The 69918-nt window shown below is 43.9% G+C and overlaps 4 protein-coding genes across 5 annotated transcripts in view; 2 read left to right on the top strand and 2 right to left on the bottom strand.

Annotated features, from left to right (window-relative positions):
- The first annotated feature begins 8055 nt into the window (after nucleotides 1–8055).
- On the top strand, nucleotides 8056–36060 carry UGDH (UDP-glucose 6-dehydrogenase). 2 transcript variants are annotated; one of them, XR_008462367.1, is made up of 13 exons: nucleotides 8056–8268; nucleotides 9144–9312; nucleotides 12178–12279; nucleotides 14026–14226; nucleotides 14305–14502; nucleotides 15110–15257; nucleotides 16033–16127; nucleotides 23847–23977; nucleotides 24677–24810; nucleotides 25979–26070; nucleotides 26160–26270; nucleotides 26708–26869; nucleotides 35884–36060. XR_008462367.1 is itself a non-coding variant. In XM_054163953.1 (12 exons), the coding sequence occupies exons 2-12, from the start codon at nucleotides 9151–9153 to the stop codon at nucleotides 26816–26818; spliced, it is 1485 nt and encodes a 494-aa protein (XP_054019928.1). In that variant the 5' UTR covers nucleotides 8056–8268; nucleotides 9144–9150; the 3' UTR covers nucleotides 26819–27903. The 2 variants fall into 2 exon arrangements, 1 of the variants encoding a protein (XP_054019928.1); XM_054163953.1 differs by lacking the exon at nucleotides 35884–36060 and having other exon boundaries at nucleotides 26708–27903.
- On the bottom strand, nucleotides 33459–44782 carry LIAS (lipoic acid synthetase). Its single transcript, XM_009896581.2, has 11 exons — nucleotides 44607–44782; nucleotides 43313–43485; nucleotides 42786–42879; nucleotides 41684–41764; nucleotides 41287–41443; nucleotides 40263–40320; nucleotides 38927–39055; nucleotides 38050–38195; nucleotides 36126–36196; nucleotides 35273–35384; nucleotides 33459–34366 (listed from the first exon to the last, which is right to left on the bottom strand). The coding sequence occupies exons 1-11, from the start codon at nucleotides 44685–44687 to the stop codon at nucleotides 34314–34316; spliced, it is 1155 nt and encodes a 384-aa protein (XP_009894883.2). The 5' UTR covers nucleotides 44688–44782; the 3' UTR covers nucleotides 33459–34313.
- A 592-nt stretch (nucleotides 44783–45374) lies between these two features.
- RPL9 (ribosomal protein L9) lies at nucleotides 45375–50680 on the top strand. Its single transcript, XM_054173728.1, has 7 exons — nucleotides 45375–45380; nucleotides 45453–45551; nucleotides 46423–46518; nucleotides 46819–46951; nucleotides 49050–49130; nucleotides 49508–49625; nucleotides 50549–50680. Exons 1-6 carry the CDS (start codon nucleotides 45375–45377, stop codon nucleotides 49612–49614), a joined length of 522 nt encoding a protein of 173 aa, XP_054029703.1. The 3' UTR covers nucleotides 49615–49625; nucleotides 50549–50680.
- Nucleotides 50681–53898: 3218 nt separating this feature from the next.
- The window catches only part of KLB (klotho beta), a 16291-nt gene continuing 271 nt past the window's right edge, over nucleotides 53899–69918 (bottom strand). Inside the window, exons 1-5 of the mRNA XM_009896579.2 lie at nucleotides 69030–69918; nucleotides 60053–60560; nucleotides 59317–59585; nucleotides 56402–57545; nucleotides 53899–54450 (exon numbers count right to left, since the gene is read on the bottom strand). The exon at nucleotides 69030–69918 is cut by the window's right edge and continues 271 nt beyond it. Of these exons, the coding sequence (XP_009894881.2) occupies nucleotides 54089–54450; nucleotides 56402–57545; nucleotides 59317–59585; nucleotides 60053–60560; nucleotides 69030–69767 (3021 nt within the window). The 5' untranslated portion in view covers nucleotides 69768–69918 and the 3' untranslated portion in view covers nucleotides 53899–54088. The remainder of the gene's footprint in view (nucleotides 54451–56401; nucleotides 57546–59316; nucleotides 59586–60052; nucleotides 60561–69029) is intronic.

Below are 69918 nucleotides of genomic sequence, written 5' to 3' on the forward strand. Positions count from 1 at the left end.
GAAATCTGGCCTTCAGTGACGTAGTTTGCGATGAAATAATCATACCGTGGTTCCAGCTGAGAAGTGTGGAAGAGATTAGTGGTATGTGAATCCTAAGGATATGACTAATTCTGGAAGGAGAGTTTTAAACTTGGTTAGTAAGAGATGCAAGTTCTAGCAACTTGGGAAATAATGGAGGGAAATTTACAATTATACCTTAGCTTACACCTTTGTTAAAATAGTAGTATTTTTAGAGTCTGCTTAACACACTTACTATCCTCTGAAATGAGAAATCATATGTATTCATGTATTGTCTTCAGATCACTTAGCCTTGTAATGTTCCTGATTGAAAAAGGAGGAGTGATGATGTGATGTACCTAATGTAAATGGGTGGTTTCAGCTGTCTGAATTATGCCAAACACACACACACACAAAATCATCTGTGCCATTTGCGGTTTCCTGGTAAACTTTTACTGAGTACTTGGATTGGGATAAAGGGCTTGTACTATGCACTTTTTATTGACTTAAAATAAATAGCAATCATTAGTAACTTTTTGTCTTTGTCTCTTAGTCCTCCTAGAAGAGGTAGGACTGCACCACGCTGTCAGTTTCTAAGGTAATTTAAAATAATCTTAAGTATTGGTAAAAACAGCATGTCATCTGTGTCACCTTTACCATGTAAATTCTAACTTTAAGAATGGACACTTGCCTTCTGTAGGCATCTCAAGCAAGTCAGAACAAATTATAAGCAGTTGCTGAGGTTTAAAGATACTGTGATGACCAGTATGGTCATCTCTGCTTTTTGTTTTTCAGAGTTTTGTGGCCTAGGAAGATAGAATTAATGCTGTAAGAAAAGTAATGGCCAAATATGTTCATTATGTTACTTCATTTCACATCAAATCCTACTACTTTGGGATTTGCAGTCTTATTTTGTGGTCCCAGTTCTTGGCAGTGGTGGACCCAGAGCTGCCCTGACAAAGCTAGATGCTACAGTGGATATGAGACAGCATGCAGAAGTAGCAGAGACCTGCTGCTTCCTCACTGCTCCCATGGAGTGCAGCACTCTTCTTCCTCCAACAGAGCATGAAATGCTGAGCTCTGCCTCAGCAGCAGCTCAGATCCCACATTAGGGATTCCTGTGTTAATCCAAGGAAAAAAGGGAACAGCAGGGGAGCATTAGGGTTCAAAATAACATACAGCTATCCAGAGAATCAGAAACAATCTGACTTTATTTTTAGTAATAATTTAATAACAAGTGCTTTAGGCATCTGAGTCAATTTAGAAACAGTATGATCTTCATCAGAGATCATTAATGTCTGCTTCACAAGATTTGCCCTTTTACTTAAACAGGAAGTTATAAATAACTCCTAAAACTAAAGCTAAACTCACAATTGTTAAAATGTTTGCCAAGGCTTGACATGCCTGTTATGAAAAGTGTTGCTGAAAGAAAATTAACAAAAATGGCCTCACTGTTCAGAGCCACCAGGTAAACAGGGAAGATTACTCTACCTGAAAGAAATCGTATCCTGTCTAGGGTGTTTGGGAGAAATACATCAAATTAGTGCAGAAAAATGTTCCATGAACATTAAGTGAGTTTCTTGCAAAAATGCCTTCTTCTGCCCTTATTTGTTCAGTACCAACCAACAGTCTACAGTGCATTTCACCACAGAGAAATGCATGCTGGGGTTGGGGAAGAGGCAGACTGTCCCATGGTGAGCCACCTCCTTGCTTGGGAAACACCACAACTCCTCCTGTCTTCCAGGCAGTTACACTCACCAAGGTCAGCTGAAGACCTGTCTCTTTTTCATCCATTGAAATGTATGAAATTGAACCTATGTTGCTTGATTTTGTATTAAAATTGATTAAAATTGATTCAAATTCCCATGGCAGGCACTTTGTAGTTCAACATCATAACTAGAAGAATCTGGCCTCCACATGGCCATTTTAACAATTGTAGGCAAGAGCATTGGTCAGTGTGTGTGAAACAAATGTATTCCTATACACCACAATAAATATTAGTTCAACACATACATCAGCTTTCTAAAGGTTTCACTCACTTGTTATGGGAAGTTATATATTACACAATGTCAACTGAAAATACAGCAATAATTTCTAATCAAAGATCACAAAGGAGCAAGCTGTGAAAAACAAGTCTTTTGCATGTATGGGTTTTGTTACTGTGCCCTCCAAATTATACATTGTGAAAGAGGGGAATATTTTCTCCAACTATGTAGTTTTAGATTTATAAATGTTTTCTTGAAAATTACATATTTTTTTCTTTGCAAAAAATACTCTTAAAATGTAGGAGAAGATCATAGAATCGTTGGTTGGAAAAAGCCTTTAAGATCATCAAGTCCAACCATTACCTAACTCTACCAAGTCTGGTGCTAAACTGTGGCCCTCAGCACCACATCTCTGTGGCTTTTAACCACCTTCAGGAATGGGGATGGAATAGAATAGAATAGAATAGAATAGAATAGAATAGAATAGAATAGAATAGAATAGAATAGAATAGAATAGAATAGAATAGAATAGGAATTAACCAGGTTGGAAAAGACCAACCACCTCCCTGGGGAGCCTGTTCCAGTATTTCATACCCCTGGAAATTTCTTCTTATATCCAACCTAAACCTCCCCTAGTGCAACTTGAGGCCATTTCCTTTTGTCCTAGATAATAGAACTGAGAAATGGTTTCCACACATCTTCACCATTGTACAGCATTCTGAAGGTCACAGCCATTGCTTCACTGTAAAAAGTAAATTGGAAAAGTAAAATGGAAAAGGTGAAGTAGCTCAGTTTAAAGCAGAATTTGCAGATGAAATGGTAAATGATCAAGTGAATATGATTAGGAAGAAAATAATCTACAGAAGCCTTCATAGAACTGGACACTACAGTAAGCACTACATGTAAGACATCAAAATCTGCTTTGTTGTTGTGGTGATGGGGAGTCAAAAGATGGTTTCTTAGCTCTTCTAGTGATTTTCATGCAGCCTTGCTTTCGATCCTCAGTTTCATAGAGGTGAAATAAAAAATCCAAATAATTATCTTCCTATTTAATCAAATATTATCTTGCAGTTTTAACCACAAGTGCATCCTGTCTGTGCCACCTCTCTGGCTGTGTGCTTCTGATTGGCTTCAGTATGTAGGGGGAAGAGATGAAGCCAAATTTACCTTTAGCTATACTATAAGAGTGGATCAAATGTTCACCTTAGTTTATAGGAACAACTGTTATGCAAAAGGACAACTCAGGTGAATAAAACCCTCCCAAGAAATCATGCCCCAGGGCAACTTCTCTCCAGTTTGGCTGTGATGAAAGGCAGTGCCTTATCTGGCTGATCTTACTTCCATTGCAGTTCTAGCATTTAAGGCTTCCTGAGTTGGCTCTTCTATGGGAGACTGAGTGTGCTCCATATTCAGGAGAACAGCTTCTGCCCACAGCACTTCTGCGGGAGCAGCTTTGATGCCTGGTACAATGTGTATGGTTTCCAGAAGAAAATCAAAAGAGAGAAAAAAATCAAGAAGGGAGGTATTTACTAAACAATAAATAAGGCCATCAAATGTAATTATGCCTGGGAGGAAGTGTGAATAATTTCTGTGTGTACTGAGAGATTTAAATAATCTAATTAGAGGAAGGTCATAGACTAGAAAACAAAACATGGTAATGAGGGAACCAAAGGAACAAGCAGGCATAGAATCATAGAATTGTTGCCTTGGAAAAGACCTCTAAGATCACATTGACCCTTGACCAGAAACTCACTGCATTTTGGGACAAATTTTGCCAATTGCATTCTGGGGTGCTGGTTGTCACTAATAAAAATACTGTGTTGGATTAATCATTAGCTGTTTGGGTAAACTATCAGACCAAACAGCAAAGTCAGAGTCCTGCTGAGTCAGAGAAGGAGGTGAGGAGAGGGTGTAAATATGGATGTGCCACATAGCAGGTGTCTCTTTGTGACAATTTGTAATGCTGGCTCTGTTCAGTTCACTTATATTTGTCAGTAGGCAGATGCAGCAGCTTGTGTCCACAACTTGGCTGCTTGTGTCCACAACTGCTGCATGGCTTGTTTTATGCAGCTGTTGGGGCCTTTTCCAGAGGAACACACAAACTCAGTCCCACACATCCCTGTGTAATCTCTTTAGCTGCAGACTCCTTCCTTCCTCTTAGCACTGTAAAAGACAAAGCATGGATTCAAATGCTGATCCAACTGATCTGTGGGCAAGTCTTCTGGGCATTTTTATGCTGCAGCCTGGGACCATTGCCCAGTAGCTCAGATTTCCTCGCTACGTGTAGGGTTGCCTCCTGGTTGTGCCATGTTAAGAGTTAAAGAAAGGCTAGAAAGACAGTGGTGGTGGTTGAATGTATGTCAGATGTCAGTGCCTCAAATTGATTACATGAACACAGGTGCCCTTAGTTAATGATCAACTAAATCTGGTAGGGATTAGTTTGACATTAAACTAGACCTCCCTAGATATGATACAAAACTTCTTTGATAACCAGGGTTCCTCACTGGCTTCTCCTCCCATGTCCAACAGCAGGGTGCCAGCCAGCAGATTATGCAGTCATGCACTTACTTGCCCTTTGTATTCTACCTTCCCCTCATCCTTCAAATCCTTCATAAATCATGATTTCTCTCTTGCATAATGGAACAGCTTTTGTACAAGAGGTAAAGCCCACCCCCTCCACCTCTGCCCTTTGCATGATGGTTTCTGGAAAGGCAGAGATGTAACCTCGAGCCCACTTCCCTATTTTTCACCCAGAGATCCAACACTGGTAGGTGTTCTGGTCAATCAGCTGTGATGTTAACAAACACTACCACTTTCCTTGGCCAAGGTTTTTGAAAGGTGCAGCCCTAAACCTTTGGACTGCATGCTGCTTGGTCATGCTGGTGTAAGCCTTTGCCTGAGAACACAAAGATTAGGTTTATGAGAGCATATGGCAAAGGGATAGCTGATTCCAGGATCAGATCAAGTTTAAATGTGAAGCAGGCAACTGAACTGCTCAGGCCTGACAGGGCAGAGGCAGACAATGTACTTTTAGGTACCTAAGGAAAGGCACTGTCAAAACTGGAGTATCTTCTATATACTTTTTGGAGTCCATGCCCTAACTTTTGGTTATTGCCTAGGTTATAAACTGTCTTCTGTGTATCTGTAGCCTAGAAGTTACAAATATCTCTAAAAATGCCTATTCTCCTCAAACAGGTGTGTACAAGTTATGATACTCACCTTTCTTGGACAGGAATTAGTGTTCAGGCTGCTTAATATCAGGTTCAGAAAGGGTGATCTCCCAGCAGGATGTCTGAGTGAGCTCTTGGAAGTATAAATTACTTAGAGTTGAATTATTATGTAAATGACACTCTTTAAAATGTAAAACCCTGGATGAATGGAAGAGTGACTCATCAGTCCTACCAGCAGCTGTCTCAGTTTTCATTCCAAAATAACAGACATAGGAACTTACCTGAAAAAACACCGAGATGTACCCTAGAGGGAGACTTCTGACCCAGACCTTAATGCACAAAGTTGTTGTTTAATTGAATGGATGCCCTGCTAAAACACCTTTCAGCAACCAGTTAAGTGGGTATTTTACTTAAAATCCTGCAAAATAGACATATTAAGCTCATAAATTATAAAGCCAAACTGAGCTACTGTGAATATATCTTTTGACATCCATAAGATTTGTATTAATTAATTTATTTCACTAGAAAATCTCTCTTTAAAAACTTCCCAGAGGTGGAGTATCTCTGAATTGTTTAGTTGTTACTTCACCTTTGGAAAACAATTGTATAGAATCTGAATTTTGCCAAGCTTCACCTTTTATATTTGAAGGAAGGATTACACAAATCCAGGCTGGGCAGAGAATGGATGGAGAGCAGTCCTGAGGACTTGAGGGATGCTGGGCAACAAGAAGCTCAACATGAGCTGTGTGTTTGCAGCCCAGAAATAACTCTGCCCTGGGCTACATCCCCAGCAATGTGGGCAGCAGGTCAAGGGAAAGGATTCTCCCCTTCTGCTTCACTCTGGTGAGACCCCACCTGGAGTCCTGTGTCTAGTTCTGGAGCTTCCAACATTAGAAGAACATGGAACTGTTAGAGCAGGTCCAGAAGAGGCCACAAAGATGATCAGAGGGCTGGAACACCTCTGCTATAAAAGATAGGCTGTTCAGCCTGTAAAAGAGAAGGCTCTGGGGACACCTTTGAGCAGCCTTCCTGTATTTGAAGGAGGCTACAGGAGAGCTGGAGGGGGACTTTGGACATAAGCATGGAGTGGGCAGGCCAGCTTCAAACTAGGAGCAGCTATATTGGGATTAGACATAAAGAAGAAATTCCCTTGGGGGACTATACAAAGGATCTGAAGGGGGTTTGGCCTTTCCAAGACAGCAACACATACAGAAGGACCAGGTGAAATTCTCAATAGTACCAGTGTATGTATTTATGGCTATTCTGAGGCCTAAGGAGACAGATAGTTTTGAAGATGATGGTGTGAGTAAGAAAAACTGACATGGTAGAGAGAACTCAGAGAGCTTCTACTTGATTTGCCTAGGCTTCCCTGGAAAAAATGATGTGTTCAAAATTGAGACATCCGTGCAAATTAGCACTGGGACAAGGCATTACTTGTTTTTACTTCAGGATAAACATGCTGAAGCCTGCACCTTTGCCAGGCAGTTCTTTGGCTCAGCACACTGACTCCGTCAGGATCCTGCCCTCAGACTGCCAAGCTCAGTAGGCTCTTTCAGTGGCAGCACACATATTCTACAGTACTGTGTCTAAAGGATCAGTATGTACTCACTGAAACAGGCACAGCTTCTTCTAGGGAAAGAGCAAATCCTCTGTAGTGGAATAGTAACAGTGAAATAAAAACCAGAAACAATGATTCCCATTTGTTTTTAGATACTTTAACCTCTACAGACCAAAATGCCATAGAAGAACAAGGCAATACTCATTCTCTTAGTTAACAAGGACATACGTATATGAACATTCAATGTATAAACTGTAACCTGTTAAAAGCATAAATGATGCAGTATTGCAGACACAGCAAAAACCCCAGCTTTGCAGTGTAAGGGAACTTGAATGCAGCACAGAAAAGAGATTTGTCACCACCTTTCTGCTCCCCTGGTCACATGAAGTATATACACTAACGTATTATCTTTATACAAAGGGCAGAAGTAATGTATGAGAACTTCACTGAGTAGGCAACACATCCCTGGGCAGTGACCACATGCACAGGCAACAAAGTGCAAGCTTATCACACCTGTCAATATTTGCAACGTGGACTTTAAATGCTGTATTTTATTGTTTTGCCATGTTCATTTACCTGTGTTGAGATAGCACAACATTGGAGAAAATGAACGGGTTTGTTTTCATAGTAAGCACAGCTGAAGGACTCAAAATTATTTACATACACTGGACCACCGAAATTCACATTCCTTACAAAAACAGAAGACAGGCATCGTTCAGCCAGGCACACTGCTAAGCTCCCTTACTCACAGCTGCTACCCGACCTCCTCTGGGAGCCCAGGCCACAGCTGCCCAGGGCACAACTGCCCAGGGCACCGTCGGTGTTTGTGGTGGGGGCTGGAGGAGCACTCACCCCCCACCGCCACAGCACCGTTGTCCCAGAGGGCAGACAGTCTGGGGATCTTCCTAGTGGCGTTCTGTTTGCGGGGGCAGCCCGCCTAAACCCCTCTCCCAGCCAGAGGCAGTGACACCAGGCACCGGTCCAGCCACCACGACACACACACCCCACCCCCCAGAAATAAAGCAGGGAGAACAAGGTGAAAAAGCCCTACACCACACGGGGAACGGGGCCGCCGGCGCACGGTCCCGCCCCAAGAGGCGCCGCGCCTCCCCCAGGGAAACCACTGCGGCGGGGCCCGCCCGAACGCGGGCCCGGCGGTGCCGCGGAGACCCCAGCCGTGCCCGGGGCCCCGGCGGCCCTCGAGCCGCCACGCGGTGGTGGGGCCGGAACCGGGGCGGGGCCGGGCCGGGCCCTGCGCTGCTGGCGGCGGCGCCTGAGGTGTCCCGCGACCATTCGCCGGCAGCGCGGCTGGGCGGGCTCGGCGGCGGGGCGAGCGGGCGGGCTCTGTGCCGGCCTCCAGCCCCGGGGGAAGGGACGAGGCGGGCCGGGCCTGGCTCAGAGTTTCCGGAATGAAGCCCTGGCTTCGGCACCGCCGCGGCCCTTTAAATAGCCGGCGCTCTTCCGCTGCTAGCGGAGTGTCGCTCTGAGCTCGCTGAGCATCCTTACCGCAACCTCCAACTCGATCCGCGGCGGTGGGGCAGGACCGTGCCCGCCCACAGTAAGTCTCTGGGTAGCGGCTTTGGTGCCTGCCGCGGGTCCTCCCTTAGCCTTCTCTGGGGGCTTCCCAGGGCGGCGGCGGCCTTTCCAGCCGGGAAGCCCCGCTCTGCGGCGGCCAGCGGCCTCCCGGTTATGGAGCCTACGAGGGTCGACGCTGGCTCTAGCCGTCGGGTGGGGAGCGGGGTCGGTTCCCGGCCCGCGCCCTTCCCCGAGGAGGCGGTGGCGGGAGCTGAGGCCTTTTCCGGTCGAGGGGCTTCGAGGACAGGGCCGGCTCCAGGCTTGGCGCAGGGGTCGCGGCCTGGCGCGGCTGTGCCCACTGTGGGGCTGCCAGTCCCTGCCCCTTTGCACTGCCTGCACCATTGGTCGGTGCTCATGCCTGGCACTATCGTGGTATCAGCAGTTCTTCGGCCTAAGGGGGTGGTGGTGTGGCTGCCAGCCTTCAGAGCGACCACAACAAACAGTCTCTGTGTGTGCTGGCGCTCCTGGAGTGGGGCTGGTTCCAAAGCCCTCAGGGGTGGGAGAGAATCATCGCAGTTCAGGTCAAGAGATCACTGAGTCCTAGCATTGTAGGGATTGGAAGGGACCTCTGGGCATCATCTGATCCAGATTTCCCCCGCTGCTAGGGAAGGCTCACCCAGAGTAGACCACACAGGATCACAGGCAGGTTTGAATGCCTCCAGAGATGGAGACTCCCCAACCTCTGTGCAGCCTGGTCCATTGCTCTGCCACCCTCACAGTGATCAACTCTAAGAAAATGTTTCTTTCAGTGGTAGCATAATAATATCTCAGATTAGTGCTCTTTTATTTCCTTGAATTGTTGGCCATTATTTTAATTTACATCTTCTGATTCTCCTTTTTCTCCCCTCCTCTAACTAGAGCAATCATGTTTGAAATTAAGAAGATTTGCTGCATTGGTGCTGGATATGTTGGTGGGCCAACTTGTAGTGTTATTGCACAGATGTGTCCCAATATCCAAGTTACTGTTGTGGATGTCAATGAGGCCAGAATCAATGCCTGGAATTCTGATACACTTCCAATCTATGAGGTAAACTTTTCTCACTGTTGTCTCTTCTGGCCTGTGTAGTATTTCTTTCCCTTCTGGTGTTTCCACATGGGCTTGATAAGGATAGCACAGTGATGTCCTTCAAAAAGAGTACTCTGGCACAGCTGCATGTCACTGCTGTTCATTAAAGCCGATTCTTTTTTTAAGTACCTACCTGCACCAGGCATAGTAAGCTGTTTATGGATTATATATGAAGGACCTCATAAAGAAAAGTGTAGTTGCATATATAGTGAATTGTGCTGGCTTTCTTTCAGGACCTGATTAAACAAAAACATAGTTCTCATGCTCAGTTTATGTGTAATGAATGTGAACTGTATATATGAATGTGCAATATTGTGTGGTAAGCTTCATTTCCAGTCTGAGTGCTGCTAAAATCCAGTCTGTGCTGCCCATCTTAACCACGTTGTAAGATGGGGACAGTCATGTTCCAGATTCATTTGTACCATAAACTTCCAGTGTGGTCTGGGAAGTCTAGGCTAGAGAAAAAATATTTTTCATTGCATCATACTGGTAGTCCTTCATTATGAAAATACTTTAACCTGAAGGTACATAAAGTATTTATCTGTCTTGCTTCTCTTGGCACTTATGTTTTACACTTTTTCACCTTTAAAAATAGATCTATTTTTTCCCCCTGCATTCCATCACAAGGCAGGTTTTATTGGTTTGTGTAGTTTAAAAGGGGTGAAAGCGTCTTCCCTTGGCTGCCAAAAACTAGGTGTTTTGCCTGGGACTAACAGTTACTCCTTTGCTATAAAGAGCCTGCTGAATACTGTGTCTGTATTGGTGCTGTAGCACTGACAGTTTTTTATCTTTTAAAACCAAGCCTATATTAAGTCAAGATGAATAGACTTTCTTTGTCATACATACTCAGATGAAAATGTGTATAATGCTCACAATAGCAGATGAGATATGAGTGAGGATCACAAAAGCAAATTCTTTGTGTTCTGTAGACCTTGTGAGTGAGTGTGCTGCTTTTGAGCATGACAGAGTTAATTTTCTTCTTAGCAGCTACTGGGGGGCTACTGTGGGGCTGCAGACTTGTGCTGGGAACAATGTTGATAGCACATGGATGATTTTTTTTTACTGCTGCGCAGGGCTTATGCAGTCAAGGCCTTTTCAGCTCCTCATTCCACCCCACCAGTGAGCTGGCTGGGGTTGCACAAGCAGTTGGGAGGGAATGCAGCTGGCACTGCTGACCCTGACTGACCAGAGGCATATTCCAGACCCTGTGATGTCATGTTCAGCACGTAAAGCTGGGGGAAGAAGGAAGGAGTAGGACGTTAGGAGTGATGGCTTTTGTCTTCCCAAGTAACTGTTACATGTGATGGAGCCCTGTTCTGGAGATGGCTGAACACCTGCCTGCCCATGGGAAGCAGCAAATGAATTCCCTGTTGTGCTTTGCTTGTGTGTGTGGCTTTTGCTTTACCTGTTAAACTGTTTTTATCTCAACCCATAAGTTTTCTCACTTTTCTAGTTGTCTTCCACATCCTTCTGTGGTGCAGGGAGTGAGCAAGCAGCGGTGTAGTGCTTAGTTGCTGACTGGGTTAAACCAGGACATAAAGCTAAGTCTTGGCATGGCTTTAAAAAAAGCAAATAAACAAAGCAACTGAACCCAAACCAAGAAGCACCCCAAATTCACAACATCTGTTTCCTGGAATGGTGTTCTTTGCTGCAAAGAATGTACAGAAACTGCCAAGACTGTTCAGACAGCTTATAAAATTGAGTCATTGCACAGAGGTTTTCTGGATTTGGTATGTGCATTTAGGATTTTGTTTGTTTTTAATTTCCAGTGTCTGAAATTTTCTTAGAGGGCTGCCTTTCTGTTTACTTTTGATGGGTGGTAAGGTGGCAGCAGGGGCAGATAGCCTTTGTTTTGCTTTTAAGCAGGTGTTTAGTATAAAATGAGACAGCAAAAATGCACTGTGTAAAAACACTTCTGCTTTGTTTTCCTTTTTGTCCTTCTAGTTAAACTTTGCCTTTCTGGCACTGAACTATCTCATGTCTTGATAGGTGTGTCTCAAGCTGGAGATTTGATTGCCAGGTTACAGTGTCTGACTTCATTTTTCAAACAAGTAAAGGCTTCTTTTGTCTATGACAACTGCAGCTTAGTTAAATAATTTTGTGGACCATTCTGATACAGAGGACTGCTTATGGCCTCCTGCTGTTGTCTGAGTGCTGCTGTTAAGGGAAGGGAAAAATGTCACAACACAGTATGTGACTCTGGAAAGAACCTTATCAAACTCTGCTTGTGATTATTTGAGGCTGCAGGTGTGGTGCCATGATAACTTCTATTGGTTTCAAAGATGGGTGGTTACAGAAAGAATTGGTTTCCTCTGTCTCCATTGTCATTCTTTCATGGAATCTGGACTTGCTGATTTGGTGGAAGACTTCTTTGTGGTTTGAGGGTTTTGGCTGCTGAATTGGTTTTAGATCTAATACTGGGGGGGGTAAGACTCGGGACCATCTCTTTGCAGTCTAAGGAATACTTCTTGCATATACTCAACATCACTGAACAGGTATTTCTTTAGCTTTTACTCATGGTAATGAAATTGAGCTTGGGAATAACTGGAGCCCCAAACCTAGCTGTGCAAATAACAGTTCAGCCTGGCTAACAGTTTTGAGATGGCATGTTGAGTGGGTTTTATTTGGGGGGGGAGGTACAGTGTTTTTCACTATGTAAATCTACAGAAGCTTTGTATCTGGCAGACTGAAAACATGTCACACTCAGGGGGAGAAAAAAGGTCTTTCTGTAGCTGAAATGATATGCTATTTGGGCATGCAGCTTACTGTTCTTGTGACTGCATTAACCTTAACTACTTTTTTTTTTTCCTCCTTTTTTTTTTCCAGCCAGGGTTAAAAGAAGTTGTAGAATCCTGTCGAGGAAGAAACCTCTTCTTTTCCACCAGTATTGATGATGCCATTAGAGAAGCTGATCTTGTGTTTATTTCTGTAAGTTTAGGGGCAAAAGGTGATCATCTGTGTTTGTCTTAATGTTTTTTCTTCCCTATCAACTCATTGCATTGCGCTTATGTTAGGAAGAGCCCTTGGTTTTGTCATCTAGATTCAGTTAGCAATGTCATTGTCACAGTCTTCTCTCGCAGGAACTGTTCAGTAAGCTTTTTCTTTTATTTTTGTTTGTTTCTTATAGGTAGTAGAATGACTGAGAAGTGTTTGACAGGTGAACAGGCTCTAGGTCAAAAAGATCATAGAAACATAGAATGGTTTGGATTGGAAAGGACCTTAATGATCATCTAGTTCCAACCCTCTGCCATGGGCAGGGATGCCTCCTCCTAGACCAGCTTGCTCAAGGCCTCATTCACCCTGCCTTTCAACACTTGCAGGCTTGGAAGATAGTGTTGATGATCAGCTTGGTTAGATGTATGGGATTTTAGAGCAGAGTATAGTGCAGATCTGTCACTGCAGTGTACTGCTGAAATCTACGGGGCCTTAGTAACATTGATACGGTTCCTAGATAGGGATGCAAAGTTATCTTTGTAACCCAGTAATCAGTATATGACTTATTTCTAGAAGCCTTTCGAAGCCAGTGTGTTAATGGAAGAGGGACTGGCTTTAATATTTCATAGCTTTAATATTTCTAAGCTGTTGACATGAGAGGAAGAGGATCCAGTCAAACATAAACAGTGTGACCTTTGTACTTTACAAGGTTGTCCCTGATGTCAAATCCAAAAGAACTGATAGCTATTCATCTCGGTAGGCCACAGTTAAGGTTTTTGTTGTTTGATTTTATTCTTCAAGTCTTCTTTTCTTGAGAGCTTCTATTTATTAGAGCATGCCAGTACAGAAGTACAGAGGTCTCTTTCTGACAGTATTTTTTGTCTGTTCATGAAGTCTAAAATGAATGCTGCTTGGTTGGATGACTGCCACTGATACAGCCCATATATTGCCACCTGTTCTTGGACTAAAACATGCTGTTGTGTTCTACATGTTGTTGCTGTTTCTTCTTCCAGTTTGTAATAAAAAGGGTCCTCTATCTTCATCTAAATATCGTGTTTTCCCTCATTCATGTTCTGTGTACTTCAGTATGGGATCCTAGAATTGTTTAGGCTGGAAAACACCTTTAAGGTTTTTGAGTCCAGCCATTAACCCAACACTATGAAGACCAATGATAAACCATGTCCCTCAGCATCATGTCTAGTCTAGAGGTCTCTTAAATGCCTCCAGGGATGATGATTCAGCCTGTTCAAGTCTTTGAGAACTCCATCAGTGAAGAAATTCTTCCTAATGTCCATCCTGTTCTCCATTGCAACATATGCCACAATTCTGGTAGTTCTGAGGGTTTTTCAGCAGCTCTGCATTTAAGTTTCACCGCAGAGTTCAGACTCCAACTGCCTTGCTAGCTACAACATTCTTGGGTGATGTTTTTGGGACAGGAAGCAAAAGGTGTCTGGCTGTGATCATGAAGAAATGACTGGTGTTTCCAGAAAAAGGGCTGAGCCTGCAGAGCTGCTCTAAATTGCTCTTTAAATTCTACTCAAATAGAGGTCAGTGAGCTTTCTTTAGAAGAGAAAAATGGGTAATTGAGAAAGCTAATAGCTGTTCATTTGGTGTGGTAACCAGAATAATTGTGAGGTAGAAGCAAACTGGGAAGGAAAATATCTGTCATTTATAGCAATTTCACCTTGTCTCTTGTGAAGAGACCTGTAGCATTTCTTCCCCCTCTGTGTTTGTAACCAGGTTAATACCCCAACAAAGACCTATGGGATGGGAAAAGGCCGAGCAGCTGATCTGAAGTACATTGAAGCCTGTGCCAGACGAATTGCACAGAACTCCAATGGTTATAAAATTGTCACTGAGAAAAGCACAGTTCCAGTGCGTGCTGCAGAGAGCATTCGTCGGATATTTGATGCTAATACTAAGCCTAACCTGGATTTGCAGGTAAGCACAGTCTTGGAGTTGTGCTTTCAAAGGCTGGTAGTCCCTTCTGGCTTTCATCTGCTGTTTCTGTGCCTATAGGTGCTGTCTAACCCGGAGTTCCTTGCAGAAGGAACAGCCATCAAGGACCTGAAGAACCCAGACAGAGTGCTCATCGGTGGAGATGATTCTCCAGAGGGACAGAAAGCTGTCCGTGCTCTTTGTGCTGTTTATGAGCACTGGGTGCCCAAAGAAAAGATCCTCACAACCAACACCTGGTCATCAGAACTTTCTAAGCTGGTTAGTATTACTCATGGTCTGCCATGAGCAAAGGGTGCAAGTGAGGCAAAGCTAAGAAGCAGAAGTTCGCTGACACAGAGTGATGCAGCTAGGAAAAACAGATGAGTTTGGGAGGACCCAGTATGTCTGCCAAAGGATATCTATCTTTCCAGTCATCTCATCTGAGCTAATGGATGATACCAACTTTACATGAAATCCCTTTCTCACTTACTGCTGTTCTATTTATTACTAAGATTAACAACTTTCAGTGCTACAGAAACTGGTTACCATCATAAAATGGGTCAAACTCTGCAAATTAAGCATTACATTATTTGCTTAGATCCTGCTAACTGCTATTTATGGAGTTGCCAGCACTGGAGGTGTTTAGCAGGAGACTTGATGGAGTGCTTGGTGCCGTGGTTTAGTTGATTAGATGGTGTTGGATGATCGATTGTACACGATGATCTCGAAGGTCTCTTCCAACCTGCTTTATTCTATTCGCTAGCTGCTGTTACTGTCTTGTATCTCAGAGTTACATAGATTCTAAAATAATCCCTCCTTGCAGTCTGAATAGCTTGGTTTCTGGCAAAATTAAGTTAGCTATATTTTCTTTTTTTTTTGTTTACAGGCAGCTAATGCTTTCCTTGCCCAAAGAATCAGTAGCATTAACTCAATCAGTGCCCTGTGTGAAGCTACAGGAGCAGATGTTGAAGAAGTAGCAAGAGCTATTGGAACAGACCAAAGAATTGGAAATAAGTTTCTCAAAGCCAGTGTTGGTAAATAAAATATTTTTTTTCTTCTGAGCTTTTGTGTAGTAGTGCAAGAGGTCTACCAGTAGTGTTTTGAAGTAAGTGATCTGATGCTCTTAATATCTTCTACAGAAGATCTTGCTGTAGAATACCATCAGAAATCACATTTTTTGGCAGAATGTGTAGGGCTAAGGTTGCTCTAGACTCTGACAGTTTGAAACCTCAGGCTTCAGAGCACATGGTTTATCCTGCATGGGACACTGGGAAATCTGCAGCATTATTTTCAATGAAGCATCACTGGCAATAGCGCTCTCCAAGATGTCTTCCCAATTGCAACTGCTGTAGTTTTGTTCAGGAGCTGCTACCAGTGGCCTGAAAAAGGTGGTGCCCCTAGGTCAGAATGTGTGAGAGTAACTTCTTATTTGTAGAAGGAGGGAACCTAATGTTAACATACTGGTTCTGATAAATATTAATCTAAATGTTTAGGTGGGAGGAGAGCAAAGGCAGGAGGTAGCCCCTGTTTTATTTCATTTTATTACTACAAGTGGGTGGGGACAATCTTATGTTTCCCTGAGACTGGGTTAAAACTTCCATTGACTTCAGTAGGAACTGAAGATGACTTTAAGGCTTCTGTAACTGACTAAGTAGGTCCAGGGGTTAAATTTTGAGAGGTTCTTAAGTTTTCGTTTGCTAGCAGTGAAATACTGGAGGGAAAATGATAATGCTGGCTGTCAGTGATTGCCAAAAAATTACCTGCTTCCCAAGAGTGCTATTTACCTGTAAAATAATTATTTTCTTTCAGGGTTTGGAGGTAGCTGTTTTCAAAAGGATGTCTTGAATTTAGTGTACCTCTGTGAGGCACTGAACTTACCTGAAGTAGCCCGCTACTGGCAACAGGTACAAGCTCTTCACTAATTTTTTTTTGAGGGGGCAAAGTTTCTTCAGCATTCCTCTCTCAGGCATTGAGCTTTTAAGCATTGTCCACATGTAATCTGTGCTTTAGCTTTAAAGAGCAGATACCTTAATCTCTACATTTTAAGGGGACCTCAGCTAACACTGCCATTTGATATGGGTGTTCAGGTATTTTGGGGGTGAAGAAAGTTGTTTGGATCAAGTGGATTGGGAAGTTGTAATTCACATTTTCTACTGCTGCTTCTAGACAAGGATGTCTGAACTTCTGTCTTCCTCTTGTACTTTGTCTGCTTCGAATTCAGAGTTTGATCTTTATTTCAGGGTCTACTTTTACAGTCCTTTTCTGAAAGAACTCAGCAGAACTTGCTGTTCTTTTAAATATACATGATTGCTGCTTTTCTGTGGTTAATGTTAGGAATGGTTGGGAAGACGTGGATGCTGTCAGGCCTAGCAGCAATACCACAATTGCTCAGTCTGTCCTGAAAGCACCTCATTCTTCTTCCAAGCCCTGACTGAGGAAGCAGTTCTGACTTATGTGGCATGGTCAAAGGTACAGCTTTGATTTATTGCCCTGATGTGAGCTGTGGTGATCAAGGCTGCCTGAATACCCAGCACATGACTTGCCTACCTGACTAGCAGCCTTCCTTTTGGCTAGTCTTTTTTCCCCCCTTAGTTTTCTCCATCCCAATCTGCTGCCTATTTACTGACCTGTCCATAATTCTGTGCTGAAATCCAGTAATTTTTTTTTTTATACCACTGCACAGGTTATTATGGCCATGTGGTGCTGTTGATGGGGTTACTTAGGCTCTCTTGGCTTTGCAGGGTTCTATTCTCTGAAGAAATCTGTAATAGTCATTTCCCATTGTCTGAAGCTTGTCTGGATCTTGCTCATAATTTCCCCATAACTGCTTGTAACACTCAAGTCATCTCTCATGGTGGCTTTAGGCAGCTTGGCCATTTTGGCTCGGTAGCCGGTCAGAACCGCTCCTTCGGGACAGCACCGCTCGCTTTGTGAGTTTCTGCTCGGCTTTTTGCCTTGCTTTCGGGGTTTAGCGGGTCGGGAGGACTCCTCGGGGGCAGGGATTGAGGCGGGATCGTGCTCTCGCGAGCGTGCACGGGAGCTAGTGCCTGACGTCAGCCGCGGGAGATTTAAATCCCGGGCGGGCTGTGCGCGCGGCGCCATTTTGGCTCGGTAGCCGAGAGCCTTTCGGCTGCTTGGGAGGGGAAAAAAAAAAAAAAAAAAAAAAAAATTTTTGGTTTTCACCCACACGTTGCACCATGGTCATTACTCGGACCAAGGGTAGAAAAACAGCATCTACCCAGACAGAGTTGTTTCTCCAGCATGCTGGAGTCCAGGCTGCCAGCTGCAGAGAGTGCTTCAGCCTGGCAGTTGGAATAGAGGAAGAGGGAGAGGGTGAGGACACCTGTGTCAGGTGTGAACAGGTGAACTTTCTCCTCAGCCTGGTGGCTGAGCTGAAGGATGAAGTGGCCGAGCTGAAGGAGGAGGTGTCTAGGCTAAGGTCAATAAGGGAAAGTGAAAGGGAGTTAGACTTGTGGGAGAAGGCTCTGCAGATCTCCCCTGCTGAGGGACGGGCCCCTGAAAACGGAGAGGGATGGACACAGGTCCCTGCCAAGGGTGGCAAGAGAAATCCACCCCGGCCATCTCCTCCTCCTCCGCTGCCCTTGCATAATAAGTATGAGGCCCTGCGGGCTGAGGGCGGTGGGGATGAGAGGGCTGAGGAGCAGCCATCCAGAGGGGAGACCAAGGCCAAGCGGTCCCCGCCAGCTGTAATGACCAGCTCCAGGGAGCAGCCTAAGGCCAAGCCTAAGGCCAAGCGGCCACTACCAGCTATAACGACCAGCTCCACAAAGAAAAGGAGAAGGGTTATAGTTGTTGGGGACTCTCTCCTGGGGGGTACTGAGGGACCCATATGTCGTCCCGACCCATCCCACAGGGTGGTCTGCTCTCTACCTGGGGCGCAGGTAAGGGACATTGCAAGGGGAATCCCCAAGCTCATCAGTCCCTCTGACTATTACCCTCTGCTGGTAATACAGGCTGGGAGTGATGAGATCGACAGGAAGGGCACCAGGGCAATTAAGAAGGAGTTCAGGGCCCTTGGACAATTGATTGATGGGGCAGGCGCACAAGTGGTGTTCTGCTCAGTTCCCTCAGTGGCAGGGGAGTACACTGAGAGGAACGGGAGAACCCACACCATCAACAAGTGGCTCAGGGAATGGTGCCAGCGGAAGAACTTTGGTTTCTTTGATCATGGGGCTACTTTTACGGCACCCGACCTCCTGGGTCCTGATGGGGTGCATTTATCTAGAAGGGGCAAGAGAGTCCTAGCACTGGAGTTGGCAGGACTCATTAGGAGGGCTTTAAACTAGGTCTGAAGGGGGTGGGTGAAGACATCGGTCCCTCTGCAGAGGTAAGAGTAGAGCACAAGGTAGGGTCAATTGAGAGCTCAGGAGCCCAGCTGCAGTGCATGTACACCAATGCACGCAGCCTAGGCAATAAGCAAGATGAGCTGGAGGTCCTAATCCACCAGGGCAACTATGATATAGTTGCCATCTCAGAAACATGGTGGGACAACAGGCACAATTGGAGTGCTACACTGGGGGGCTACAGGCTCTTTAGGAGGGATAGGCGAGGGAGAAGAGGAGGAGGGGTGGCTTTGTATATTAGGGAGACACTTTCTGCCTCAGAACTCGAGGTGGAAGATGAGGGAATTGAGAGCCTGTGGGTTAAAATCAGAGGGCAGCCCAACAAATCTGACATCCTGGTTGGAGTCTGTTATAGACCACCCAACCAGGATGAGGAGGCTGATGAATTATTCTATAAACAACTGGAGGCTGTTTCAAGATCATCAGATCTTGTCCTCGTGGGGGACTTCAACCTGCCGGATATCTGCTGGGAACTTAATTCAGCAGAGAGAAGGCAGTCCAGAAGATTCCTGGAGCGGATAGAGGATTGCTTCCTGACGCAGCTGTTAAGTGAGCCTACCAGGGGACAGGCTCTGCTTGACTTGCTGCTCTCCAATAGGGAAGGGCTAGTGGGAGATGTGACCGTGGGAGGCTGCCTAGGGTGCAGTGACCACGAGATAGTGAAGTTTTCAATATGCAGGGAGATAGGGAGGAGTACCAACAGAACCTTCACCTTGGACTTCCGGAGGGCAAACTTCAGCCTCTTTAAGAAACTTATTTGTAAAGTTCCCTGGGTACCAACCCTCATGAACCGAGGGGTCCAGGAGGGTTGGACCTACTTCAAACAGGAGCTCTTGAAGGCACAGGAACTGGCGGTTCCCATGTGCCGAAAGATGAGCCGGCGGGGAAGGCGACCGGCCAGGATGGACAAGCAGCTCCTGAAGGATTTAAGGGAAAAAAAGAGGCTGTATCACCTTTGGAAGGAGGGGAAGGCTTCTCGAGGTATGTTTAAGGAAGTGGTTAGACTATGTAGGAATAAAATTAGAGAGGCAAAGGCCCAGTTGGAACTGCAGCTGGCCACCTCTGTGAAAGACAATAAAAAGCAATTTTACAAATATATCAACGCTAAAAAGAAGGGCAAGAAGAACCTCCACTCCTTACTGGACCTGGAGGGGAACATGGTGACCAAAGATGAGGAAAAGGCTGAGGTCCTGAACGCCTTCTTTGCCTCAATGTTTAACAGCAAGGTAGGAGTCCAGGATGAGTGGCCTCCTGAGCTGGGTAATAGGGTCGGGGAGCAGTGTAATGCCCCAGAAATCCATGAGGAATTAGTCCGGGACCTGCTGAGCCACTTGGACACCCATAAGTCCGTGGGACCGGATGGGATCCATCCCAGGGTGCTGAGAGAGCTGGCAGATGAGCTGGCCAAGCCGCTCTCCATCATTTTCCTCCAGTCCTGGCTCACTGGAGAGGTCCCAGGTGACTGGAAACTGGCCAATGTGGTCCCCATCCACAAGAAGGGACGGATGGAGGAACCTGGAAACTACAGACCAGTCAGCCTGACCTCAGTGCCAGGGAAAGTGATGGAGCAGATTATCCTGGCGGCAATAACTGCGCACCTGAAGGATGGCCAAGGGCTCAGGTCCAGCCAACATGGATTTAGGAAGGGCAGGTCCTGCCTCTCCAACCTGATCTCCTTCTATGATCAGGTGACCTGTCTGGTGGATGTGGGGAGGCCTGTGGATGTAGTCTATCTGGACTTCAGCAAGGCCTTTGACACCGTCCCCCACAGTAAACTGCTGGCTAAGCTGTCAGCTCGTGGTTTGGACCACAACACTCTGTGCTGGGTTAGGAACTGGCTGGAGGGCCGAGCCCAGAGAGTGGTGGTGAATGGTGCCACATCCGGCTGGCGGCCAGTCACCAGTGGCGTCCCCCAGGGATCAGTGCTGGGCCCCATCCTCTTTAACATCTTCATTGATGATCTGGATGAGGGGGTTGAGTCAGTCATCAGCAAGTTTGCAGATGACACCAAGTTGGGAACAGATGTTAGTCAGTTAGAGGGTAGAAAGGCTCTGCAGAGGGACCTTGACCGACTGGACAGATGGGCAGAGTCCAATGGGATGGCATTTAATAAGTCTAAGTGCCGGGTGCTGCACTTTGGCCACGGCAACCCCATGCAGAGCTACAGGCTGGGGTCAGAGTGGCTGGAGAGCTGCCAAACGGAGAGGGACCTGGGGGTGCTGATTGACACCCGCCTAAACATGAGCCAGCAGTGTGCCCAGGTGGCCAAGAAGGCCAATGGCATCCTGGCCTGTATTAGGAATAGTGTGGCCAGCAGGAGCAGGGAGGTCATTGTGCCCCTGTACTCTGCATTGGTTAGGCCACACCTTGAGTACTGTGTCCAGTTCTGGGCCCCTCAGTTTAGGAAGGACATCGAGACACTTGAACGTGTCCAGAGAAGGGCAACAAGGCTGGTGAGAGGCCTTGAGCACAAGCCCTATGAGGAGAGGCTGAGGGAGCTGGGATTGTTTAGCCTGGAGAAGAGAAGGATCAGAGGCGACCTCATTGCCCTCTACAACTACCTGAAGGGTGGTTGTAGCCAGGTGGGGGTTGGTCTCTTCTCCCAGGCAACCAGCACCAGAACAAGGGGACACAGTCTCAAGTTGTGTCAGGGGAGGTTTAGACTCGAGGTGAGGAAAAAGTTCTTCACTGAGCGAGTCATTCGTCATTGGAATGGGCTGCCCAGGGAGGTGGTGGAGTCGCCGTCCCTGGAGGTGTTCAAGGGGAGATTGGACGTGGCGCTTGGTGCTATGATCTAGTTGTGAGGTCTGTTGGAACAGGTTGGACTTGATGATCCTTGGGGTCTCTTCCAACCTTAGTTACTGTGATACTGTGATACTGTGTTACACTATTTGTGATGTCCAGGGGCTTTCTACATCCTGTGCAGGTGGTTTAACCTCCATCCAGAAGTAGTCATCAGCCTGATTACTTGCTTGCAGTTATAACTCTTAGATTAATTGCTTGGAACAAGGAAGACATGGGTTTTGTGCTGTCTGCCTCTGAAGAGGTTCAGGTGACATCTTCCTTAAAAATGCACTTCATTAGGATAGGTTAGTCAGTGGTAGAGAAGCTTGAAGAGATGCCTGACATACTTTGTGAACTTTGTGCAGGCATCCAGGAGAGGCCTAGGTCAGTGTAGGGCTCCCATGCATAGGCACAGCAGGAAAGAGTAGGAGCCCCAGGTTCTGATATTCAAGACCTACTGCTTTTACTCAGTATAAGATTTAAGCAGACAACAGACAAAGCCTGGAGCAGCAGAAGCTGCAGGAATTAACCATGTGACCTCAATGATAATCTGATGAAAAGAGAAAAATGAACACAGTCTTGGAGGAGACAAATTGGTTTGTCTCTGTCCTTCAAGATGACAAGGGCCCTTCTCAAAATGCAACCTACTTGGTATCTTGGCAACCCAAAGACATGGAAGCACTTATGGTTTGCTCTGTGTGGAGATGTTTGTTGTTTTGTTTTGTTTTTTAATTCAACAAAAGCCTGAAAGGTTGCATTGTTCATGTAAACAGACTAATTTAAAGTGTTTTTAATGCTTTTATGCTCTTACTCTGTTTTAAGAGCAGTTCTTTGGAGTGTTTCTGTATGGCTTATTAAACTGTGCACGAATCAGGTAGTAGGAACAGCTGCTGCAGAGATAGGATAAAGTGTTGTGCTCAGAAGTACAACCCTGTGCCTGCACCTGCTGCCTCCTCAGAGCACTGTCCTCTTGCCCAGCCCACTGTGGTCAGGTCATGCAAACACTGGTCAGTGCACACATGTTCATAAGCAGTGACAGAAGCCTTGCTTTGTGGCCTGAGCACTGCACTGTCAGCAGCTCATCCCAGTGCAGGCGTATGGGAAACCTAAGACTGGGATGCAGATACTGGAGATTATGCTGATCAAAGCAGCTCCAGAATCCGAACTTTTATTCTCTGGCTTTCAGATAGGACAAAGCTCTCTAGTCTTCATTCCCTGAAAGTGAAATTTTAATTCCTTGAAAACATAGCTACAGCAAGAAGTGTATCCCTGTGAAGTGTTACTTTTGTTCCCCATCACCACACTATGGATGCAGGAGCAGGGAGGTCATTCTGCCCCTGTACACTGCACTGGTTAGGCTGCACCTCGAGTACTGTGTCCAGTTCTGGGTCCCTCAGTTTAGGAAAGATGTTGACTTGCTGGAGTGTGTCCAGAGAAGGGCAACGAAGTTGGTGAGGGGCTTGGAACACAAGCCCTATGAGGAGAGGCTGAGGGAGCTGGGGTTGCTTAGCCTGGAGAAGAGGAGGCTCAGGGGTGACCTTATTGCTCTCTACAACTACTTGGAGGAGGTTGTAGACAGGCAGAGGTTGGTCTCTTCTGCCAGGCAACCAGCACCAGAACAAGAGGACACAGTCTCAGGCTGTGCCAGGGGAGGTTTAGGCTGGAGGTTAGGAAGAAGTTCTACACAGAGAGAGTGATTGCCCATTGGAATGGGCTGCCTGGGGAGGTGATAGAGTCACCATCACTGGAGGTGTTCAGGAGGAGACTTGATAGGGTGCTCGGTTGCATGGTTTAGTTGATTAGGTGGTGTTGGATGATGGGTTGGACACGATGATCTTGAGGGACTCGAGGGACTCTTCCAACCTGGTCTGGTGTATTCTATTCTATATGTCACTGCTTTTTTTTTTTTTTTTTTTTTGCTTTTCCTTCAGTAAATCTGGTTCACCAGAGCAATTGGGGTGTGTGAATCCTCTTTCATGTAATAACAAAAGTGAGGCACTGAAATACCTGGTTTAATCATGCTAGTTTTGTGTAGTGAAATTTGTTAGTGTGGATTAAAGAGGCTAAAAATGTTCTCACAGTTGTTGCACATGGCTTGTGTGGAGGTCTGGAATGGGATGTCCATGTGACATCAATTCCTCTGGAATTGCTTCCCATGTTTCTGTCTAGGATACAGTAAGGTGGAGGCTTAAGGAAAAAAAGGCAATCTGAAAAAATCCTAGCCTTTGAACTAGACAGTGTATGACAGTGAGTGTGTGTATATGCATCTGCAATCACTGTAGGATTTGTCTCAGAATTGGATAAACCAACTAAATTTATCTTTGGATTGCTTATGATGCTGAATAAAAATACTTGCCTTTCTCTTTGAAGCTTCTGTTAAATGTATGAGTGGGTAGTTTGGCTTGGTTGTTAATAGAATCTGTTTAGAGCTGAATCTGGCTGCTTTCTCTACCATCCTGTTTTACATCTTTTCAGGTAATAGACATGAATGATTATCAGAGGAGAAGATTTGCTTCCCGCATTATTGACAGCCTGTTTAATACTGTCACTGATAAGAAGATTGCTATTTTAGGGTTTGCATTCAAAAAGGATACTGGGGACACAAGGTAAGAAAGCAAATTCAGTTCACTAACCTGGATTCCCTACATTTGTCACCAGCTATGCAGCTAATACCTCTCCCCCCCCCAGATGAACTGCATTAATAAAAATAGATTGAATCTGGGACCCTTAACTTCTGACTGAATTGGTTTGTAATAGGGATTAGTCTTTAAGTGGGTGACACAATTGACTGTTGACATCTACAACATACCTGAATCATTCAGAAGCTAGGGCAGATAACTCTAGTCCTTATTAGCTTGCATAAGCAAAGATAGATTTTTAACAGAGTCCATCCATTCTCCACAGAAAATATTTTTGCAGCTGGTTCTAAGTTGCTCCGAAGCCAAAATTCCAGCTTTGTTTCCCAAAGGTGGTTAATTCTGTCTCCCTGTAAAGCTTCTCCTTGATACAGCTCTCCAGTTGCAGTTTGTGGGAAATTATTATAAGCTTGATGCCTTGTTAATTATGGTCAGGAGGAGTCCTGGGTCTCAGTATCTCTCTTGCATAATTCAGCAAGAGACATAAACTTGTTTCCTCCTCAATGTCCCTCAAGATTTCAAGTTTGCTGCTGGCATAGATTACCACTAGGATGTTTAATGTGAAACTGGTATAAAAGCTCAGACATTGCTTATCATGACACTTGAAGACTTTCATTATTTAGAACATGCCACCTGGTTCTTTTTTAACTGATTGATTCACTTCCCTAGAGAGTCATCCAGTATCTACATTAGCAAGTATTTGATGGATGAAGGAGCAAATCTCCATATCTATGATCCTAAAGTACCTGAGGAACAAATCATCTTGGATCTTTCTCATCCGGGTGTCTCAGAAGATAACCAAGGTAAGGATGCTCCCTCCTGTCAAGCCCATTTCCCTGCTTCCCTCCCCACTCTGTTCTCAAAACACACAAGGACTGTTCAAATTCTGTAAATTAACTTCCTTGTTTCCATTATGACAATGATGTGCTGTTGGTTAGTTACTAGAATAGAATAAACCAGGTTGGAAGAGACCTTCAAGATCATTGTGTCCAACCCATCATCCAACACCACCTAATCAACGAAGACTGTCATGGCTCAGAGGATTACTGTAACTCTTCCCCCTTTCCATGGGGGATGTTAATTCCAGAAATGTTAATGCTAATCCTGTACCATTTCATATTTTTCTCTTGATAAATATTCATTTGGATACATGCACAGAAATTTCTCTTTACATAATTAAGAGAGAGAAGAATGTCCAGAAGCAGGAGAGCCTAGTGGTGGTGTCAGCTTTTTGTGTCCTGAGTCCTGTCTTGCCTTAGTTCGTGCTTGCTTTCTAAAGTAGAAACAATGAATTCTGGAATTCACTGCAGAACATTTTCCCTTCCTGCATATCGCTTCCAAATTAATTTGTTTCTTTAAGCCAAATTGAATCATTGATGGTTAGAAATTCCTTAAGAAAGGAGTATTTGAGACTTTTGGTTTCCTGCTGGGAAGGGGAGGATGGAGATGATGAATGGGTGAGGTGAAAAGGATAGCTCAGGCTTCTTGAGGTGAAGCGAGTGGAGGAAAATGATCTTGTGAAGGGTGAGGGAGAGGAGGGTTGCCTCTAGGCAGCTGCTGATGCAGTCAGAGGATGAAGGCAGCCCCTGGTGAGCAACATGTATCTTCTCTGGTGTCAACCAAGTATTAAGTAGCTGCTGTGCTGCTACTGAACAGGCAATGACCTGTGAGGCTGGCATTTGAACACTCCATAGTAACTTCTAATTCTTGAGATGCTCTTGGCTGTTTAAATCAAATTGGTATGCTTAACTGCAAACATTGAAGTGCTCTGGCTCTGTTCAGATGCCAGGTACAAGATGCTGTCGTTTCAGTGAGTGAAATCAAAGTGACAAATGATAGAAAACATCTCTGGTGAGTGTCTTTAAAACTCCTTACCTGTGTTAGGGCAAGGAAGGAGACTTATGTGCTAGGGGAGCACTAGACTGATGCCAAAGGTGTGTGCAGAATAAAACTGTTTTCCTTCTGTTGCAGTGTCTCGATTGGTCACCATCAGCAAAGATCCCTATGAAGCCTGTGATGGAGCTCATGCCCTTGTCATCTGCACTGAATGGGACATGTTTAAGGTACATGTCTTCAACTTAAGCTAAAGGAATAAAAAAGAGGGTGTGTTACACTACTTACTTATTCTGTCTGCTTTAATTGCCTTTTACAGGAGTTGGATTATGAACGTATTCATAAGAAAATGCTGAAGCCTGCATTTATCTTTGATGGTAGGAGAGTTCTAGATGATCTTCACAATGAGCTACAAGTCATTGGTTTCCAGGTAATCAGCTGGATGCTGCTGCTTCTTGTGTTTCTTTCCTTCTAGACATAGTCCTTCTTTAGATAAAGGAGGCTGAACCCACAATTTATCAGTATCTAGAAACATATTTGTACTGATAGTCCTATGGAAGATGAGGCACCTGAGTATTCAGATTAGCGAGGGGCAGCTTTAAATAGGTGTGGTTAGGCTATGTTGGGGGCGGAATTTTCAACTCACGAAAAAGGCAAAGCAGGCTCCTGTGAAAGTGTTTTTAATTAACCCCTTTACAACTCCAGTCCCAGAAACTGTCTCTGGGCACACTCTGCTTCGTGGCTTGTAATCGTCCAATGTTCATGACATGTAGCCATGGTGCTGGGTTTAATCTGTGGGTTCCTCATAGACTGACATGATTGTACCACTTTGCCACGCTCACTGGTTCAATGTGTTTTCTCTTTCAGATTGAAACAATTGGGAAGAAGGTGTCAGCCAAAGGAATTCCTTTTGGTTCTTCCTGTGAAATTCCTAAATTCAGCCTGCAGGACCCGCCTGTCAAAAAGCCCAGAGTATAATGTTTAATTGTTACAGAAGGAATTCTGTGGACCTTCTTAGTGATAATAACTGTAAGCCTATGCTTTTTTTTTTTTTGTAAGGAAAGATATTTTTCATAAACTAAACCAATTTTACACTAAAAATGGTACCTGGTACATGTGAATTCAGTCTATTTTCAAATCTCTATTTTTATAGTGATTTTTTTTTTTTTTTTGGTCACTGAAGATGGTACAACCTTCTTTTTAATAATGAAGCATCTTTTAAGTGCAAAAGTTACCTTCAAACAACAGATTTCTACTTCCAGAGGTGTTCCTAAACTGCACTTTATATGTTTTAAGTGATATGAAATCAAAAGAATTGGAATATCTTTCTTTTTTAGTCCAGTTATAGGCAATGATCAGCAACTTTGGTCTCACCAAATTCTCATTTTCTTTTGGGGTAATCCTTTACCCAGCTAAATGCTTGGCCTAACTGGCATTGAAGTCAAAAGATGAGCTCTAAGAGAACTGGGTAGGTTTTGGCCTGAGCCCTGAAATAGAGCTGATTGTGACAATAACACCCTGATCCTGGTCAGGACCTGCTGGACTGATGCAGCCTTGAAGTGCTTCTGTTGCAAGGCCAGAATATTCTGCAGACATCTATCATGTAACTGATGACTGTGGACCTGCAGCTACAAACTGATCCACTGGCAGATTGTCACTTTGATTATTTGGTTGTCTTGTCTACATTCCATGCCCAGCCATAAATTATTGATCCAATCAGATTCCTGGGGCAAGTTTTTCTGAAGCTACAGCAATACAAACTGTCTTCAGCAGAGGAGTGTTCTGCTTATTTAAACACTGAATTTAAACAAAATTACCTTAATTTGGTGTCAATCCAAGCAGAAAGCAAATACTGTCTTCAAAGCTACCTGATGGCTATCTTTTTCCTTCCTTTCTGCTTACATGCTTTATTGGAAAGTAGCTTTCTTACTGAATCTGCAAAAGTTGCTCTCTGCTGTTGAGAAATGAAGAACAAAAGTTCAGCCCCAGGAGTTAGTCAGCATACTACCTCATTTAATTAGCAGGAAGGAATGCTTCCTATGGTATTTTGACTCTTTTTTTTTTTTTTTTCCTTTACTATTAATTAATTTCTACTTATTATTACTCTCAATTGGCCAGTGCTATTAAAATCCATGAGATTACAGAGTTTGTGTTTGGCTTGTTGCATGGGGTTGTAAAATGGAGGGGAGAATGGACAGAAGTTCTAGAATAGAATGGAGAGACATCTTAGTTGAATGACAGTAGTGTTGGGATGTTGGGAGAATTATCCTGTAACTTGTCACATATCTTCTGAATCATTTCAACAGGTGTGCCTTCAAGCATCCATAGTTAACCAGAGCATAAGACCAGTGGTGGTGTGGTCATGAGTGCTGTTACTACAACTGTTTGCCCACAGAAATGTAAAATCAATTTAAGCCTTAGGACAGATGTTTGGAGACTTAAGGAAGTTGTATAACAATTTGGGTAATTGAGAGGAGACAGGCTTATCTGGCTGAAATAGCTCTATCTTTGAACCAGATCTGCATGGTAATGGCTTCTACATAGGGACTTAGCAGCAATCACTCAGTACTTGGGACAAATATGCCTCAGGTTTTTTTTAATTCTGTAAGATTCTTCTGTGAGGAGTGCATCAGAAGCCACTCCAAGTGAGTTGGGAGCTGTGGGGTCTTAAAATCAATCTGTCATCTTTCATCATGCCATATCCTCCTGATTCACTTGCACTGCTGTTACACAACACCCACAGAGCAGGGACAACCCTGTGATGCGTTGTGATCTAACTTGTAGATCACCCTCTCCCTGCCGATAGGCATCTTGACTTCTGCCCCCACAAGCACCTGAGAGGCCAGGCTGCCTATTTTTCCTTGGAGACTAAAAGTGGGTACTGACAGGTTGTGCTTGAAGTATCCAGTCCTGAGCTATATTCAGGGTGGCACAGCACTGCTTCAGGACTTGCCTTAACAAGAAGGTTGAGTAGAGGCTTCAGAAAATCAGGATGCTTTTCAGAAACTTGCCACAGTGTCCTAGTGCCTTTCCTCATCAGTCTGAAGTGGATGGATGAGCCATTAAACTCGTGTGTGAAGCACTACTTCTTTTAGGAATGTGCAAGGCTGGTCGGTGTTCCCCAGGCTTCCAGTGGCTTTTCACTTTTTTCATCTCAAGGAGCTGGAGGAACAAGATGCTACAGCCCCTATCCCTACCCTGTTTCTCCTGCAGTCCCAGTCCAACCCTAGATTGTCACTTAAGATTGTAGATAAAGAATGGGCAAGTTCATTACAGCAGGATCACTCTTAACTCCCCTTCTTAGGAAGGGGGAAGGAGCAGATCATTTCTGAAGAGCAATAAGGGATAAAACTGGTACTACCACTTCTCTTGCTTGGAGTCAGCTTATTTAGTTTCTGGGTTGCTGCATTCTTTTCGTGGGACATGGACTGGGATGAATCCAGTGAACAGCTGGTGGAGCATGCCTTCAGGACATGGCATTGCTTATCTTGCATCTATGCAAGAGAACCTTACTGAGGCCAAAAGAAAAAGCTTTTGCAGCACTGTGAATCCACCATCTTTGGAGCACAGTTGCTAGGGAAATAAGAATTGGAGATGACTTGCATTCCTGCTTTGGAGGCTTGAGTAGTGCATGTGAGAGATGGGGTTTCATGCTATTGAGTCTTTGTCTGTGGGATCTTAATTCTTGATGAGAATTGTGTAATGTGAGTAACAAGACTCCTGTGCTCTGAAATTCTTTTTATGAGGTTCTTAATGAAATGCCCTCCCACAGTAACACTTCTTTTCACTGCAAAACCTGGATTCAACAGCTGAAGCAAATCCAGCTTTAATACAAGCCTGTGAACAGCAGGATACAGACGCATAAATCAAGTCTTACCCAAGACGTGCATAGACAAATTGTAAATGCCAGGCAGGGTGTACTTGTTTCTTTCTGTGTCTGTCTTCAGCCCTTTGTACAGCTAAAACCAGGCATATGATAGCCAAGAATAGTGCAGGTGAATATAAGAAAAGACATTGCTGACCCAGGAGTATAGGAACAGTTAGTGGTGAGATTTTTGTATTGGCCAACACATTTACACATCTGTTACTTGAGGTTCTTCTATTGATCTAGAATTTATAGTAATGCTATACTCTTGCTCAACAGCTGAAGTTTGAAATTGTTTGTAAAACAAACATAGTAAGTTACCTGGTTTAGAAATATTGGAGTCAGTTCTCATTACTTTTTTTTTTCTATGCCAAGCTGAGAATTTCTGTTGCAAGTTGAACATCAGCGATAAGTTGCTACACGTTGTAGTAACGAAGCACTGACATCATTTGAAATGAAGGAGACACAGATATTAGTTTTTGATCAAATGGCGGGGTGTGTGGAACTCCTTTATTCTTAAAGGAACACTCTGGCATTGATTTTAACCTAAAGCTTTGGAGTCACTGGAGGATGCAGCAGTTCTCTTGTCAGCTGCATGACATTTAATTATATTTCACACAGTGTAGCAGATTGATGTAATGATGCTAAAAAAGATTATTCATTCTTCTAAAGTGCCTGTGTCAACTTGAAATCATATTCCCAAAACTCAGTGTGATGTTTTCCTGATTGCAAGGAAGATTAGTGTTTCTTAAAATATTTTTATGGCTGCTTTCTGAAACAAACTGACAGAATGAAGTGATTGACATACAAAAGGAAAATGTCACTAAACAAACTTCATTGGAAACAAAACAGATAAGTCATGAAACTTGTGCTGAATTTATAACCAGGGGTTACTAACAGAGCTTTAACATGTAGTCACTGGAAAACTGAATGGCCAGTAGGTAACGAAAGTGGTTGTAAAGCAGGATTTCTCAACTAGGAGAAGATCTTTAGGACTTGTCCTCAAACACCCCTCCTGTCTATGAAGTCAAAATGTGACTGCTTTCCTTAGAAACCACAGCAACACTTGCCTGTAGAAAACAGCCTGTGTAGCTTTGAAACTTGGTACCAGCTGGCAGACAGTTGTGTATAAGCATGAGATCATCTTCTGAAGCACCCATCTGCAATTCCTAATTCCAACAAAATAAATAACATTGCACTGTGTTTCCACCAGCATTTTCTCTCCCACTGTAAGGAAGTTCTGGATCTTTACTGTGCGATGTCCTCTTGTTCCAGTTTGGCAAGAGCTGTATGGCTCAGAATTCCTTCTTCCATATTTCTGTTGTTGATAGGCTTGAAGAGCAGGGCACGTCAAAGCCATTATTTATAGTAGGACCTCCAGTGAAGGCTGGCAGCTGCTCAATGTGTGGGTATCCTGCAGTTAATGTGTCAGCCCGCCCTGCCTGCTGCTCTGGAGGGAGTATTGAATTTCCTTAGCAGGGCTGCTAACCTTCCCCTGCTCTGGAATTCAGTCTGATTCAGCTGAAGCAGGGCAGTTGGTGCTCATAGTGTGTCTTGGTTTTCCAAGAGTAATGGCCAGACTTTTTAATTCAAAACTTTACAATTTTATTAGCTTTATGTTTTTAAGCAGCTTTGCCTTTCTCTCTGCCTTTACAAAGTGAAGTTAAAACTTCTGTTTCTCTGTTCCTCGCCACTCAGGCTTCTCTTCCATTAACACTGTTTAATTAGTACATGTACTAGTCCTTCTAGCTTAAGGCTGTTATGTCTTCATAATGCTCTAATATTGCTGCACTTCATTTTGTGGAGCATTAGTTGTGCAGGCCTCAGCGGCATAGTCTGACTTGTTGTTCATGACAGTAGCAAGCTTCTCTTCTATCTTAACTTGCTAATTAGCTGTCTTCCTTCTAACATCTTGCTGAGCTGGGGGCAGGTGGAGAGTCCACTCCTTCATATAGAATCAGAGTTGGTTTGGTTGGAAAAGACCTTTAAGATCATTGGGTCCAAACATTATTTAACTGCCCAGTCTGGTGCTGAGCCATGTCCCTCAGCACCTCATCTCTATGGCTTTTAAACGTCTCTGAGGAGGGGGATTCAGCCACTTCCCTGGGGAGCCTATTGCAGTCTTTAAGAACCCTTTCAGTCAAGAAGTTCCTTGTAATATCCAGTCTAAACCTGCCCTGGTGTGACTCAAGACCACTCTCCCTCATCCTATCACTTGCTAATAGGGAGAACATGCCAGTCTCCACCTTGCTACAACTTCCTTTCAGGGAATTTCTGGCCTGTTCTAGGAATAGTGTGGCCAGCAGGAGCAGGGAGGTCACTGTGCCCCTGTACTCTGCATTGGTTAGGCCGCACCTTGAGTCCTGTGTCCAGTTCTGGGCCCCTCAGTTTAAGAAGGACATCGAGACACTTGAACATGTCCAGAGAAGGGCAACAAGGCTGGTGAGAGGCCTTGAGCACAAGCCCTATGAGGAGAGGCTGAGGGAGCTGGGATTGTTTAGCCTGGAGAAGAGAAGGATCGGGGTGACCTCATTGCCCTCTACAACTACCTGAAGGGTGGTTGTAGCCAGGAAGGGGTTGGTCTCTTCTCCCAGGCAACCAGCACCAGAACAAGGGGACACAGTCTCAAGCTGCGCCAGGGGAGGTTTAGACTTGAGGTGAGGAGAAAGTTCTTCACTGAGCGAGTCGTTCGTCATTGGAATGGGCTGCCCAGGGAGGTGGTGGAGTCACCGTCCCTGGAGGTGTTGAAGAGGGGATTGGACGTGGCACTTGGTGCCATGGTCTAGTCGTGAGGTCTGTGGAGACAGGTTGGACTCGATGATCCTTGGGGTCTCTTCCAACCTTAGTTATACTGTGATACTGTAATTGTAGGGGAGCAAGGTCTACCCCCTCAGTGTCTTCTCCAGACTAAACAACCCCAGTTCCCTTAGCTGTTCCTCACCAGCCCTGTTCTCCAGACCCTTCACCAGCTTTGCTGCCCTTCTCTGGACCTGCTCCAGCACCTCACTGTCTTTCTTGTAGTGAGGGCCCCAAAACTGACGCCAGTACTCAAAAGTGTGGCCACACCAGTGCTGAGTACAGGGGGACTTCCCTGGGTTGTACTGGTCACACTATTGCTGACCCAGGCCAGGATGCTGCTTGCTTTCTTGGCCACTCAAGCACACTACTGGCTCATGTTCAGGTGGTTGTCAGGAGCAACCCCTGTGCCAATTAACAGCAGTTTGGAGAAAGTGCTGTAGTCTGTCATGGGATTACCTGCATGGTGAGAGTTTAGGACCAGACAGCAAATTCCTCACACATTTCCCAAATAACTTCATGAAGACTTAGTGGAGTGGGCAAAATGGATAGACTTAATTATCTCAGAGGTCCTTTCCAGGCTTGATCAGAGGTCTCGATGGTTGGAATCAATGGTCTCAGAGGTCTTTTCCAACCCAGACAATTCTATGATTCCATAAGTTACAGCTGAAGCCAGTTCAAAAATGGTATCTAATGACCACAGCAGGCAAGTGAGAATTGGTGGGGAGAGATGCACTTTGAACTCTGATGGCTGTTAAGAATCTCCTGCTGCTAGTAGCACCATAAGCCACATATTGAGCTCAAGCAGAAATAAACGTGATCTGTAAGAGATTCCACTTTTCACCCATTGTGCAGTTCACTTCTCTGCACTCGGATTCAATTATGAGACCAGATATCAAAGGGGTAGGTCACCAGACCAGTCCAACACAACCAGCACAAACTCAAAGTGGTTTTTAACTGTCCTTTAATGGTAAGACAGTACAGTACAGCAGTTCTGCATACCCGATACCCAAGCAGCACCGTGCAACGTGCTCAGGTCTGCTACAGGCACATACTCAGACTAGGAGTGGGCTTGATTTATGCTGCTATGGCAACAGATTTTCCATGTGCTTTAAGTTTGATGGTACCTACGCAAGGTTGCCTTGCCCCAAAGGGCTTGTTTCTTCAACTTGATACCTTGTGTTTACCAAGGCTCACACTTGGAAACCTGCAAGCACCTGAAAAGCATTAGCTAGCAGGATGGGACAGCTCATTTTCTTGAGATGCAGGCATGAGATTCCATCTCCTGAAGGAGTATCGCAGATACTTTATCTGCTGTGGGCCACAATAGCCCTAATCTGGTCCTTTGTCGTGTGCACAATCTTTCTTTAGAACTCCTCTAGTTCCCAGAGCCCTGCATGCTTGTGTTACACAATGGTAAGATATACCAAAAGATCAGCACCCTTCAAATGACAGTTGGCATCCTGCAGCAGTACTGATGGTAGTATCAAACCCCTTTGCTTAAATCTGCCCAATTCTTAGCTTTTTCAGCTTACATTTCTTTCACCTCAGTTCCATCATGCTTTCAAAAGCATTTCTGTCTTCTGACTTTTTGCTGAACACTACAAGTACTATGTAGTTGTAAGCCCTGCCAGGAGGAATGAGGTAAAAAAAAAAGTGAAGCATTTTGGTGAGAGAAAAGTGTTCTGGAAAGATAGTAAATTTATTCATACATCCACCATCTGCTCTCCTGCATTTCTGGAACTGAGTGTAATTATGCACTGAAAAAAGGCTCTTTAAAACTGGCTGCTTTAAATAGGTTCCCTCTCATTTTCAGATGGCCTTTGTCTTTCTTTTTTCTACTAAGTTCTTCAAGAAGAATTCACCTGATGAAAATGCAAAAAAGCACAATTATTTGCAGGTATTTCAAAGAAAGAAAGCAAACCAATACACATTATTTAATGCAGGTATTCTATTCTAGAGTGGTTCTTACCACAAGGTATCTAAAAGACAGTCAGTTCTATACAACAGCACTTTCAGTACAGCAGGGATATAAGAAAACCACAAACCAAACCCCATAACCCAACAATCAACCTCTCCACCCCCAAAATCCTAGCTTTCCTTATGCCCAGCTTCCTGAAAGAGCTCTGCTGCTTCATTCTAACAGATAAGGGTTAACTGATTCAAAATTAATTCCCATTTCATAAAGTATCACCAACTTTTAGTGAAACCTATTTTAAATCTCATTTGGGCTGGCATTAGAACAGCCTGATAAGCAAGGGGGGTGCCCCAGATGAGTCTTCTCTGTTCTATCCTTAGGAAGAAGCAGGGTGTTGAACCTAGACAACAGCTCCATTAATACCAGCTGCTACTTACCACCCTGTGCCTTGTCAGAAAAAAACCTCTGCCACGAGTGTGTCTAATTATTTCCAAGGCCCTGTAAATAAATTCTGCCTAAAGCAACAAAATTGCATCACAGAGGGCCCCATTAAACCCTGAAGCAGAATGCAAAGGAAAACTGGGAAGTTGGGCACCATTTATCTAGCCTCACATGTAGTCCAAACTAGGTTTGGCAAAAAAACAACTTAAGCAGCACAGCAATTATATAAACGCTCTGTCATACTGATGCATTTAGATGATCTATAGAAGACAGGAACTGTAAATAAACAAAAGATGACTATATGAGGTTGTCCTCCAGCTGAGATGAGCTTTGTTGCATATTATGTCAGCTTTTTAGCTTCACATAATAAAATGTTTTGTGCAAGGGAAGCTAAAGCTTGTCAGAAATGTACCTGCTTTGTAGGAGGAGCGCACCAAAGGCCCGCTGGCAGTGTAATGGAATCCCAGATCATTTCCCACTTTTTCCCAGTACTTAAATTTCTCAGGAGTTATGTATTCCTCAACCTGAGTGAGAAGAACTCATTTTGGTCAGGATTAATGCACAGGAAGTGGCTACACCTAGCATGCAGTTAAATGAAACACGATTATATGCCAAGTTCAAAACTGTACACTCAAAAACTTCCAGTGGTCAGGTCACAAACTGAATTTTCTCTCTTCTTTCTCCTAAAAGAATGCATTTTACATAAAACTGCTTTTCACATGGAGCTGAAAAGTTTAGAATTTCATCTCTAATGGTTGCTTTGGTAATTTTCTTCACTTCGGTTTTGCATGGTCCTTTTAAGCAAACCTTTTTTTAGTCAAGTTAGTCAAAGAAATACAATTGTCCTAGAAATCTTTTCACTAATAGTGGAGCACAGAACAGAGACTCCAGCTCTGGATAGATTACAGGAGGAGAAAATGGTAATTTCCCCAGCTGAAGTGGCACCATTATGGGAGAGTGAGTGAAGGGGAGCTAGCCTGAGCCATTATGTTTGAGACATACAGTGAGACTCTTGTTTTCCAGGATCATGCCTCATCTCCAGCTGCCTCCCCAGCTACAAGCAGAAAGCAAAAATTAGAAGTCTGCAGAAAATGAAAGTGATTGGATGGCTGAGGTAATTTTCAGTGAAGAGTGCATAACAGATGAGGGAAGGAAGGAATTTTTCCCAGCATCCACAGTTGAGGTAAAGATGCATATCAAGGCTCAGTTTAGGAAAAGGGAACTTGACTGTGCAACATACAGATGTAAATTAGAGGTATTTTTACCTTTAGGTGACGTTTTGTTGGTTGCATATACTGTCCTAGGGTCAAACAATCCACATCTGCCTCCCGCAACACTGTGAAAACAGAATTCCCTGTTAGTGGCAGAAGGACCACAAGGGACTGTCAGTGGTTAGAGAACGCCCTTGTTCCAAGCCTGAGCAAAGGTCACTCCACAGCACCCCAGGGGGTTACATTCTGCTCTCCAGCAAGGGCAACTGGGAGCCTCCATGCTCAGCAGCTGCATCCCCTGCGCTGAGCTGCAGGCTGTTGCCCGGTTTGAAGCCAGAGAGCACACTGCTACGCTGCACTCTGCAGTCACGTGCCTGCTGCAGAGATGACAAGCTCCTCTCTTTTTTATCTGACTGCTTTTCACTGTCTTTAGGTCAGAGCCTTCGTTTGACAAAAAATTGGCTGTGTGCACACGCGCTCGGCACTTCTCTTGGCATCGTGTCAAGAGACTTCACACGGCAAAGATGCGGACAGCTCTAAAGAGCCATAAATCAGGGGGAGCTGCCAACATCTTCTGCCAGTTTTACACACTTTGGGTGTATGTTAGTTTTGATGCCTGCAGAATCTCATCAACTTTGTCTGCTAAAATTTGCGCGCATGCTAGAATCAATATACAGCAGAAGAATTCAGGTAGTCTGCTTACGGAGGGAAATCCAGCTACCTGCTAGTCAGCTAGCCTGAAGAATCGTGCTCACTGCACCTAGTGGGATGTTCTGAACAAAGGGATGGCTGAGGAATCACATTTTTCAAGGACATACAGCTTCCGGCTACTTGTGCTGATTGCCCCACACCAAACAGGAGGAAAAGAGAGTTTATCTACAGCATTACACTCACTGTTACCCTGGAATCTCTGTTTAGATTGATACAAGTCTGTAAAGAAACTGGTTCTATACTGGCACATTTACATGCTCTTTTCCTTATATCCAGAGGATGGAGGGGGAGAACAAAATTAGACTGAGTGTTGGGAGACAGTTTTGTCTCCAAATACACCTATGAAAGTGGCCTGCAAACATATAGAGCCAAGTCTTGAATTTCAAATTCTTGTGGCTGGGAAATGCTAGGCAGGAATTATGGGAAGATCATGAACCCTGATTTTGTAGTCCAGATTGTGGGACAGCTGCAGAATAACTAGACTGTATCACTGCATTCTACGTATGGGCTGTTGTACAGAAAATAAAGTACCAGGTAGATGTTCTTTCAGGATATGGGAGAAATGGTCAGGCATTGAAGTAAGTTGCCCAGGGAGGTGGTGGAGTCGCCATCCCTGGAGGTATTCAAGAAATATGTGAACATGGAACTTTGAGACATAATTTAGTGGCCATGGTGGTGTTGGGCTGATGGTTGGACTCAATGATCTTAGAGGCCTTTTCCAAATGAAACAACTGTATGATTCTATTCTATGATTATAATGACACAGGATTTATGAATTTCTTCTTACAAACACATTGTATTCACTCACCACTGTGAAACCTCCTTCTCTTGAAAAATACATTTCCACGTGAGAACATGCTACATCCCCTAAGGTAAGGTCTGTTTTGCATCTAAGTAAGCTGAAAGAAATTATTTTAAGCGATCATCTCTGCTGTTTCTCAAAAGGAATGCACAGTAAGGCAAGCCCATTGTGAAACTGTTAGAAAGGCAAGGATTTTAATATAGTCACACAGAGTTCTAATTTCCATTGCAATCAACATGAGGTGGATCTACCTGTCAATATGAATCTGAAAGCCATGTGAAGGCAAAATATTTCCTAAGTTCAATCTCTTTTAACCAAAGCCCCTTTTTTTTTTGCCAAAAAGCTTAGAAAACATTTCCTTCACTGCCAAACTGCACGTAGAGGCAAAGATGCTTACAACTGTTTTCCAAGACAGTAAAATGGAGAGTTGTTCAATTTAGGCATGCGTTATCAACACCAACTTACGTTTCATGGTGGCATGCACTTGCTCATCGGTCTCGCCTAGCCCCAGCATAATGGAGGTTTTAGAAATGACACCGGGCTGCACCGCTTTAGCGTGCTTCAGCACACGTATGGATTGCTCAAAGCTGGCTCGGGGATCACGGACCTTCCTTTGCAGGTTTTCAGCACCAGAAGTAAAAACACAAGAAAGGGTGCACTCAAGTTGAGAGAAGCCAAGAAAGGCATGTCCTGCTAGGTGCTACACGGTGAAAATGGCAACTTGGTGCTGCTGGCTCTGGAGTCTGACACCAGCTGAAGACCCCCTGAAGCATACATAGGATGGGTCACGCTCCAGCCTGCATACCAAAACTGGACCCCTTTTCAGATGAGGTTCTTTACTATGAGGGATGTGAGACACTGGAACAGGGTGCCTCAAAAGGTTGTGGATGCCTCATCCCTGGAAGGCTGAATGAGGCCTTCAGCAATCTGGTGTCGAGGGAGGTGTCCCTGCCCATGACTAGGGGACTGGAACTAGATGATCTTTATGGTCCCTTCCAAGTCAAGCCGTTCGTTCATTCTAAGACTCCCCGCGATGAGCGGAGGCGGCCCCGGGAACCAGACACCGCCCCAGGGGCCGCGCCGAGGACCGAGGCGCGGCGCGGACGCCCTCTGCCGGCGGGCGGCGAGTACAGCGCCGCCGCTGCGCGCAGGGCATTCTGGGAGCAGAGCCAGCGGGCGGCGCGCCCCGCGCCATTTCCCCCTGCGCCGCCCGCCGCGGCCTGCGACCAGACCCCGCCTTGCCTGCTGCCCTGTCGCGGGGCTACGCAAACAGCACCGGCCAGACCTTCCACACGAAGTCCTACAAACCCCTTCTCTGTTTGTACGTACTGGAATTGCTTACCGCTGCAGTTCCGGCACTGTCTCCACGTTGTGGGCGTACACATCTAGTCCGGACAAGGCTACTTTCTCCACAGCGCTAAGGTCCCCTCGGAAATCGGGAGTCAGGCATTCCACCAGGATTTTTGAGTTCCTGAAAAGGAGGCACGAAATACACACATCTACAGAATTGTGCTGCTGTGGAAAAAAGATCAGAACCCAAACATAACTAAGTACACAATGGTCTGATAAACCAAGCAAAGTTAATCCAGCATACTATCCTAAACTAGGAGATTCCTGCAAATATTTGTAACACAGTTTAAACAAAACATCCTGGGTTTACTGGCGTGAGCTTACAAGTATCTAAAGGGAAAACTGCCAGGAGGATGGAGCCAGACTCATCTCAGTGGTGTCCAGTGATGGAACAAGGGACAATAGACACAAAACGAAACACAGGTTCCGCATAACATACGAACAAAATTCTTCACTTTGAGGATGGCTGCCCAGACAGCCTGTGGAGTCTCCTTCTCGGGAGGTATTCCAAACCTGCCTGGACATATTCCTGTATGATTCCAACCTCTACCATGCTGTGGTTCTGTGAAAGCTGAGTAATAAATACAAAAGCAGTTCCAACAGTCTCTTAAGCAATCACAATCATTGTTGATCTGTGAGTTTTCGTATCTTTGTTGTAGGCTAACTGAACATGAGTTTAGTATCACAGCTCAAAAATAAAGAGCTGTAATCCTGCCTATTGGGTAAGAAGACTCTGCATTATTACCCTGCTAGCTAATCTTGGTGTCCAGGAGCCAGATTTCAGCTCTGCAAACTATGTTGGGAAAACTCTAAGAACTTTTTGAGTCCCAGGATACGCTGGATAAGACTTACATAGGTTTATATGAATTCAATCTGCAGGTAAACAAGTATGCTATCAAATGATGTTCAGGGGACAGATACAGAATGAAGAAAGCACAGCCAGGGAAAGCAGGAAGGTACAATTGCAGACTTGGAAACTGCTGAAAGAGAAACTCAACTTCTGTTATGTGCTGACCATTATCCAAATCCACTGTGTTTGAGCCACAAGCTTCAAGAATGAACATACCTCAAACACATTTACTAATTTCCTGGTAAACCAGCTGCCTGTTCAAAGAAATAATCCAGTACTTAGCTTTAAATAAGCCTGGGCTAAATTGGAAATGCATCCAAATTCAAAATACTTTGGGGCCATTGTATGAGAAAGATGATAAAGGCAGACTTTCATAGTTGCACAGCCCTTGAAATAATCCAGCCAAAGGCAGTTTTTACCTACATACAGCACCATGTGCTGAAGTGTTAATAACAATGGTAATACATTAATGAAATACCTTTCCTTCAGATGAGAGACTGTCTTTGCGAAGTGTTCTGCTCCACCATCAGGCATATCTAGAAGCATTTCAATGAGTTAACCATTCTGTTCAAGAAATTTATTTACTCATTATCAAAGTCATAAACCCCCTACAGATCCTGTTTTAAATGCAAAATAACAAAGCAGTCAAACCTCAGTTTTATCTTACCACTTATGCCAAAGGTATACAACAAACATTCTACCAAGCCTTGCTCTGCACAAAGTCTAACTATGATCATCTAGGGCAAACTTCAAATGTTTACTCTGAATTTATCTGTCTCTAGGCTCAATGCTGTCAGGCTGGGCACACAATGGCTTTATCTATTTATGGGTTTGGGCTGAGAAACATTTCTACAGAAATTGAAATATATATGATTTTTAACATAAATATTTGTGATTATACACATACACACATATATAAATTGCTCTTTTATTTTCAGCCACTTTGAAACTACTGGACTTTCCACCATACTGAATTGTCCTTACAGTGCTTCTCCCCATCTATGTGGTGTCACCACAAAGGAGCTACTAAAACCTTAGAAAAAGGGAATGTTCAGTACTATTACATATCATATATTCCAGGTTTAGCTTTTGGGAGGAAGTTCTGTAATGATACTGTAGATGAATGTTTACAGCAGTTTTCTTTGGTGGAAGAACATGGTATGTGTGCATGTAAGTATACATATGTATGTATGTATTTTACCAAAAAAAGGTTATAAAATACTGAGTATAAAATATAAATACTATACTATAATACAAGTATAAAATACCTGGTACTGTAATATTCTGGATGTTTAATAGCAGTGTAACTGGTATTATATTTGACCACACATGCAGAAACATTAAAAATATGAAGACATCTTCCAGTTTCAGCACTATCAACTCCTTTAAAATAGTAATGCTCAACAATTGTGCTGAGTGATAACTATTTCTTGATGTCTGTGTTTACCCATAGAACACAGGTAAGGCCTTAGACTGGAAGAGATGAGAGACAAGATACTGACCGTCTCTATCCACAGATGTCAATACCACATAATCCAAGCCCCACTCAGCTATAGCCTTTGCTGTGTTGTAAGGTTCCTCAGGATCCAGGGGAGGTGGATTTTTTGCTGTCTTTACTGAACAAAATCTGCAACCTCTAGTGCATGTGTCACCCATCAGCTGAAATAAGAGAGACATTCTTACCTTTAAGTTGTATACATCGCTATTGCTCAGCTGAGAAACAGCTGCATGAGCTGGAGCAGATAAATCCCAATGCTACGCAAAAAAAACCAAACCCTAGGACAGTGCTTTACACTCAACTTCTTGTAATAAATCCACACCACCACAGCAGAGACCCAACAATGCACCATGAACAGCTCAAAAGTTAATGGAATATATATGAGATGGTTAAAGGCCTACCATAATAGTAGCTGTGGCTGTAGCATATTCACCACCTCCCCAGCATTCTCCAATGTTGGGACAACGGGCTTCTTCACATACCTAAAGGTAAAAGACAGCAATGTACCTGTCTTTCATAGTAAAAGGCAGTAAGTTGGTATTAATGAAGACAGATATGTACCTGTATTTTTTCAATATTATATAGAAAATTATTGTATTATTATTGATCAGTTTCAAAGTTAGCCTACAGACAAAGCAGAATCACAGCATGGTGTGGGATGGAAGGGACCTCTGAAGATCATCCAGTCCAAACCCCTGCTAGAGCAGAATCACCCAGAGTAAATCACAGAGGAACACATCCACGTGGGTTTGGGATACTTTCAGAGAAGGAGGCTCCACAACCTCTCTGGGCAGCCTGTTCCAGTGCTTTGTCACTCTCAAAGTAAAGAAGTTTTTCCTTATGCTTATTTTAATTATATTTTCATTCCTGCTGTGAAAGGAATTTCACATTGTTCTGTAAGTCAGTAGGCTAGGAAGAGAAGTATTTCCTGACTTCCAGTACTGTTCTCTTCCTCTACTTCACAACTTCAAAACCTCCCCAGCCAGAAGACTGACTTATTAATTCGGACAGTTTGCCATTAAACATTTTACTTTTAAAAACTGATAAAATGTTCACAAAGTTGACAATGCATCATGGCATGATCTTACTCTTAAAAGAGAAAAAAATAAGAGGGAATAAAGCTCTCAAAGCATACCCACCACTTTTTCCCATCTGGGAGGTAGATTTTGAGCAATACATCTATGCTGAGTATTTCTGTTCATGCAAAATATGTATGTAGCTCTGAAATTTTGTATGTTTGTGTTAAAAACAATGGCATTAGGCATCTTCTGATCATTTTGGTGATGCAAGTAGTAAACCCTAGAATTTAAAATCAGGAAAACCATTAAATGTTCTGTAGAATCTGTCTCCATTCTTTATGGCTAAAATTCACTGCTGGCAAAAATGATCAGCAATGGGCTTGGTTTCAGGGTTGAAGATCATGCAATGCATGGTTTCTACCTGTTCTCCAGAGAGAAATAATTTGTAAGAAATTCCTTACTTCTACAGGAAAGCTTGACTTACTGTGTGAAGATTTAAACTTCTCAAAGTATTCTTTAGTTTATTGTAGTTTTTCCCCATAGGAATATTTGTTTTCAGCCATGGAGGAAGTCGCAGCCTAAACAAGAAAACATAAGGATTAACAAACTATTTGCATGGTAAGCTTCTATTAATTTCATAAACCCACTTTAATTAGTTACAGATCCCAGCTAGGAGAGGTCCCTTGAAAGCTGATGCAGCTCAGCAACCAATGATTAACACCATTAATGGTCATAATGGACTTCTCTCTCCCATGTTTACCATCATCCCCACATTCAAGGGTAGGAATTTGGAAGATTTACGTTGTAAGATGGAAAACTCTTAACTATACTGATGGGATTTAATAGTGCCACACTGGAGACTGCAAGAGTGAATGTTAGTTCCTATTACACAGCCATCACAAAGTCTGATTAAATTTTTAACTGAAACTGGGCTTTTAAATTTAGTCTTCGGTTTGTTTTACGTGGAAGATACCCCATGAAAGCAACTACAGTTGTTTCAATTACAATTACCTTTCTCCTTTCTGACGCTTTAAATTGCCTTTATACTCAGCCCATGTGCTCTTGTCTGACAAATCTCCAGACACAAAATCCTGTAAGCTGGGTCCATTTTGCAGAAATTCTTTTTTTTCATCTGTCAAAGAACCAGATCTTCTGTACTGGTTACACACATGGCTCCCAGACACCTACAAGAAGCAACACTGTAATTTATTGAATTGTAAGTGTACCGGCGTTAGATACTAATTGCTTGTCCTTTTGGTGGTTAATCTGCACTTGGTGTAAGTATTTTGTCAATTGCCTTTATGTTAAACATGCAGAATTGCTTTGGTTGGAAGAGACCTTTAGTATGATCAAGTCCAACCGTTAACCCAACTCTGCCAGGTCACCACTAACCCCCATCCCTCAACAGCACATCTACATGGCTTTTAAACCTCTCCCAGGGATGGGGACTCCACCACTGCCCTGGACAGCCTGTTTCAGTGAAGAAGAGCAGCCTGACAACCTTTTCAGTGAAGAATTTTCTTCTAATAGCCAACCTAAACCTCTCCTGGTACAATTTGAAGCCCTTTTCTCTCATCCTGTCACCTGTTACTAGGGAGAAGAGACCAACCTCCGTCTGGCTGCACCCTCCCCCCAGGAACTTGTAAAGAGCGAGAAGGTCTCTCCTTAGCCTCCCTTTCTCCACATAAAACAACCCCAGGTTCCTCCAGCTGCTTCTCACAGGACTTGTGCTCTATAATTGACATTTTCGTTTGAAGCCATGCGAAACAAACATAAAGCACGATTTATTCCAAAATATCTTAATATTAGATATATATTGTGTCTGGATATAAGTAACATAGCACGGATTGAGATTTCGGGGCTGAAAAGCAGGACGTTGAGAAGATCAACCGCAGGCTTCCCGATCAGTGAGTGCCGGGCGTTATCTGGATGGAAAAGCCGCATAAGCCGGGCTCTCAGAAGCGGAAGGGGCTGCGTAGCTCGGTGTCGTGTCTGTATGCACCGGCACGGCAGCTCTCCGGCTGCCTCACGTCCCTGCACAGCCGGGTAAGTGCTAAGGACAGCCCTTCCCGCAGCTCTTCCCAGAGCTCTATCCGCGGTGATCTATCGCTGTCACGCCTCACAGCCCAGCCTGCCGGCCCGCAGCTACCAAGGAAACAAGCTCAGATAACAGCATCGTCTTCTTCTGGCACAACGCACCCCGTCCCCTCACCGGGGGGCCATCTCGGGGTCTCTTTTCTGCCGCCCCGGTAGGCTTGGCAGCCGGCCTTCCGGCATCCTACTGCGGCACACAGCACCCACTCACCCGTCCTTGGGGCCCCAGCAGCAACCGCCGGGCAGCCGTGGTGACGGCCTCACAGCAGCGGCACCGCGGCAGCAGCGACATGGCGACGCCGAACTGGCTCGCCCGATCAGTCCTCTCAGCGATCGGCCTGCCCCCCCCAGTCCGTTCACACACATCTGGTTTCGGCTACTCTTGCCTCTTGGACGCTTAGCCTCAACGTGATGACGTTCAGGGGCCGGGAGCGGCTACAAGTACGTGATGACGTCAGGCGCTGTCTCTTTTGGCTCTGCCTGCTGCCAGGTGAGGCGCGGGCCCATGGCGGTATCCGGGATCATCGGCTACGGGCAGCCCCCTTGAGGGCCCCACCTAGGTGCAGGCAGCCCCTCGGGGAGGCCTTGAGCCCACCCGCCGCGTCCTGTCCCAAACGCTGCGGGAGGGAAGCCCTGGGGTGGCGCTTTTCCCCTATCCCCCCCTCCCCCGGCGGTTCTGGGCCCAGCCTAGGCCGCGCCGTGGAGTTGAGCACTGGGGCCGCCGCTTCGCGCGGGATGTATCGCTGTTGGAAGCGGAGCCCGGTGCTTTGGCGACTCAGAAGTGGCAGAGGGAATGAGTGCTTAAGGCCTGCGTTCCGGGGCACGTTAGTGGGAGGCGCGGGAAGGGTGCAGGAGAAGGGCTTTGCCTGAAGATTCTAGGTTTTTTTTTGTTGCCATTTATAGAATGAAGACCATTCTCAGCAACCAGACGGTTGACATCCCTGAGCAAGGTAGGTCTACGTGTGCGTTTTAGGTGCGGATGTGGGTTTTGTGGTGCTGACCCCGCAGCCGGTTAACCTGCGTCTGCCTTTGATTTCCAGTCAGTGTTGCCCTGAAGGGCCGGACAGTTATTGTAAAGGGCCCAAGAGGAACCCTGCGAAGGGATTTTAACCACATCAACGTGGAGCTGTCCCTTCTGGGAAAGAAGCACAAGAAGGTGAGTGCTGTAGAGGTTGTTTTGCTGCCCAGGAAGAGGAGGGGTAGCTTTACAATCAGCTTTGAAGCTTATAATATACAAGATTGAAACAATATTTTTATCTGCAGTTAAGTTGCTTGCTTTTGTGCATATGTTTGTGTTGTGTGAAAGGGGCTGGTCTTGTGGAACCCCAGGGGTTTGCTCAGGAACTGTGGAATTCTTGAAGTTTTGGAGTGAATTTGTTGATCGATTTTGGTTTTGTAGTTGCAGTCACTTCCTGGAAGTGGAATTGGTCCTTACATGCTGTGTTTTTACAAACCAGCTAGTTTTAGCTAGATAAAACTTAATCTCTTCATTTCCAGAACTGGCAGGTTAGCTCAGGAGAAGAGAGGTTTTCTGAATAAATGCATAATGTTTTTGTACTGGCTTAAAAACTGGGGGGAAAAACAAAAAAGAGGGAAGAGTGGCTCGCTTCACAAGCATCTAGAGTTTCGTTTCAACACTGACCACTGCTCAGTGTATTGTTGGAAAGATGATGGGTAATACCTGAGAGAGTGACTTTAGAGCAACCTGTTCTATGATCAGCATTTGATAAAACATCTTTTTCAGCTTGACATTCAAAAAATATTTATCCCAATTTCTTTAAAGGTTTGTTAGTAGTGAGAAATGGGGGAAAAAAAGTTGGGGGTTTTTTGTATGTGTAGGGGTGAGGGTTGAAAAGATGTCAGTAACAGGGCCTTTAACAGTCTTGTAAACAAACAAAACAGCTTTGTGCTTTTGCTGCAGCAGGTTTTAAGTAGTTTACCTGAACTTCACTTAGACACAAAAATGCTTGTAGTTTGGAAGCGTAACCAAAGACTTGGCTAATTGTGTTTAATGCTTTTCATCACAGCTGCGTGTTGACAAGTGGTGGGGTAACAGAAAGGAGCTGGCAACAGTTCGCACCATTTGCAGCCATGTGCAGAACATGATCAAGGGGGTGACATTGGTGAGTTTCCTATGGAAACAGGGTAACTTGGGTCATTTGTTAACTGGTGGTGCTAGGCACCCTTTCACTTCTTTGACATCCAGGATGTAGCTTCTCTCTTTTCCTTGTACATGCTGTCAAATAAGTTCTGCAGATGGAAGAAAAGGTGAATAGTAACTAGGTAGATGTCTCTTGGGCTCAGTGACTTGCCCTTGTTAAACGCTTCTCAATATATTTTGGGTTTAGGGGTCTCTAGCAGGTTTTACACGTATCTCGTACCTTCTGGCTGCTTTCAGTGTCTGATGCTGTGCTTTGTCCCAGGGATTCCGCTACAAGATGAGGTCAGTGTACGCTCACTTCCCAATCAACGTGGTTATCCAGGACAATGGCTCACTCGTGGAGATCCGCAACTTCCTGGGGGAGAAGTACATTCGCCGAGTGCGTATGAGGCCAGGTGAGCTGCTTGGGAGGTGGACCTTTGTTTATAATGGGTTTCTGAGCTCTCTTTTGGGTGCTGCCACTGATAACAGGCAGCAGTGAATCAGAATCCTAAAACCACACAATTGTCAGGGTTGGAAGGGCTCTCAACAAACACCTACTTACAACCCCCTTGCCATGGGCAGGGACACTTGCCACTAGGATCAGGTTGCCCAAAACCACTTCCAGCTTGGCCTTAAAAACATCCAGGGCTAGGGCTTCCACCACCTCCATGAGCACCCTGTTCCAATGTCTCACTGCCTTTATGGTGAAGAGCTTCTTCCTAATGTCTAATCTAAATCTACCTTCCTCTAGCTTGCATCCATTCCCCCTAGTCCTGTCACTACCCGATACCTTAAAAAGTCCCTCACCGGCTTTCTTGTAGGCCCCCTTCATATACTGGAAGGCCACAATAAGAGCCTTCTCTTCTCCAGACTGAATGGTTTGGGCTGGAAGGGACCCTAATGGTCACCTAGTTCCAGCCCCCAGCCATGGGCTGGGACACCTCCTCCTAGACCACCTTGTTCAAGGCCCCATCCAATCTGGTTTTGATCACTTCCAGCCTCGGAGCCTCCACAGCTTCTCTGGGCAACCTGTTCCAGTGCCTTACCACCCTCTTGGGGAAAATTTTCTTCCATTATAGCTAATCTGCATTGAGCTTCTTTTGGTTTAAAGCCATTAGCCTGTCACTTCATGCCTTTGTCAAAAGTCCCTCTCCAGCTCTCTTGTAGCCTGCTTCATATACTGCAAGGCTGCTAGAAGGACTCCCTGGAGGTTTCTCTTCTCCAGGCTGAACAACCCCAGCTCTTTCAAAGAAGTGGTGCTCCAGTCCTCTGATCATTTTCATAGCCCTACTCTGGACCCATCCTTAACAGTTCCATGTTCTTTTGCTGGGGATGCCAGAGCTGGACACAGGACTCCAGATGGGGATTCACCGGAGTAGAGGGGCAGAATCCCCTCCCTCCACCTGCTGCCCACGTTGTGCTGCTGCTGATGCAGTCCAGGGCATGGTTAGTTTCTGGGCTGCAAGTGCACATTGCCGGCTTGTGTTGAGTTTCTCATCAACCAGCACCCCCACGTCCTTGGATGATTGTTGAAGCAGCATTTGCCAGTCTGAATTCATGTGCTCTTGTGGTGCCTTTGCCACTGTTTAGATTTTTACTTCATAATGCTATTGTAATTTATTTTTTGTAATGAGATTTAATAGCAAATAACTAGTTCAGACCTAGCTACTGTAATTATCTTAGCTGTTAGTTTGCATCTTGTGTTTCAGCAAGATGTCCGGCAGGGTAGGCATTTGATGGAGCTTGTTAAGTGTTCAGAAGGAGGAGACAAACATGTCATAAACACAGTTAGATGAAAACTGTAAGATGACTTCCCACATTCATAGTTTTTGATAGTTGCACTTGTGATGAAGGGAAGGGTGAGGACATTTAATGTGACTTCAGGGTTTTGGAGTGGCTTTTGATGAAAACACACTTGTCCAAAACCACTGGAATTTACACTATAAAGTTACTTACAGTGACTGTGATTTACTGTGGGCTGTTGAGGGTAGGTTTGATTATTGTATTTAAGTAGCATTTACTTCAACATAGTCAAGTTCTGGCTTAAAAGCCAACATCTATTGACTACATAGATAGAACTATAAAGACTCTAGTGTTGCCTTCCATGCAATTGAAAGTTTCCTGTTAGACTCTTGAATTTTGCAGTGTTCACCTCTGGAGGGGTAGGGTTTCTGTCAATAGCTTTTGATTGAGGTGACTCCAGTGAAACTAAGGTGCCAACTGTACCCACCTAGCTGATAAAAAGTCATGCTGGTCACATCTATAGCTTCCACATGTTGGTGGTGATTAATGTTGTAATGTTGCATGATCCAGAGCATGACTTGCACTAATTTTTGAGTGCTGAAACTGAGGGAGGACAATGCTGGAAGAGATTTGGGAGGCACTTGCTAAGAAGTCACAGAAGATAATGCCTAGAACACTACTTTCTAGGTCTACAAACTGAGACAGGTTGTGAATACTCTTCTTAACTTTTTCACCATCAGTGAAGATTCTGTAATTTCCTTTCTGTAGGTGTTACCTGTGCCGTGTCTCAAGCCCAGAAGGATGAGCTGATCCTTGAGGGGAATGACATTGAATTGGTCTCAAATTCAGGTTTGTGCAGTGGATGGGTAGGCAGATAAAATGGTATAATTACTTTGATCTAAAGATGTCAGCTTAGTAAATTAAACAGCAGCTTTTTTGCCTTTTTCCCCCTCTAGGCAGTTCAGTTGGTTTTCATAGCTTACATGTTTTTTCTAAACTGAAAAGATAGATGTTCTTCTTTCAAGCAATGTTGATGGCCTTTTTGGCACCAACCTTCTCATTCTCAAGTATTCTGTTTTCATGGGAACTGACAGGGGAGTTGCAAGTTGGCAATTACTTTCTCCAGGTGACAGTTTCATTGGTTAGTTGAAACACTGGAGAATAAACAAGGTTGTAGGATGGCTTAGCCCTCTTCCTTTGTAGTAATGGTCTTGCTCTGTCTGCAGCTGCCTTGATCCAGCAAGCCACTACAGTCAAGAACAAGGATATCAGGAAATTCTTGGATGGTATCTATGTCTCCGAGAAAGGAACAGTACAGCAGGCAGATGAGTAAAGCTCTAATAGGTTGGTATCATCTTAACACAAATTAATTGTCTTTTGTGTATAGGTGGTGGCTTCATCTAGGGACTTCACAAGGTTTATCTGCTTAAACAAGACTGGTTAAGCAGGCTCCCAACAGAGACACAGTTGTGCTTGTAAAAGGCATAAGAAGTACCAAAACACTTAAATTTTGCTAGGGCTCAGCAGCAGCTTTTCATCTCTCGTCAACTTGGTGTTGGTTGCTGTATGGAGATGTACCTAATTCTGAAGGGCTGTGTTCTGCCCTGGAAATGCTGGTTGTGGTGGTGGCTGAGAATTTAAAACCAGCTGTGACCTGGCCTGACAGACCAGTTCACAGCTAGTTACAGAGAAGACTTTCTTAGTCTAATGCTCATCCTGTATTCTGTGTAGTTTGTGTGTATAATAAGGACAGCAGTTTACATGGTGTATATACATTCGTTACTGAAGTTGAGTACAAAGATTTGGGTGTAATTTAAGAATTTTTAACTACTGAAGGAATTTGATAGGTTTCAGCCCAGTGTGGTTCCATATGTGGTGCAGAGCAGATGTACAGGATGAGACAGGCTGACTTGCAAATGAAAAAAATGTTTTGTGTGTTCTGAACCCAAGCTGGGTGCAGATGAAGTGAGTTTCATAGGCTAAAGTATTATTTTTTTAATCATCAGTCAGGTAATGGACACTTGTAAGCTGCTGGAAAAAAAGAATTTTAGTGCTATTCAGAGTTCCTTGAGAGATGGAACAACTGCTTGTTCAACAGCTGTGAGCTGTTGTGTTTGAAGGCATCTTGAAGTAATCTTGTCTGAATAAAATTAAGAAAATTATTTAATTATGTCTTGTGTCAAAACTGTCAGATAAATTGTCTTGTGTCTATAATCACTTTCACATTTGCAGTGATAAAGCTTTCTAAAAGCTCTTTTTATTTACAGTTGTCTGGATCCTGAAGCACACCAACATGAGGCAGTGTATCAGCAAGTACTACCTTGAGGAATCCAAGACAAAAGCTCCAGACCATGAGAGGTTTAATAAATGAAACATATTTTATATCTTGGCTTTTATTTTTAAGAACTAAATGGTGATTGTGCCAACCTGTTCAAGATCTCTGACCACTGGAGAAGCAGATCATCACAGGGTAATGGAAGATGTTAGCACTGTGTAGATCACAGAAGATTAGTGGTTGGAAGGGACCCCCTTGAAAAGATTGCGTCCAACCACCCTGCCAGAGCAGGATCACCTAGAGTAGGTCACACAGGAATGCATCCAGGTGGGTTTTGAATGTCTCCAGAGATAGAGACTCAACAACCTCTCTGGACAGCCTGTACCAGTGCTCTGTCACAGTGAAAAAGATTTTCCTTAAGTTCATGTGTAACCTACAATGCTTCAGCTTGCACCTCTAGCCCCTTGGACATCACTGAGAAGAGCCTGGCTCTGTCCTCCTGGCACTTGCCTTCACACCTTTACAAACATGAATGAGGTCACATCTCGGTCTCTCTGAGCTAAAGAGACCCAGCTCTGTCAGCCTTCCCTCATAAAGGCGGTGTTCCATTCCCTTAATCATCTTTGTGGCTCTGTGCTGGACTCTTTCAAGTGGTTCCCTGCCTTGAACTGAGGGACCCAGAACTGGAATATGTTCCAGATGTGGCCTCACCAGGGCAGAGTAGAGGGGGAGTGGAATCTCTCTCAAGTTACCACATGCCTTCTGATACACCCCAGGATGCCATTGGCCACCTTAGCCATGAGGGCATGTTGCTGGCTCATGGTCATCTTGTCCACTGGGACCCCAAGGTCCCTTTCCCCTGTGCTGCTCTCCAGCAGATCAGTCCCCAACCTGTTCTGGTCCATGGGGTGGTTGTTTCCCAGATACAAGACTCTGCATTTGTCCTTGTATTCCATTAAATTTCTCCCCTCCTTACTCTCCAACCTGTCTAGGCCTCTGGCAGCACAACCTTCAGGGGAGTCGGCCACTCCTCCCAGTTTTGTGTCCTCGGCAAACTTGCTGATGGTGTACTCTGCGTTCATCCAAGTCCCAGTACTGACCCCTGAGGCGCTCCACTAGATGCGGCCTCCAACTAGACTTTGTCCCATTGACCAGAACTGACCTCTTCATTCAGTTTGCATCCACCTCGCTAGCCAATTGTCCAGACCACACTTAGTTCAGCTATGAGGATGCTGTGGGAAAGAGTGACTCCACAGTTGCTGTGGGTGATAACTAGTTGGTGTCTTTGGATGATGGAAGAATGCCTGTGCTTCCCACACCTGTGCTGTTAGAACATTTCAGTCTGAAATAGTACTAGTACTTGCCTTACAAATTAATTAACCTTTTGTGATGTTGACCACTACTTGAAATACAGTGATGAAGTGGTCTCATGCATTTATGAACTGAGACTAGGTTGGATCAAGTGTTGGAAGCTTGAGGTTCAGTCAGTTATCATTCACCTTGTGTTTGATGCTGTCCTGTGTTCAGATGCAATTGCAAAAGTGTAAATACCTCTTAGGACATGCTGGGACACTGATAAAGTGCCTCTGTTTGGGGACCTTAAGACTGAGCTAACTAACTTCTAGCTGGAACACTTTGGAGGTTTCACTGAGTCTTGGAAATGCTGCTGGAAAAGAAGGTTGTGAAGTGGAGAAAGGCAGCAGGAATTTAACTGATGGCTCTTTATGCTCATAGTTCCATTTCTAGAGGTGTCTCTACTGTTCTCCAGGGGTGTGTGCTCCCTGCCTGGGCACTGATGATCTAATGCAGTGACTGAAGAGGCCGGCCAAGGGGAAATTGAAATGATGGTGCAATTTGAGGGAGAAACCTGCTGGGCTCATTTTGGGATGACCAAAACCAAACCAAGAGAAACCTGTGGGTTTGGTGCCTGTAAAGTTTAAAGGTGACAGGTTTATTGATCTGTTAAGAGCATCATGCCCATCTTGGTAGCTTTTGTTTAGTGCAGCAATAAACTCCCACCAATGGCTTGCACTGGCATTTGACCAGAGCTAAAATGACAACAAGACATTTATTTCTACAAATAAGTGCAATTTAGAATTATATTTGTTGCTCTCTTGAGTAAATCAGTAGTTATTTTTATATTCTCTGATAGTCAGCATTTTTATGTCAGCTCCATCTCCTGGTCACAACAACCCCATGAAAGCTTCAGGGGAAGTGGCTGAAGAACTGCCCAGCAGAGAAGGATCTGGGGTGCTGATGGACAGCTGGCTGAACATGAGCCAATGTGTGTCCAGGTGACCAAGCATCTGGTCCGGACTGGGACTAGTGTGGCCAGCAGGACCCGGGAAAGTGATTGTCCCCCTCTACTCAGTGCTGGTGAGTACTGGGGTTCAGTTTTGGGACCCTCACAACAAGAAGGATACTGAAGTGTTGAAGGAGGACCAGAGAAGGGCAACAAAGCTGAAGGGTCTGCAGAACATGCTAATGAGCAGCTGAGGGAACTGGGGTTGTTTAGTCTGGAGTAGTGGAGGCTGAGGGGAGACTTTATTGCTCTCTACCACACTGTGAAAAGGGGCTGGAGTGAGGGGGTTTGATCCCTTCTCCCAGGTGACAAGAAGAGAGGAAATGGCCTCAAGTTGCACCAAGGGAGGTTTAGACTGGATACTAAAAGAAATTTCTTGAATGAAAGACTCCCCAGGGAGCTGGTTGAATCCCATCATTGGAGCTTTTTGAAGAGGCAGAGTTGTGGTGCTGAGGGACATGGTTTAGCACTGGACTTGGTAGAGTTAGGTAATGGTTGGACTCCATGATCTTAAAAGTCTTCTTCAATCAAAATAATTTTATGATTCCATGGTTTTGGACATGAAAACTAATGATTGTATATTATTGTGACTTGTCTCCTGTGGGTCCAGTTACATTTGCTTAAAATGCTGACATCTGATCTCTACTTGCCCAGTATGCAAGAGATACAGGTATGCAGGGTGATAATGGAGTTAATCTAGATCCATTCTAGAGACATCTTCCATAGCTGGCCCAGGACATTTAATTCTTGGTGGTGTACTTAGAGGAGGGTTTGTAGGTCTTAATAACACTTTTATTTGTAAACCTTAATAACCACAGGTCCACACTCAACAACACAACATGACTCTACATCACAAGACACTTTGGCCTAGAGGTTCATAGAAAAGTGCACATCAGTTCTCACAGTATCTCTTTTCAAGTCAAACTGAGAGGTTCTTCCAAGGCACAGGAGAGTCATCAAATGTTTCTTGGTTTGGGTTGTTTTGTTGTTGTTTTGGGGTTTTTTTTAATAGATTATTTTATCTTCTCTATAAAGTAGGTGGATAAAAGTAATTTCACCTGAAATGAATGTTCTCCCTATGCACAGGCTTTCTTCCTATTCCCAACAACAAGCTTGGGGTGTGTGACTGGAGTGACTCACGTAGTGCTTTTCTACAGCTGGCTGCTCTGCGTTGTCCTCTGTAGAATGCAAACTGCTGGGGCTTGCTGAAAATGGGCTTGTGTCCCCTCTTCACAAAGAAACACAGAGGCACTGGATGCTTTTTGCCTTAAAGCGTTTTCTCCTTTTTCTTTTGTGAAAAAGAGTAATGGTTAAAAGCAAGATGAGGGTAGAGAAAAGGCAGCAGGCAAAGAATATGAATGGCTTCTTCTGAGAAATGAACAAGCAGAAGCTGCACTGCTTCTCGTGGTGGGAGGGATTGCAGGCTGAATAGTTGGCAGGGAAGCCGTTGTTTCTTATCAGGCTGTTGTAAAATTTTATTGAGGGCTTTCCTTTGGAATCTGAAGTGAAGAATCCAAATCTGGGCTTAGATTTTTCTTCAGTCAGCTTAAATGCATAGTAGCCTTTAATCTTGACTTGATCAATGTAGTATGCTGAGAAGGAGAAAAACCAAACCCAAATGTTAATCAAGCCTTGTAATCAAACCTGCAGACTTTCTGGCAATGAGGATAGATTTCAAATTATTTATTAATATATTAGTTAAATGCAATTCATATAGTATCACAGAATGGTCAGGGTTGGAAAGGACTTCTGGAGATCATCTAGTCTAACCCTCCCTGCTAGAACAGGAGCACCCAGAGTAAATCACACAAAGGAACACATCCAAGTGGGTTTGGAATCTCTGCAGAGAAGGAGACTCCACAACCTCTCTGGGCAGCCTGTTCCACTGTTCTGCCACCTTCAAAGTGGAAAACAATTCATGGTATCTCCTGTGTTCCAGTTTGTGTGTACTGCCCCTTGTCATGTCACTGGACACCACTGAGAAGAGTCTGTCTTCATCCTCCTGACACCTGTGCATCACTGGTTTTTAAAAAAATAATAATTTGGGAGTTTTCTGGACCTATTTGAAAGCTGGATTTGAACACAGTTAGAGACGGGAATCTCACATCCCGGTGAAAATCCAGGTTCTGCTCTGTACTGACCCCAGCTGGGATGACTCATGGGTAGCAGCTGCTCATCTCTGCCATGAGAGGAGCTTGCCCTGCTGCAACCCCAGCTGCTCAGCCTGGCAGCTCCCATGGCCCTGTGTTATGCTGCTGCACCCAAGTGTTGGATGAAAATGATTGGTTGAAATCATAAACAGCAGTTATGGGAAGTAAGTATCTCTCCAGTTCATGACTAAGCAGAGACCATGGTCAGGGATATGACCCAGATTAAGCAAGAACATTTTAAATTGAGGAGATCTTCCTGGGAGGTCTATGAAGTGTCATGGAATCCAAAAATTAAAAAGAACACTATGATGAAGCATGCTTTAAACAACATTTAACAACTTCCTTTTGTAACTTACTGTTCTTTTATGTGAAATTAGGGTGGGAAGTAACTGCAAAAGAGCACACACTGAAGGGCAATGCTGTGTTTCATCTCGGTGCATAGACTGTAGGCATGCTTGACCATGAGTAAGACCTCTCTCTTTTTTTTTTTTTTCACATAGCTCCTAGAGAGGAGAAACTAGGATGTGTAGACTGTCTTGGGTCATGTGCTTCAGAAAGCATTTTAGATGTCTCATGTCCTGCTCAGGAAATTCACAAGTGCTCACCAATACTATGTGCTGCTATGTGTTGTGTGTTTCATATCGGGTGTATGGGTCAGGTACTGGGGCCTTTCTGGTATCCTGTGCCTCGCTGCTTTCCTTTTAATGTTTGGTTGGAGGAAGAGGGATGGAAAGGGTAAGGTCCCTGCTGCATTTCTCCTACAATGAGCTCTTGCTAAAGATTGTTGCCTTGAATGTTTTTGTTCCCTTCCTCCATTACTCTTTTCAAATTTCCCCTAAAGTGAAGAACTAGATTGTTATAGGTGCCCAGGAGAAAGAAAGTAGAGGAACAGGAACTAGAGTGACTCCCTTCAACATCAGCTCCTTAAAAATCTTGTGACCTGCCCTGTTCTTCTCTGTGTCACTCCAGCTTGTGTTTTCCTGTCCAATGACTCTAGTTAAGCAAACAAGTAAGAAGACTTCCACTTTTCTTTGTAGAGTAGAAATCAGAGATGTTTCTCAGAACCTGTTGGTCTGAAATGCCATCTCCCAACTTCTGAACAACTACTTTGCTTTATATGCATGCCCAGATGGCTTTTCACATGTTTAATCTGGAAACAGCTGTGGCTGCATCTTACATGAGGGGCTTGATGCCATTGCTTTGTGTTGTATCTGCCCTGAGTGTGGCTGCAGAACCAGGCCACTCGGGGGGGCTGAATACTGATGGCTGGTTCCTGCCTCTCAACCAGAGCTGCTTTTTCTCCCTAGGGCAAGCCCTAGGTGCCTTTTTGAGGAATGCCTGTGTCTAAACTACGCAAATGGCTCCAGGGTACTTGGATCTATCATATACTTGCCTTTTAAAACCTCTTGTAGGTACTTCTCCAAGTAATAGTTCCGCAGTTCATCGTTGTCTAAGGACTGGTCATCTATTCCGTTGGCTGTGATGTAAATGTCAATGTCCCCATAGGTTTCTTTAATCCATCCAAGAACTTTGCGCACACCCCAGGGCACCACAGCCAGCCGAGAGGGGGAGCTCAGGCAGGTGATGTCCTGCAGGAACTGAATGTCACGATCAAATTCATACTGGCTCCCGTTCTGAGGCTCGTGAATCACAAATCTGGTGGTGAAATGATTCAGCGCATAGAAGTCGGCTGCGCCTTTGACAAGCTGTCTCTCCTTGCTCGTGAAAGATGGCAGCAAAGAGCGCGAAAGGCCTTTCCTGCTTTTGTAGCTGATGTATTCCCTCATGGCAGCTGGGTAGTCCCCAGTCTTAAATATGGGGTCAGCAAACCAGCCTATTTCAAACTGAAGAAACCTGTTGGCAGCTTTTGAATGAGATTCAAGGTAGGGGTTGGCTGGTTCAGCCCAGTCGGAATGCAGGGACAGGGACACTTTGCCACGCTGGAAGGACCGGTAGTGCTCATCATATGTTCTCCAGGCCATGGCGTGTGCTAGTAGCAAGTTGTGTGCTGCCCGGTATGTGTCGTTGCTGCTCTTGTTGTAGGCATCGCTCAGCCGGTTCGGCTCGTTTATTGTAATCCAGAGTTTAACCAGATCACCAAGTTCCCGGAAACACAAAGCTGCATAGCCTTCAAAAGCCTGGGCAGTTGTCTGGTTCAACCAGCCTCCTGACTGCAGCAGAGGACCTGGCAGGCCCAGATGGGCGTGAGTTGGATAATACAAGGTGACCATGGATTGAATGTTGAGTTTCAGTGCTTCACTAATCACGCATCTGTAGTACCTCAGGACTTGCCGGTTGACTGCTGACTGATCTCCGTTGGGTAAAACTAGTGACCAGTCAAGTGCAAACCTGTAATGTGTGACTTTCATTTTCCCCAGCAGGTCAAGCTGCTTTTTAATACTGACGAAATCTGTGCACTGTGCTGGTCGGGTTTTGAGCTTCACCCCTTTAACTTTGTGCAGCAACCCATCTCCAGTGATGTTCCAAAGGTACAGGCTGGAATCACAGAACTGTGGTGAGGAAGCCATGGATTCTGCCTGTGAGAATAAAAACAGGGTGTTACAAGTGGGGTTTAGTTAAATGAAGGCCTGTTCGAGGTCTGCATTTCTGCCTGTGTTTGGCTGTAGGAGTAGTGCTGGATGTCAAAAGGTCCCTATTAGATATTCTGAGAGGAAGAGGGCTTTGTGCCAGTGGTTGTCTTCCCCATTCTGTTCTTCACCTACAGAAAACATTACAATTGCACTCTATTCAGCTATACTCTGGGTTTTTTTTTCCCTGCCACCAGCCTGCACCCATACGTTTTTTCACACAGATGCACCTCCCTGATTTAATTCACACTCTGGATATGCAAAGAGCAGTTCTCAGGCAGCTGGCAGGAGAGCTGGATGGTAGGAACAAACACTGAGGGGCCAGTATGAGGCAGGCGTGGATTACTTTGGCTTGCTGCTGAGGTAAACCTTGTGAAGGTGTAGCAGAGTGTTCTCTGACTGGCAGTGTTACGTAAACAGGACACGGCTTCTTATTAGTTGTATCTTTGCTATTTTCTACTAGTTAACAAGGTTAGCATAAGACATATCCTGCATAACACAGGATTTTTTTTCCCATTCCTTTTTTTTTTAAAAAACACTTTTCATAGGATTCATTATACAATGTGAAAATTTAGGAAAGTGAAATACTGGAACAAGTTGCCCAGAGAGGTGGTGAAGGTTCCATCCCTGGAGACATTCAAGGACAAATTTGATGGGGTCCTGAGCAGCCTGATCTTGTTAAAGATGTCTCTGCTCGTTGCCGGGATGTTGGACAAGATGACCTTCAAGGGTCCCTTCCAACCTGATGCATTCTGTGATTCTATGAATATGGTGAAGTTTAAAATAATTAGAGTGAATCTGCATTTTCTTTTTAAAGAAAATAGACTTTGCTGTATATTTCCTCAGAATGATTAAAAAAGTATATAGAAGCTTTGCTTATTTTTTTTTCCCCACTATGGTTGTTAGGGAATAGGTTAAGTTAGGGAGTTTTGTTGTGATTTGCTGAAGCTGATGTTGTGCAATCATGACAAAGTATCCCAGCACTGCCCATAAATATGGTTAGTTTATCAGTCACATTTAAAGTAGAAATAGATACTGTAGGAATCAGTTTGGAAAAAAAGATGTTAGGATCTCTTTTCAGATGTGAAGTCAGCTGGTGAAAGCCGTATGTGGTGATGTTGGTTATCTTCAACAGTGGTATAAACCTTTATAAAGAACAGTTTTATTGCTCATTTGTGCAAGTGGTGCTTAGAGCCAGACTCAACCCAGGAGTCTGTTCCTGCTTTGTTTGATAGCTTTACAAAAGACCTCAAGCCTGCAGGCAGCTCTGAAGCCACCAGCATAAAACACCTGTCCCTGCACTGTGCCACCCTCTAGGTCACACTGTCGTATGGTCACACCATACAACACTGGGTTAGGAAACTCCCCTGGTTGAAAAATAACTCAGGAACAATCAGTTAAGGTCAACTTCTTGCTCTGAAATTTCCTGATCTGATGTGCCAGGTGAGATGCAGCTGGAGGGAAAGTGAGGGAGGGCTAGCCATGGAAGGGCTCCTGCAGTGGGGTCTGCTGCTGCAGGAGCAAACCAGCCCTCTGTGACTGGCTCTCTTGAAAACCTGTAAAGCAGATAAAACTGAATCCATGCACTTACAACTGGGTTTAGCTTCTGTTTGCAGCCTGTACTGAGATTCCTGAACACAAGGTACTGCAGAGTCACTGAATTAAAGTAAAGCTGCCAATTGCTCTGCCTCCAGCAATCTTCCCGATAGTTTGCACCTACCTTAAGAACAGACTCAGTGATACCCCAGGAGAAGTCACAGGAGAACTGAGCTTGCAAGCTTGGGGTAGACTCCCTTGGGAAGAAGCCATTTTCTCGTATGATTTGTTTGTAGTAAAGTGCAGATGACTTGGGAATCCTTTCCTTTTTTTCACTTTTGAGGTCTACATAAAATAATCCACGCCTGATGTTGTCAGCATGTTGCCATTCAAAGCCATCCAGGAGTGACCAGGCAGTGTAACCAAACACATCTACGTTGTCATATTTTATAGCTGTGTAAGACACAGAAACGTCCATCAGTCTCACATTAAGCACTCTTAACATGCATAAGATTTATTCACTTTGAAACTCTTTGAGTTTTCTCACCACTCACAAGGTTATTGGCTCATTGTAACTCACTGCAAAGCCATGACAGACATTCAATACATTTTAGTCTTTATTCATTAATATATGTGTATGTATTCATTTCTGACTCAGTTTTGCACTTAGTTTTAAAATCAAACACAGGTGTTGGACTTTAGCTTTCTGACACAGGGACTATGGTTTTTTTCAGTGCTTGTACAATGCCTAGCACCAGTAGATCTTGATCCACGACTTGTACTCACGCAGTATATATAATTAATAATTAACTCTGTTGTCATTATCTCTTTCCAAAACCATAATTAAATCATTACAGAGCTAAATATCAAATGATCTTTAAAAGCTCTCAGAATATCCAGCAACTAAGTTATGTACAAACCTTGTAAAACCTTATTAATGAAGTTTTTCATCATGTAGATGGCTGTGGTGTCATCTGTTTTCACATGGCTGTCTGTGAACCAGCCATTCTCTGCAATCAGGATGCGAGGACTGTTGTATTCCAGTTTAATCCAGTTCAGTACTTCCCTCAAATTGAGTGACAAATTTTGTCCCAGTTTCGGTAGAGTGCTTGGAGGTTTGAAGTTATTAGGACCAAAGGAGAAGGCAAAGAAGTCAGCTGTTCCCTTGATGTAGTTTTTCTCATCCTCTGTAAAGCGTGGCAAAAACGAGAATTCGTTTTTCAGTTCTTCTGGATAATCTCCATCCCCATGGATGGGTTTAGCAAACCATCCAAGGACTCTCTCCATTGACTGCTGACACTTAGAGATGTCCAAAGCATCATCTGATTTGTTGGGTTCAATCCAGTGGGATCCCAATACTATGGACATCATCCCCTTCTGGTGTGGCTCAAAGTGTTTTTTGTAGCTATGCCAAACTCTTGCATGAGCCTGGTGAGAAAAAAATAGCATTAAATAGTAACTTGAATCAATCTCTGTGTGCATCAGCAGCTAGACTGGCAGGTAGCTGCATCTGATTCTTTGCAGACTTCTGTTCCTGTGACACATTAGGGCTGTGACTTTTGGCCTTTTAACACAGGTCTGAATTTCACAAGAGCTCCCAACAAGGATATGAGGAGCTCTTATTATGGACACACTGGGACTCAAAAGCTGTTACTGATAGGATTTGACTCTGTGATACAGATAAGCCCACCTAGGTCTTGCTTTGTCAAGCACTGACTCATGGGACAGTTAAAATTTTAAGCCATCTTTAGAATTGTTCCATAAATGGTGTATTTAAAATGTCAGTGTTGGCCCTGTGCTATGGGGATTACCTGGATTTACTCTGATCAAACCATATCCACCCCCCATCCCTCTTCTTGGGATACATTTCCATCTGTCTCAGTCTGGCCTCATCATATGAGTAAATGTTCAACTTTTGGTGTTTGCATAGTCCCTAAATGTAAAAACTTGGAGAAAGGACCCAGCTGCAAAGCTTGAATCAGGGCCCCATCCCTGGAGGTGTTTAAGACCAGGCTGGATGAGGCTCTGGCCAGCCTGATGTAGTGTGAGGTGACCCTGCCCATGGCAGGGGCGTTGGAACTAGATGATTCTTGTGGTCCCTTCCAACCCTGACTGATTCTATGATTCTATGAAATGTTGGTTTCACAATTCTGTGTGAAAATTTTGATCCAGAAATTTAATTCATTTCTTCTTTGAAGCTGCTGTAATAGTATCTTTTTCTGACAGCCCATAAACAGCACAGAATGAAGCATATTCATTTTAAGCAGAGAGCAACCACTTTGGTTTTAACAGGAAATTTGGCAGTAGTATCTCATAAGATCTGTTGGGTATGGCTTGTTTTAGTACCATAACCTGCCAAATATTAACTGCCCTAGGACAGAGAGAAGTTTTACTATCCATAGAATCATTTTGTTTGGAAAAAAATCCTTTAAGATCATTGAGTCCAACCATTCTCTAACTCTACCAAGTGTGGTGCTAAAGCATGTCCCTTAGCACCACATCTCTGAATCAAGTTAGTCACAATCAATGCCTATCACATCTAAATTTATTTTTTGTGATTATCATCATGTTTAAGAAAGGTTAATGTTGTCACCTTCTTTAAGTAACAGAATACAGAAGTCAAAATAACCCTCCCAAAAATAAAGAATACATGGGAGACTGAGGAACCACTAGCATCATCAGTCACACAGAGGGTCACTCTGGACTGCAATGTGAATCACAACAGAGATTCAGTCACTAAGGTCTGCCCTAAGCTCATCAGGTCCACCCATCAACCCAATACCACTATGCCCACTAAACCATGTCCCAAAGTACCACATCTACACATTTTTTTTTAACACCTCCTGGGGTGGTGACTCCACCACTTCCCTGAGCAGCCCATTCCAATGCCTGACACACATGAAGGGAGCTGACCTCTGCCAGCTGAGGAGTTGTCGAATAACTCAGGGTTTACCTTATCCCTGAAGTGTTGCTTTATACTCTTAAGCTGGAGAGAAAACAAGTGTTTGCACCCAGAAAAAAACCACTGAGCAGCATTGTGAAATGTTTTGAGTGTCCAGTTAGTCTGACATCGTTCCCAAGCCAAACAGCATGGCTTACCTTGGACAATAACTTCAGTTTATCTAGAAACACACAGCCTTGATAGTTTAAAAAAACAAAGGACCCGATGTCAGGTAGATGTTTGGTTAAGGCCAGGGGGTACCAAAGAATTACAGTTTGTGAAATTTTGTGTATCAGTTGTTTATGGTTTCTAAGGTCATGCTTGTAACGTTTGCTCAAGGTCTGTCTCTGAAAATGCTGATAAAGTAACATTAACCTTTGAAATGCAGCTTCTGTAGCTGAAGGGGGAAGTCAGCAAAATTACATTCGGGAGGCAAACTGCAAGATGCAGTTATAAATATTATAAAATGAATTTCTTACCACTCTCATCATCTCATCACTTTCCTGAAGGTCTAGCCTGGGGTGGCTGCTGGGGCCATGCTTGCTCTTGTTCTCTGCCTCTAGTGATTTCTCGCCTGATTAATATATTTCTTTTTTGACAAACACAGGCTATTAACACCACCATTTATTGCAAGGTAGATGCTTGTGTTGGCTCAAGGCAGCACAGTGCCAAGCAGCAAGACATCAGTACCAGCTAAAGCTTAGCAATCACACATTTCTAGGTGAAGTGGAGAAAGATGGCTTTGTCAAACCCCAACTGATTAGAATGCAATATTGACAAGTAAAAATCAGTGAGGGACAACTCATTATATTCATACACACCTTCAAGGGATTGGTGAGATTCAGATTGGATGTTAGGAAGAAGTTCTTCACCATGAGGGTGGTGAAACACTGGAACAGGTTGCCCAGGGAGGTGGTAAAAGCCTCATCCCGGAGGTTTTTAAGGCCAGGCTGGATGGAACTCTGAGCAAGCTGATCTAGTGTGAGGTGTCCCTGCCCATGGCAGGGGATTTGGAACTAGATGATCCTTGAGGTCCCTTACAGCCCTAAAAATTCTATCATTAGAAGAAAGTCAAGTTGCTACTAAAAATATTAAGAAAACACTGAGAAAATGCAGTAAGAGGTATTCTCCAGGAGCAGACCTCAGGTACAAATATGTACATTTAATATGAGTCAGGGTACACAAATTCATGTGTCACTGATGTCTCACTGAAGGTTACCTCTACTGACAAAAAAAAAAAAAAGCAAGCCATTTGCCTATCCTGAGGGTTTTTACACAATAACGCTTGCCTACAATTCTGGTTTGAGTTGTTAATCATCTGTAAAGCACCTTAATATTCTCAGATGGAAGGCATTTGGTAAGTGCAAACGACTTTTGATGGAACCAACTGATTAGTATAATTCATTTTGTAAGACCAGGTATGAAACAAATGTCAGTTTAACAGCTGTATCATACATCTGTGTGGCTATCTGGAGTAAATCTTGACTGATTTGTTTTGTTTTGCTTTCAGTTAGAGTTTAATCCCTAATCTTTCACTTTCCTTGTTAGATCAAGGACAAATGTCAAGGCTAAGTACACAGCGAAAGCAGGATCAATAATGTGTATTTATTCTAGATATGTACGACACAATAATTTCAGCATATTCTCCTGGGTTTAATAGAGAAGTTTTTTTCCATAGATTTGAAAGTCACAGAGTGCTAAGTCAGTTAGTATAAAATCTGTAAAAAGAATAGATAAGTCAATTTAATAAAATCGAGGCAATGTTGTTCTCCTCTCTGCTTGAAATATTCTCGTACTCTGTCAGTCTCTGTCCCTCTAAGTTATCATGTACATAGACAACAAGTTTACTGCTGAAAGACCAATACTCTCAAATTCTTAAGGTATGTTAAGGTTAACCATTTTTCCTTCAATATCTCAGTAATGAGCACATAATGTCAGGGATACATGGAGTTATTTTAGTGTGCTGGAGAGCAAGGGCATTTAGGAAAATGAGTACTTAAAATTATAAAAATAATAATTTCTGGGTTTGTGTTTATCTGTTTGTTTTTTAAACCACAAAGAGCTAGAATACAGAGTTTGATGATGATTGATCACTTCAGAAGAAGGGCAGATGTGTGTGGCTTATTTGGAGAGTGTACTTCAGTTCAAGCCCTTTTGGTCTCTGATAAAGATGCCATGTAGTCAGTAAGAGCTAAAGTCCTTACTTTGCCAGTTGACTCTGGAGATTAATCCTTGTGAAGGAAAAAAGGGCTCTTGAAATGTAGGCAACTAAATTTCTTCCTTTGAGGGACTGAGGCTTTGCTGTCATCTTTGTTGTATGCTAACCACTTTGCATTTGGATTGGTTTTCTGATGATTGCCAAGAAGTGTAAGAAAGCTAACCTGAAAATAACAAATCATATAAAAATGTGTGAATCAGTGTGAATTTTACATCACCACTGATGGCTACTATGGTTTGAAAAACCTCCCAGCAGAGACACTGACAAGCATAGACAATTCTGCTATCTACCCTAGAGCTGTACTTGATGGATTTGTCCTCCTCCTGTAAGAACATGGGCACTAGTGCAGCTTCATCTGGAAAGGAGGCCCCTTTGAAGGAAGGGAAGAAAGTGTCTGGTTGGTTGTAAATATAGGAAATATCCCCTATTAATTCAATAGAAATTTGGGTTTAAAAAGACTGAACTATGGGACTTCTCTGGGGCATACTCTTGTAAATATCCCAAAGGCAATGCTGTCCACAGATTGATCCTGGCACAGTGAGAGCTACCAAATAGCTGAGAGTGACACAGCTGGGCACAGAGGTGAACCTGACGTGATGAAGCCACTGTGTCTGAAAGGGAATTTATTGTCATTTCCCAGTATGTGATACAGAATAAGAGAATGGACTAGCTTGGAAGGGACCTCTTGAAGTTATCTAGTTCCAACCCCACTGCAGTAATCAGGGACATCCCCAACTAGATCAGGTTTCTAAGAATCCCTTCAAGCCTGACCTGTAATGTCAGGAATGGGGCCTCCACCACCTTCCTGGGCAACCTGTGACAGTGTTCCACCACCCTCATAGTAAAGAACTTCTTCCTCATGTGCAAATATGAAGGTGTGTCCATGAAGAAAGTTTTTAGGGAGATCCTATTCTGACAACCTTTTCCTGGGCTTTTCTGCCAGATGGAGAGGAGTGTGAATTATCTTTAACATAGGCAAAAAAGGGCCCTTTCCTGCCAGTAAGTAGCAAAGATAGTGCTGCCTGGAGGGCAGAGGACAGAAAGAAGACAGCTTGGCCTGCAGTTTGTGATCTTGACAAACCTAAATTTAAGTGTAAAAGTACATAACTAGATCCTAGGTTACTAGATAATAGTAACAATGCTTCAGTTACATTATCTCGGTCAGCCCCAGCCTCTGTGATCAATTTATGTACTCTTAAGGAATCAAAGCCATCTAATTTTTCTGTGTGCTGTTTTTTCCTTCTCTGCCTCAGAATGACAGCTGCCTCAGGAGCAAGCTCCTATTTTCTGGATCTTCCTTGACATCTCATTCAAGTATTTAATGACAAGTGACATGTTATCATTAATTGTTTTACAGTGTTGCTTTTGTGAAGTACAGCAATGAAGAAAAGGAGATATGCTTTTGATGGCCATTCTCCATCTGGTATAGGACTACACATGCTCCTCATGTATGTATCTAGCTCATTTAAAAGGATGCAAGACACAGACGGCAAACACAGGTAGTAGATGATACAGCATCTGCTATGCTAGCCAGTACCATAAGGGTCTGAGGCTTGATGAAGATAGGACAATTCTACTTTTGTTCAAAAGCCTTAATAAGAGTAGAGAAGAGAAAACTGAGAGGGGGGTCTTATCATTGCTGATCAATACTTAAAGGGTGGCGTCAGGAGGATGGGGCCAGTACTTTTTCAGTGCTGCCCAGCAACAGGACAGGAGGTAATGGGAATAAACCTGAACACAGGAAGTTCCATCTAAACATGAGGAGGAACTTCTTTATCGTGAGGGTGGTGGAGCACTGGAAGAGGCTGCCCAGAGAGGTGGTGGAATCTCCATCGTTGGAATCATTCAAAACTTGCCTTGATACTGTCCTATGCAATCTGCTCTAGGTCAAATTGCTCCAGAGGTCCCTTCCAACCTCTACCATTCTGTGATTAGCTACCTAATTGCCTACCTGAATTCATTCACGGAAGAGATACTTCTGAAATGTGTGGACTTTTCCCTTAAGCCAGCCAATTACTTCAGTTTTAACCACCACAATGTTGGATTTCTTTAGTCTTCTAAAACTGATAGTTTAAACCTAAGAGAAATGTCTTCAGTCCTCTTTTAGAGACACAAAAATCTCTGGCAATTTTCCAACTGTTCTTACAATAAAATAATCCAAAGTCCAAAATAGCAGAGGTTTATAGTTTGTTATGTTGTTGTTGTGATTCTGCAGAGATTAGCTTCAATTCATGACTGACACAGCACAGAAAATATCCCCTTTAGATACTTCATGACTGGCATAGCAAAGAAAAGGTCTCCTTTAGATTAGTGGTGATTAATTCTCACAACACTGCAGTAGTGCACTGGTAAATGAAATGAAAAGTAGTACTCATGAGACAGCCTCGTTTACGTATCACAAAATGGCTTGAGAATGATGACTCAACAATTTGCTATGTAACTGAGTGGTGACCAGATTGGTTTCTTTTGAGCATTACAGACCTGTTTTTCTTGCTCAGCATATTCCATGGGTGTACCTGGTAATATACAGAGGGTGGCATGAAGAATGTTGTCTTTCAACAGCCTGTCCAAAAATGAAGCCTTGACATGGACAACAATGTGGCTCTTCCTACAGCCACTGACATAAATGGGAATCTTGTTAACACCTGGCTCCTCAAGAGCTTCCATTCCACCTCTACCTGTAAGCATCAAACTCCAGTTCCTCAAATACATTACTACAAATCTGAGATTCCTAATAAATGTAAAACCCTCAGAAATTACAGTATCACAGTATCACAGTATGTTGGAGGTTGGAAGGGACCTCAAGATATCATTGGGTGCAACCCCCCTGCCAAAGCAGGATCACTTAGGGTAGTCCGCACAGGAATGCATCCAGGTGGGTTTTGAAAGTCTCCAGAGAAGGAGATAAATTCTAGTGTGTCACAGGAGAGAACTACTAAAACACTAGGTAGTTCATGGGGCTGGAAGAAAGATACAAGAAAACAGTTTCTGCCCCAAAATAAAAAAAGAATAGTTAATGGGTTGTATGTTGCTGAAAGGCTCATTCACTCCTTCCTTTAAGTGATTTATTTTATATTCAGGTTCACAGACTGTAAAGCTAGAATGAACTGTTGGATCAAGTCTGTAATTTAAATACCATTGACCAAGGAGCTTAGGTGTTTGGCTTCATGGAACTTTTCAGCAGAGGCATTGCTCCCAATGTGCTGTGTGCTGCTGACACAGATCTCAACAGAGCTAGAAAACACAGACGCTGCATGGTTGGTAACCTGGATTTGATTATGCCACTCAGAAATGCAGGCAAGCAGTGCTGCAAACTTACATTGTATCTTTTCCATGAAGTATATCAAATATGTTTTAGATAGTAGTTGAAAATCAGAAGAATGACTGAGCATCAGTTCTCTTTGAGATGCTTCACAAATCTCTACCGTTAAATCATTCTTCTGCTAAGTCTGATGTCAGTGATTCAGGGTGCTCAATGACTTTTCTATGAGTACAACTTCTATTTACTGCAGTAGGTGTTCACTGAAAAAGGACGTTCTGCAGGTTCAATCCCAGAAGCAAATAAAAGAAACAGACATGATCAGTCACAGACTATTTTTAACTGGTCTCACAATTAATTTTTCTCCACATGTGTACTTCTTTTTGTAGGACAAATATGTTCAGATGTATGTGTTAATTATATTTATAATGTATGGGAGGTAGTAAAAAAATTCTCTTTGTGACAGCTAGGAATAGTTTGAGCAGAGGGAATTATAGTGGCTGCTCTAGCAGAGATGGGAGAGTACTTTGGGCACTGCAGAGTTAAAAAATGCTGTACTGATATTGTTGATTCTTGTGTTAAACTGCTGTTACTGGAAATTGTTTTCAGTTATAGCAAAAGAAAACAAGAATATAAGCTCCTAAACATAGGAACTAATCACTCTGTACAATGAAACTGATCATCAGTGAAAGGAGATGCTGTAAACTCTGCATGCTGTTGGGAATATCATGAGCAACATGTCCACTTTTTCCTTAAAAAATATGACTCACTTCAGTCTTCTCTTTTTGTCCTTCCCCAGAAAAGAACACCATGAACTTAGGACCCGGTACTGCAGCTGTTGATCATGGGATCAAGCCTTTGGGATGTGTAATTCAGTAGAAGACAGCTGGTAAGTAAGAGTGACGTAAAAACTACATGCTGAAAGCATCATGGAAAGACTGTAATTCTGTTACTCTCAAATGCTGAAGAGGATCTTTGTTTTCTTCCAAAGCCAAGAACTGATGACCTTGTGAGTTCAGTAATAAACATTTTGCAACATGATCTTACCAAGCTAGAGCTAATCATGTTTATCTATACATAGTCTCCTGCTAGAACTGATCTAACATGCAAATGCAAATAAATTTCATGTGAACTAACAGAATAGTCCCTTCAGTGTAGCTGAATGAATGGTCATGTCAGTGTGTTTTAACTAAGTGGAAAGAATAAAGAAGGAAAATCATGCTCTTCAATAGCCAGATTTTGTAGGCAAACCCTAATTTAAATAAAATATTAATCAAACACTTTAAAACAAGCAATTATTGAGTCAGCTGTTGTGACAACAACAATAAAACCATCATGAGGGTTAAAAAAAAGACAACCATAGCTAAGGGTGTTTCCACATTCCTTGATCTGTTTTAGCACACTGATTACATGATTGATCCCTCCCATCATTTCCCATGGCAGTGCAAGATCAATTTGTAAAATCTGACTGTACTGTACCTTGATCAAATTGTGTCCTACAGAGTAGACAGTTGCTCTTTCCCCTCTCTCTCCAGGAGCATGAATACCTGTGCCATACCCGTGCCAAGCAACTACATATGGATTGTGGATTGTAATCCAGTACTTAACACGATCCCCAAAGGTCTGGAAGCAAAAGGTGGCATACTCATTGAAGATATCAATCAGTGATTCGTTTTGCCATCCCCCATATTTGTCCTGCAGCATCAAGGGTAGGTCCCAGTGGTACAAAGTAACCATGGGGTCAATGTTTCTGTAGAGCAGAGAGTCAATAAGGGTGTTATAATACTGGAGTCCTTTTTCATTGGGAGCTGCTACCACTCCATTGGGAAAAAGCCTTGACCATGAAATTGAAAACTGGTAAAAAGTAACTCCCAAAAAATCCAGAGCAGACAAATCTTTGTCCAACAAAGTGTAACTGTCACTGGAGGCGTCTGTGCCATGAACATCCCTGAACTCTGAGTGGATGAAGCGGTCCCAGATGGAGGAGCCTCTCCCGTCTTTCCTCCAGCTGCCTTCCACCTGGAAAGCCCCTGTCCCTATACCCCAGAGAAAGTCTTTGGGGAAAGTGTCATACAGAAACATCTGTGTTTCACTCACAGGGCTGAAGTGGGAGTCCTTTTTCCACACAGATCTTCCCTCTCCAGCAAGCCCAGTAGCTGTCCTTATGAAGAGTAATGTCCAAAAAGCAACGATTCTCTTCCATCTCTGGCCACACATTGTGCTGGTTTACAGCACCGGGGTTAAATGTCAGATTTCTTGCGCTGATGCTGAGAAAAATCCATTTATCCGCTGCAGTCCCTGCTCTGGAGACCGTCTTCTTCATTTGCCACCAACTGCTGGAGTGTGTTATCAAAGCCTGACTAAAAGC

The sequence above is a fragment of the Dryobates pubescens genome, chromosome 1, assembly GCF_014839835.1.
Source record: "Dryobates pubescens isolate bDryPub1 chromosome 1, bDryPub1.pri, whole genome shotgun sequence".
NCBI classification, from domain to species: domain Eukaryota; kingdom Metazoa; phylum Chordata; class Aves; order Piciformes; family Picidae; genus Dryobates; species Dryobates pubescens.

Bases quoted from the DNA above. Each gene is read 5' to 3' on its own strand.
- UGDH (XM_054163953.1), top strand. From the start codon at position 9,151: ATGTTTGAAATTAAGAAGATTTGCTGCATTGGTGCTGGATATGTTGGT. The intron at 14,227-14,304 runs GTAAGCACAGTC...CTGTGCCTATAG, and splicing joins AGCCTAACCTGGATTTGCAG to GTGCTGTCTAACCCGGAGTT. The intron at 26,071-26,159 runs GTACATGTCTTC...TGCCTTTTACAG, and splicing joins CTGAATGGGACATGTTTAAG to GAGTTGGATTATGAACGTAT.
- LIAS (XM_009896581.2), bottom strand. From the start codon at position 44,687: ATGTCGCTGCTGCCGCGGTGCCGCTGCTGTGAGGCCGTCACCACGGCT. The intron at 40,321-41,286 runs GTCAGTATCTTG...AAATGCTTCTAG, and splicing joins GACATCTGTGGATAGAGACG to ATATGCCTGATGGTGGAGCA. The intron at 34,367-35,272 runs GTACATTTCTGA...CATTTTCATCAG, and splicing joins GCGCTCCTCCTACAAAGCAG to GTGAATTCTTCTTGAAGAAC.
- RPL9 (XM_054173728.1), top strand. The intron at 45,552-46,422 runs GTGAGTGCTGTA...TTTTCATCACAG, and splicing joins TGGGAAAGAAGCACAAGAAG to CTGCGTGTTGACAAGTGGTG. The intron at 46,952-49,049 runs GTGAGCTGCTTG...TCCTTTCTGTAG, and splicing joins CCGAGTGCGTATGAGGCCAG to GTGTTACCTGTGCCGTGTCT.